Genomic DNA, 72,089 nt, shown 5'->3' on the forward strand with positions numbered 1-72,089 from the left:
AAATAGGCATGAATAGAGACTAACACTATTTTTACTAGATGGCCAGTACAAATACAAGACTAACCCAATTGGATTCACTCAAAAATATTAATCCTACAAATTTAGGAATTTGTTTGAATCTGACTGTACAGAGAACAAGATCTGTAAGCCATAAATTGTAGAAAAATCATAAAAATATGAGACCACTGGCATTTGAAAGCTAATTAAACAGAGATGCATACACAATTGGATTTGGGTTCAAATAGTTTCTGAAACTCTCACAAATGGATTAACAAGGTTACTGCATGCCTTTACCATTTTCTTTATAACTGGATTTTCATAACAGATAAATGTTTGAAACTTGTTGGAGATGATTAAGAAAACATCCAGCAGTCCTACAAAGTTGGAATCACTTAATTAGGGTCAAAGATGGATTTTTGGTGATTTAAAAGCTAACAGCCATGTCTGCAGAACACACAGAACAAGTTTAATTCACCACAAATCGTACATAATTCATAAAAATATGAGGTCAGTTGCATCTGAAAGGTATTGAAAAGCTGGTTCTTACCCAATTTGTTTCATTCAAAAATTCGTTCCCAAGCTCCTGGTTGAATTCGACAAAGTCAGATCTGACCAGATCTTGATCTGTGAACCATTTCAGTTTCAGGAGGTCAATCGAAGTGAAACCACCGCCAAAATGAAGGTAGTGAAGAGGGCTTTCACCCAAATTTGAGTTTGCGCAAAAAGGTTTTGCAAAACGGAAGATATTAAACAAACAGTGAACCTGCATGTTTACAGAACGTTATTTACCGAGGAAAATCTGTAACGAATTTGAGTATGAGACCAACGCCAAGTTGTAGATCTTTTCAGCATCTATCTGTGGAACTTTGAAGCACTCGATTTGGATCTGCACACGAGTTTTGGCGGATTTTACAAGTTCGTACCAGAATCTGAAACAGCAAGATTACAGAAATTACTGCAAGGTTTTGGACGAACTTTGATCAAGAGTTTCAGATCTGAGGATTGCTCAACCTTCTCCATGCTTGGACCAACATGCACCTGCATCAAGATCCAATCTTGTGAGAGGGGAAAAGAGAAAGGGAGCTGGCATGGTGAGGATGAGCTTGAGGGAGGAGGGAGCTTCATCTTGAAGTGTTTTCCATGGCCATGGCCGGCCATGGGAGCAAGGGACAGCAGCATTTCGTGGGGAAGAAGTGGAGGAGGGTGTGAGGGAGTGGAGAGTGAAAAGAAATGACCAAAGGAGGAGGGAGTGGCCGGCCAAGCTCCTTAAATAGAGGGAGGATGGTGGCTGCCTCCTTTTTTTTGATTGGCTAAGGTGGGTGGCTGCCCATTTAGTGATTGGGGTAGTTGGGAGGCAAGCCTTGTGGAGGAAGGAAAGATGGAGAGGCATTGCTGGCCGAAATTTGAATGCAAACACAAATTAGCCGGCTCCATGCTTGCCAAACAAAAATGAACAATGTGAGAGATATAGAGATGGAGGAAGGTTGTGATGGTAAAATACACCATGATGGCATTTGTTGCATGATGGCTTTGTGCCAAGAAGATGATGGTGATGGTGATGTACAAGGTTTCATGTGCATGCCATCTTGGAGATGGCTTCCACAAGATTTTAGACTTGAACAACTCAACACAAGATGAAAATAGAGAGTGATGATTTGACCACATGCAATATTGCATGGGTGTGGCCGGCTCATCTCTTGAGCCAAGTCCTAATATGAAAGAGTGGTGAGGATAATAAGCATGGCAAGCTTGTAACAAGGTTGACAAAGAAAGTCAATGTGAGAGGAAGGTGGTGATGGTGATGGTGGTATGCCATAGAGGAATGGGTTGTGGTAGATGAACACAAGGTGGTTTTCAAATTTTACTTAGAAAGAAAAGGTTATTTCCCATATTGAGAGTTGATCAATCATAGGGGTAGGGTTCATATTGGCCTTGTCTTTGAAATCTTTTTGAAAGAGACAAAATGTGGTTTAATAAAATAGGTCTACTTGCATAATAATGCCAAATAGATTTTTCTCATGTTTTATCAAAAGGTGCAAGGATGGCACAGGTACCATAACCATGCATTTTAAAGAAGGAGTAAAATAAATACTTTTATTTAAAAGCATTTTAGGTTGAAGGAAATGAGATGGTAAAACACCATCCACAATTCCCTCTTGTTATTAGAAGAAAACATTTAAAGAGCTTTAATAAAGCCCAGGAATGGTTTGTGGTCAAAACCAGAGAAGAAAAACAGTAGGGTTTTGAGAAAGAAAACTTATTTAGAGAGGAGTGTTCTCAAGGGTAGGTGGTGGCTACAAAATGTACCCATCATTCCCACTCTTGGTTTTGTGAAGATTTAACTTGAATACATCAAGAGGTAAAAGATAAGGAAGTGATCTTGGGGGTTAAGCATTGGATAGGGTACATGATCAAGTGGATATAAGAGTTGCAAGGATTGACTGAGACATGCAGCACGTGGAGGTCGAAGAGGGTGTTGCATAGATGGGATCCTTGCATTGAGATCACCAATAACAATGGTGGTTGCTTAGGTATCAACTGCCAAAAATTGGAACTTTTAAGACTACCAAAACAGAGGGTTGACTTGGCTTCAAAAACAACCATGATGAGTGGGTATAAGAGAAGGATGTGATGAGGGGTAGATGATCCCAAATTTTTGAATCAAGGATGATTTGAGTTAGCTTAAACACAAAGAGGAATTTTAATTAGGCACACTCATGTTGCCATTAGTGGAAAGGTTTGATGTAGTAAGAAGGAAAACATTTTTTTTTCTAAACTACACATAAGTTTTATTAGGTGAGTTGTTTTTCTTACCACTAGGAGTGTTGTTCTTTGAGGTAGCTCAAGACAAAACTCAACAAGCAAATCAAGACAATTCATCTATCAGCAGATCAAGGCAATTCATTATAACAAACAGATCAAGGGCAATTCATCTATTTAGTTTATAGAAAAAGTTTTTGTTCCCCCAAATTTTTGCATTAAGTACAAATAATCATAGTTGCAAAAATTGGGGCGTGACAGACTCTAATCATAGTTGCAAAAATTGGGGCGTGACAGACTCTTCCACCCTTAGAATAATCTCGTCCCGAGATTGCTAAGCGCAGAACTAGAGGGGTTGTAAAGCTTGACGAAAGTTAGACTCCATTCTTCTGTCGGCGTGCCGTTGTTGAGAGGGTCGCAACTTCAGCTTCTGAGAGACATGATGGATTCTTGCCGATAGCAAGCTTCTTGAAGAGGTTGACTACTCCAGGCCGGTGTTGGATCTGTAGCTTCTTCATGATCCTAGCGGTGGTTCAAGACTGTGGGAGGGTTAGTGCATCCAATGGTGCTTGAAAACTTTTTAGAGTTAGATTAAATTTAGTGGAAGACGAAGTCTTCCACCCTTAAAATTGTTCATCGGGGAGGGGCGTTAAAAACTATAAGCTTCGGCCACGGGTCTTGTCGGGCGCTCCTTGGAGAAGCCATTGATCTCCCGTCTTGAGTCGAACATATTCTGAGGGCGTTGTGTAGTCCACGGCTTCGAGGGGAGCTAGTGCAATCCCACGTTTCCAACGTTGTTTTAGAAACATTTAAAATTTGAGGGTTAGCTCCAACTTTTAGTGGAAGACGAAGTCTTCCACCCTTAAGATTTTTCATCGCGGCTTTCGGAAAAACTCAGAGCGTCTGCCTTGCAGTCCTGTCGGGGGCTTCTGAAGAAGTTGTTGATCTTCCTTGTTTAGTTGAAGAATCTTCGGGGGCAACGTGCAGACCACATCTTCTAGAGGCACCCACGTGTTAACTAAACCTTATGGGATGCGCGGTGAGTTAGTAAGTTGATGAAACACCTAGTTGGTATCCATATGAAACAGTAACAGAGGTCGTCGAAGACAATCATCAGCTGGCGGGTCGGTGCTGACTTATACCAGTTGGTGAGCGGGTAAGTTGCACCTAGTCTTGAGTTCTTCAGGTATCTTCAGGAGCTTCACTTGAGGAGGACCAGATGAACCATGTGATGTAGCTTGTCGTTGACGCTAATGTTCTCTCATCTAGTTAGACGGTGTATTAGGGGGGCGGGTTCAAAAAGATATCCTCGAGGTTAGCGCGATTATATACCAGGGTTAGGCCAAGTTAGTAAGTCTTCTGGTAGAGGTGCAGTCACTCTTGAAGGTAGGGGCTTCTGCTTTCTTGATGAAGTGGAGATGCTTCAGCGGATCTTGAAGGTATTGGCTTTTGCTTTGTTGGCGTAGTAGAGATGCTTCAGATGACCTTGAAAGTAGTCGGCGTATATAGGGGTCCGAGTTAGTTTCCCTGACGGTTGAAAAACAACTGCTAATGGGTTTAGAGTTAGAGTCTTTCGTTAATCTACCCAACTATCTAGCAGTTAGCAATACATCGGCGAGGCAAACTTTAATCCTATCATTGCATGCGGCACCCATACAATCATAACCAGAGACAAAATACCACTAACAGAGGCTACTGGTATTTTTCCTAGATGCACAGAAACAAAACAAGATCAACACAATTGGAATCATTCAAAAATATTTATTTTTCAATTTTTGAGACTCAAAATTCTAACCAGAAACAGTGATCAAGTTTTATTTATTAAAAATCGCACAAAAATCTTAAAAATACAAGGTCAGCGGCATCTGAAAGATAATTTCATACCGGTTCTAGTGCAATTTGAATCACATCAATCGGAGCTACCAAACTATTTTTATTAGCAAAACAGTACACTGGCAGATTTTCATCTTTAATTTCTGTTCTACAAATTTCAAACAATTAAAAAAAAAGGCGGAAACGTCTAAATAGCAAGACATACATGCACACAACAAACAGATGCAAACACTCAAGGCAGCACACTAGGGAACTACAAGCAATCATCACACTAGACATGGTACTCTAAGTACCCAGAAATTCCTAATGCGCGGGGTAGCTCAATCAAAGCGATTGAGTTTGTCCTATACATCCTATAGGTTTGGGGCTGGTTGTATATGTTGACGTCTTCGTATTATTAGCATCAGCTTCAACTTGGATCCTTGTAGCAGTTGGTGGTGAAGGGCCGGGTGTTGAGTCGTTGATGTTGAGGCGGAGGAGAAAGCTGTGTAGAACTTCTAGTCTCGACATCCCGGAAACATGAGGTCTTCGAAGAGGTAGCTGTTGAGGTGCTTCTGAAGTAGAGATCTTCTCGTGGCTGGCCTAAAAATAACTAGTCAAAAACTGAGGGCTTGATCCCTGACGACTGCAAAAAGTGCAAGTCCACGGAGGAACAAGGTCAGCTCCTTAACAGACTTTGGTGATAACCAAAGACATGATCTTATTATTCTTTTATCTGCACACTAAGTTGGCCTCCAATCTTCAACAGCTGCTGTTGGACATACACGAGTCTTCCCGAGGGGTTGATCCATCTTTGATTTCGAGCCTCCAGGTCTGAGTCGGGGACATCGTCCAACATGTAGGTTTGAAGTGGTTGAGACAATAGAGCAAGAAATTTCAAACATTTTTATAAAGCGGAGAGATAAGAATTTAGAAGCTTTGAATAAATAAGAGGAGTAGAAGCTATGCTTCCGACTAATAAAAGAATTTGTTTCGTAAATAGTTTTCCCAAGTACTTGTTTCCTAACTAACGTCCATGCTAACTAAGGTCTCCTACAGTCAGGATAGCTCTGATACCAGCTCTATGGGGACCCCGGACTAGCTGTCCGAAATACCCTGTTATGTATACAGTTCACGTTCCCATGATCAGTGTGCCGTGAACACATAACCGAACTGATATCAAATTACATCATCCTTTACAAAATGGAATAAGAAAATTGCAATGAGGTCACATGACCATCTTTACATAATAGCCTCGAAGGGCCTAATCTAATCATCAGAGCAGTGGAATCACTTCAGCAGCGCAGAGCCCAAGTCATCTGCCTTAACCCTACAGGCAACTGACTGGGAAGACGTTCCTAGCTCGCATAGACGTCGTTAACTCCTTCTTCATCTGTCGAACTCCTTCAAGTCTGGCCAAGTAAATAGCCAGGGACAAAGTCGTGAGTACATTGGAATTGTACTCGCAAACCATCAAGAAAGGTGCTAACAATGCTAACTAAAAGAGACAAGAGAGGAAGAATAGTTTCTCTTGGGGTATAGCATCCCAACATCGCAGTTGAAGGGGACACTAAGAGGGTTCTATGACATCTCTATATCTTTGTTAAAGAAGATACTTCAAAGGAGTTCTACAACATAGAACACTAGGATGGGAGTAGCCCTTTTTATTTCATTTCCGACCATCTTCACATGGTCATCAACTTTCCCATACCCTTCCGGTACTCCGAAAACAACTTTCTCTTTTTCTTTGTAAAGCATTTCTCAAACAAAAACTAGCCCAGGTTAAGGTAGGCCTTTGCAACCCGTCCATGACCGCGGACACGGCTATTCGAATAGATTTGACTCTGCAGAGTTTGCACACTTTCCCCACAACTATCCGGATACCTATCGTGTGGGCATCATCCCCGCATAACAACGTATGCCACGACGGATACCCGAACATAACCTTTCGCTTATCTCCACTGACATGAGTCCTTCCCTGCGGGCTTGCCCCTTCCCGGCACCCCGGCATCATACCTCCTTTTGAGCGTATCTCCGGCGCCATGACAGAAGACCCTCAGTAATCGTCCGGCTATAGACAACTACAGTGTATTGCCTCCTTCAGAGCGCAACCCGGCGTCAGAGATCATCGTGACCCTCCTAGAGAGTTGTGAAGGTGTCTCATGCCAGCTTCAACAAACTAGGGCTAAGCCCCGTGCCCACGTTGGGGTAGAGTGGTTGCGCGATAAAAGTTGGGCTGGCGTACACTTATACGCAGTGCTCCTTTAAAAACATTTTACCCACACTTCCTTTGTTTGTCCACAACCAACCATACCACTTTCCGAAACATCAAGACCGTTCTCTTGAACAACACTTGGGCAAGACAACATCTTCCCAAAGTTTTCAAAGTTTTTTCAAAACATAAAACATCGGGGTTTCCCAACCTAAGGTTTGATTGTCGAGAACTAAGATATCAACAAGAGCATGATGCTAACCATCATACTACAAAGGAGATGATGATTGAGGTGTCAAAAAGGAGTCATACATGCTTAGGGTAAGCATGCATAGGGACAACATAAGTAGGATGATACAACAAGGGTCATGATGTTAATCATCATGCCACTAAGAAGATGATAATATAGGAGGTCAAGGGGGCATACATGCTTAGGGTAAGCATGCATGTTGTCAACATAAGAGGGAAAATACTTTCAGATTTGTGGTGTTAACCAACCAACACTAATAGAAGTGAGGGTGATCAACGATATTTGACATACCTAAGGTAGGTAGGCATACTCATCTCAAAATGAGAGTATACCAAAATTATGATGTTATTACTACTACACTAACAAGGGTGTAGGAGTGAATTGGAAAGAAGTGTCACATGCTTAAGGTAAGCATGTAACTCAACAAGGTAGGATGGCATAGCCATGATCAACAAGGGGTTCAACATACTCGAAAATAAGTATGCATAATAGCAACAAGGAGTTCAAGAAGGGTGTCAATAGGTCGACACACACAAGATAAGTGGGAATACCCATCACACTTAGAGGGTACACCAAGATCATGAAGATGACAACCACCATGTCACTAAAAGGGGATTATCGGTGAGGTGCCAAAGAGACTAAACATGCTCACGGTGAGCATGCTCCATCAACATAAGTAGAAACAACACAAGATAAAACGAGAGACAAGCATAACAACAAGTAACCACAATATGTGATTCAATATCAGAGATCAAAAGATGGCTTGCCTTGGCTTATTTGTCCCTGGACTTCTTCAACTCCATCAATATAAGAATACCAACAACATAAATAAAATCCTTGTCCGATTCCACTTCTTCTTCTCCTTCTCCGGAATCGTTCGCATCTATCGCCAGAAAATATAAAAGGAACACAATCAATCACATTGTACCAACAAAACAACATTCAACAAACAACAATCAATAGCTAACCACTTTACTAAGGGCTAACATATTAAGGACTTCTAGATACTACAAAGCAATTAAAAGAGAACCCATTTTATTTACCTAGTAAAGGTATGAGAGTATCACAACTTAGCAATTGCCTCTCTCGGTATCAACATGGCACAACTAAGTATCCCATGGTAGATAACATCATGAAGAGGACAAGTCCATTAGTTTGGCATCACAAACGTTTAAATTTTATTTTCAAACATTTTTGGAAAAGCACAAATCATTCTTCTTATTTTATTTTGTTTACAAAACACTACCAACAAAAAGGAAGTAAACAATATTCCACACCATTTGAAAACTTAAGCCTAACAATAGAACTAAGGTTAAGTTGCAAAGGTTTTGTTTTGCAAGAATAAGACATTGGTTGAGCAATTTTAATACAAAGAGGTGGTTAGAGTTTTCAAATAAATCAAAAAGTTTTACTTCAACAACCCATGTCACACATACACATTACTAACAGTAACAAATAGGCATGAATAGAGACTAACACTATTTTTACTAGATGGCCAGTACAAATACAAGACTAATCCAATTGGATTCACTCAAAAATATTAATCCTACAAATTTAGGAATTTGTTTGAATCTGACTGTACAGAGAACAAGATCTGTAAGCCATAATTTGTAGAAAAATCCTAAAAATATGAGACCACAGGCATTTGAAAGCTAATTAAACAGAGATGCATACACAATTGGATTTGGGTTCAAATAGTTTCTGAAACTCTCACAAATGGATTAACAAGGTTACTGCATGCCTTTACCATTTTCTTTATAACTGGATTTTCATAACAGATAAATGTTTGAAACTTGTTGGAGATGATTAAGAAAACATCCAGCAGTCCTACAAAGTTTAAATCACTTAATTAGGGTCAAAGATGGATTTTTGGTGATTTAAAAGCTAACAGCCATGTCTGCAGAACACACAGAACAAGTTTAATTCACCACAAATCATACATAATTCATAAAAATATGAGGTCAGTTGCATCTGAAAGGTATTGAAAATATGGTTCTTACCCAATTTGTTTCATTCAACAATTCGTTCCCAAGCTCCTGGTTTAATTCGACAAAGTCAGATCTGACCAGATCTTGATCTGTGAACCATTTCAGTTTCAGGAGGTCAATCGAAGTGAAACCACCGCCAAAATGAAGGTAGTGAAATGGGCTTTCACGCATATTTGAGTTTGCGCAAAAAGGTTTTGTAAAACGGAAGATATTAAACAAACAGTGAACCTGCATGTTTACAGAACTTTACTTACCGAGGAAAATCTGTAACGAATTTGAGGATGAGACCAATGCCAAGTTGTAGATCTTTTCAGAGTCTATCTGTGGAACTTTGAATCACTCGATTTGGATCTGCACACGAGTTTTGGCGGATTTTACAAGTTCGAACCAGAATCTGAAACAGCAAGATTACAGAAATTACTGCAAGGTTTTGGACGAACTTTGATCAAGAGTTTCAGATCTGAGGATTGCTCAACCTTCTCCATGCTTGGACCAACATGCACCTGCATCAAGATCCAATCTTGTGAGAGGGGAAAAGAGAAAGGGAGCTGGATTCATCAAAGATTAGGGGAGAAGAGAGTGAGAGAGAAGCTCGCATGGTGAGGATGAGCTTGAGGGAGGAGGGAGCTTCATCTTGAAGTGTTTTCCATGGCCATGGCCGGCCATGGGAGCAAGGGACAGCAGCATTTCGTGGGGAAGAAGTGGAGGAGGGTGTGAGGGAGTGGAGAGTGAAAAGAAATGACCAAAGGAGGAGGGAGTGGCCGGCCAAGCTCCTTAAATAGAGGGAGGATGGTGGCTGCCTCCTTTTTTTTGATTGGCTAAGGTGGGTGGCTGCCCATTTAGTGATTGGGGTAGTTGGGAGGCAAGCCTTGTGGAGGAAGGAAAGATGGAGAGGCATTGCTGGCCAGAATTTGAATGCAAACACAAATTGGCTGGCTCCATCCTTGCCAAACAAAAATGAACAATGTGAGAGATATAGAGATGGAGGAAGGTTGTGATGGTAAAATACACCATGATGGCATTTGTTGCATGATGGCTTTGTGCCAAGAAGATGATGGTGATGGTGATTTACAAGGTTTCATGTGCATGCCATCTTGGAGATGGCTTCCACAAGATTTTAGACTTGAACAACTCAACACAAGATGAAAATAGAGAGTGATGATTTGACCACATGCAATATTGCATGGGTGTGGCCGGCTCATCTCTTGAGCCAAGTCCTAATATGAAAGAGTGGTGAGGATAATAAGCATGGCAAGCTTGTAACAAGGTTGACAAAGAAAGTCAATGTGAGAGGAAGGTGGTGATGGTGATGGTGGTATGCCATAGAGGAATGGGTTGTGGTAGATGAACACAAGGTGGTTTTCAAATTTTACTTAGAAAGAAAAGGTTATTTCCCATATTGAGAGTTGATCAATCATAGGGGTAGGGTTCATATTGGCCTTGTCTTTGAAATCTTTTTGAAAGAGACAAAATGTGGTTTAATAAAATAGGTCTACTTGCATAATAATGCCAAATAGATTTTTCTCATGTTTTATCAAAAGGTGCAAGGATGGCACAGGTACCATAACCATGCATTTTAAAGAAGGAGTAAAATAAATACTTTTATTTAAAAGCATTTTAGGTTGAAGGAAATGAGATGGTAAAACACCATCCACAATTCCCTCTTGTTATTAGAAGAAAACATTTAAAGAGCTTTAATAAAACTGGGAATGGTTTGTGGTCAAAACCAGAGAAGAAAAACAATAGGGTTTTGAGAAAGAAAACTTATTTAGAGAGGAGTGTTCTCAAGGGTAGGTGGTGGCTACAAAATGTACCCATCATTCCCACTCTTGGTTTTGTGAAGATTTAACTTGAATACATCAAGAGGTAAAAGAGAAGGAAGTGATCTTGGGGGTTAAACATTGGATAGGGTACATGATCAAGTGGATATAAGAGTTGCAAGGATTGACTGAGACATGCAGGACGTGGAGGTCGAAGAGGGTGTTGCATAGATGGGGTCCTTGCATTGAGATCACCAATAACAGTGGTGGTTGCTTAGGTATCAACTGCCAAAAATGGGAACTTTTAAGACTACCAAAACAGAGGGTTGACTTGGCTTCAAAAACAACCATGATGGGTGGGTATAAGAGAAGGATGTGATGAGGGGTAGATGATCCCAAATTTTTGAATCAAGGATGATTTGAGTTAGCTTAAACACAAAGAGGAATTTTAATTAGGCACACTCATGTTGCCATTAGTGGAAAGGTTTGATGTAGTAAGAAGGAAAACATTTTTTTTTCTAAACTACACATAAGTTTTATTAGGTGAGTTGTTTTTCTTACCACTAGGAGTGTTGTTCTTTGAGGTAGCTCAAGACAAAACTCAACAAGCAAATCAAGACAATTCATCTATCAGCAGATCAAGGCAATTCATTATAACAAACAGATCAAGGGCAATTCATCTATTTAGTTTATAGAAAAAGTTTTTGTTCCCCCAAATTTTTGCATTAAGTACAAATAATCATAGTTGCAAAAATTGGGGCGTGACAGACTCTAATCATAGTTGCAAAAATTGGGGCGTGACAGTGCTTAAAGCTATGCTTGGCCATCTCTGCAGATTGAATCATATGAAAATTGGTACCCCATTTAATCTGCAAATAATTCCATACCTGAATACTGAAATTGCAATTGAAAAAGAGATAGTGTCTATCCTCATGAGATTTTGCTGATTGAATCTTATGAAAATTGGTACCCCATTTAATCTGCAAATAATTCCATACCTGAATACTGAAATTGCAATTGAAAAAGAGATAGTGTCTATCCTCATGAGATTTTGCTGAACATAGGACACAACTATACTCATCAGTAGCATGCCATTGTCTGTGTTGAAGCAAATCCTTTGTGTTAAGCCTATCACTCAGTAGTAACCAAGCAAAACATCTTAATCTTCATTATACATCTACTTTTCCAAATCCATGTGTACTAAGATTGCACCTAAATATAGAATTTGTGAGGTTTATAGGAACATGTACTGCATTTCCATTCATCACTTCCTATCTCCTCCATATCCATATATAACTCCATCATATGCCTGCCTTGAGAAAGGAGGATGAAATTCCTCAGATCTATCCAATAACATAACCGTATCCCTCCTGAAATTGTTTCATCCTTAACAAAGGAAAACTCTACGAAAACTATGGCTTAGAGGAATTCTGAAACTATCAATCTCCCATTCATCTGACTAGAACAAAATAGTCTCCCCACTCTTGACATCGGGTCTGGCCACATATCGATAGCTATCCATGAGTTTTGCAACATCCCTCCACAAATATGAACCACAAAGTTTAGTTGCATGGGGAACATCAAGACTACACTAACTATCCCAGACCAGTTTCACCCAAGGAATCTCCATTTCCTTGTTATAAAACTTGTGAATGAACTTTATAATCAAGGCATCATTTTTTCTGAAAATCAACAATGTCTAGACCACCTTTAATTTTAGGCTTACATATCATATCCCAAGTTGATAATGCATGGTTGTTTTGGTGTATCGGAATTGTCCCTCTAAAGACACTGCCTAATTATTCTATTAAACTGCTTGATGATACTAGAGGAATATGGATAGTACATAGCATATGGAGTGGAATAGAGAAATGGCCAAAACAATTAGCTGAAGTCTGGCTCCTTGGGATAAAAAGCAAGATGCAGCACTTAAACTTCTTTCCAACCTATGAATAATAGGTGATAAATCTTGAATAGATATTTTTGTAGTTCCAACCGCCAGTCCCAGATAGGTGAAAGGAAGAGTACCAATTTGGCACCAAAAACCCTGAGCTAGAACTTCCATGACACTATCCTCCACGTTAATGGCCATCATGTAAGATTTGTGATATATAATTAATATTCAAACCAGTCAATTCAGAAAATTTGTTGAGTACCTCTTTGAAGCCAGGTCAGCTTGCGTAATCAAGAGAGTGTCCTCTGCATATTGGATAATAACTTTTTGTATCAACACAATTGATTGGCAACTTAATATCACCAGCTTCCAGCAGACCATTGAATGCAGACTACAGAAGATCTCCACCAATGACATACACCAAAGGAAATAATGGATCTCCATGCCTCACTACCTTCTTGAAATAAAATTGTTTGCCTGGGACACCATTTAACAAAATTGAAGAGACACCAGAGGCTAGAAAATTTTCGAACCACCTAATCCAAGGTTCCCCAAAACCCTTGTGCCTCAAAATCTCTACTATATTGATAAATGACTAGAGGTGGTAGGATGGTTGGTATGTCCGTCTGCCCACTCCCGCGTGGAAAAGTCGCCCGTGTCGTCGCACATCATGCCATCTAGAAAAGATTCGCCGACATGTCGGCCTATCGTTTGGTTTCACTTCCACCCCGGCACCCCCATGATGACTGATACGTCCAAAACGTATCTACTTTCCCGAACACTTTTGCTATTGTTTTGCCTCTAATTTGTGTATTTTGGATACAACTAACACGGACTAACGCTGTTTTCAGCAGAACTGCTCTGGTGTCTCGTTTTTGTGCAGAAATCCAACTTTTGGGAAAATCCTCGGAATTTATGCAGAAGGCCCTATTTTACTGTAATCGACGGAGCCGTAAGGACAAGTGAGGTGGAGGCCCGAGGGCCCCACACCATAAGGCGGCGCGGCCTAGGGGGGGCCCGCGCGGCCCTATGGTGTGGCCCCCTCGGCCGGCCTCCGACGCCCTCCTTCGGACTACTTATCGGGTTCGACCTAAAAACACACGGAGGGAAGTCGAAGTCGCCAGAAACCCTCCAGAGAGCCGCCACATCGCGAAACTCCGTCGCGGGAGCCAGAAGTCTCCGTTCTGGCACTCCGCCGGGACGGGGAATTGGAGGAGATCTTCACCGCCATCACCGCCAACGCCTCTCCATCGACCAGCCATGTTTCCCCCATCCATGTGTGAGTAATTCCCCCGCTGTAGGCTGAAGGGGATGGTAGGGATTGGATGAGATTGGTCATGTAATAGTCATAATATTGTTAGGGCATAGTGCCTAGTATCCGTAGATGTCACTTTTATGATATTGTTGCAACTTGTTATGCTTAATGCTTGTCACTAGGGCCCGAGTGCCATGATCTCAGATCTGAACATGTTATTGATTCATGAAGATATTCGTTGTTTATGATCTTACCTGCAAGTTGTATACACATGTCGTTGTCCGGAACCAATGGCCCCGAAGTGACAGAAATCGGGACAACCGGAGGGAATGGTAGCGATGTGAGGATCACATGTGTTCACGGAGTGTTAATGCTTTGCTCCGGTACTCTATTAAAAGGAGTACCTTAATATCCAAAAGAGTTTCCTAGAGGCCCGGCTGCCACCGGCTGGTAGGACAAAAGATGTTGTGCAAGTTTCTCATTGCGAGCACGTACGACTATATACGGAACACATGCCTATTGATTGATTAGTACTTGGATACCGTTTTATTATTATCTGCAAATGCCCCTGCTTTGATTGTTACATGAGTTTCTCTCATCCATGCAACGCCCGTTAATCCGTCCCTGTGCCTACAGTATTTTAATCCTGCTGTTTACTATAATCACTACTGCTGTCTTTATTTCACATTTGTTATTTCACTATTCCTATCGCCATAAAACTGTTACCATCGATAAACTCTTGCGAGCAAGTCTGCTTTCTGTGTGCACTTGAATTGACAACTCCGCTGTTAAGGCTTACAAGTATTCTTTGTCTCCCCTTGTGTCGAATCAATAAATTGGGTAATACTTCCCTCGAAGACTGTTGCGATCCCCTATACTTGTGGGTCATCAAGACTATTTTCTGGCGCCGTTGCCGGGGAGCATAGCTTTATTTGGAAGTTCACTTGGATTGATATTGTTCGCTGCAATTCTCCATCATGGGTAAACCTCGCGATACTAAGATCGCCATATTACCATCCACTACAAGAAAAGGTACAACTCTTAGTACCTCTGCTGCTCTTGATTCACCATCTGTGATAAGTAAACTTGTTTCACCACCACAAGCTTCAAATGCTGGTACTTCTGCTGAATCTGAAAATTCCTCTCATAATTGTGATGATGCTTCTGCTGTGCTTGATAATGATGGTTCGTTAGGATCTTTTCTAGATGCTACAATTGCTAAGTCTAGACAAATTGAAAATACTGAAACTCCTAATGAAAATGCTGCTACACCTGTTAATTCACCTGAGTCTGTTGAATATTCCAGTGATGATCTTGATGAAGATTATGTAGAGCTTGATGATGATTTTATTGAAAAATGCAATGCTACTACTGATGCAAGAAAAATTAAAAAGTTGCTTGCAGAACATGCTGTTAGATATAAACTATCTCCTGATCCTAAATTTGCAACATCACCTATAAACATTAGGGATAAAGATTATGATTTTTCTCTTGATCTATCTCATATAGCTATTGTTGAGAAAACACCCTTTTGTGGTACTGAAAAAGAAAGTGTTGTTGAACACATGACTGAGTTATCTACTCTTAGTGGCTTGTTTTCCGATGATATTAAGATGCGTACTTATTTTGTCGCTAAATTTTTTCCTTTCTCATTAAAGGACCATGCTAAAACTTGGTATAATAATTTGCCTCCTGGTTCTATTAAAAGTCCAAAAGAATTACTTGATGTTTTCTTCCGGAAATACTTTCCTGCTAGTGCTCAACATGCTGCTTTGCAGAGAATTTATAATTTTGACCAGGAAGATGGAGAGAAATTGCCTGAGGCTTGGGCGAGATTTTGCTCTCTTATTAGAGCTCAGCCTGACCATGATTTGGAAAAGCATGATTTACTTGATATATTTTATAGTGGACTAACCATTGAGTCTAGGGCATACCTGGATAGTTGTGCTGGTTGTGTTTTCAGGAAAAGAACTCCAGAAGACGCTGAAGAATTATTGGCTAAAATAGGCCGGAATCATGATGATTGGTCTACACCTGAACCAACCCCGACACTAATAGTGAAGAAGAGGGGTATGATTAAATTAAATGATGAAGATATGAGGGAAGCCAAGAAGTCTCTTAAAGAGAAGGGTATTAAACCTGAAGACGTGAAGAATTTACCTCCTATAGAAGATTTATGTGAGATAACTCCCCCTTCATCCATGATTGAGGTACACTCTCTTCAATGCTTTACTAGGGAAGATATTCCGTATTCAAAACCTCCTGCTCAATGCTTAGATGAGTTTGATAATTATATTGTTAAGCAAGAAAACTTTAATATGAGAGTAGAGAGTCATTTAATGGAAAATTCTCGAGCTATTAGTGAATTGCATGGTATTGTGGAGAGAACCTCCAATGATGTTAAGATACTTGTTAAACATTTTCAAATGGTTCAAACTCAAATTGATCAACTTACTAAAGTGCAAAATGACTTGTTGGGAAATAATTCTAAAGAAAAACATGCTTATGAAGTAACAACTAGAGGTGGTGTTTCTACCCAGGATCCTCTATATCCTGAAGGGCATCCCAAAAGAGTTGAACAAGATTCTCAACTAACTAAAACTAGTGCTCCATCTAAGAAAAAGAAAAAGAAACATAAGAATGTTGTAGAATCCTCTGAACCTGTTAATGATCCTAATAGTATTTCTATTTCTGATGCTGAAACTGAAAGTGGTAATGAACATGATAAAGATAATGATAGGGATGATACTCCTGATAAAGAAGAGGTTGAAAAAGAACCTGAAAAGCATGCTAAAAATAAAAAGTACACTAAAGAAGATTTTATTACTGAGAAACATGGTAATGAAAGAGAACCTTGGGTTCAAAAGCAAATGCCTTTTCCTGCTAAGAAACTAAAATCAAAGGAGGAGGAACATTATAATAAATTTTGTGATTGGATGAAACCTTTATTTTTGCAAATCCCTTTGACTGATGCTATTAAATTGCCTCCTTATTCAAAGTATATGAAAGATATTGTTACTAACAAAAGGAAAATCCCCAATGAGGAAATTTCCACTATGCTCGCTAATTACTCCTTCAATGGTAAGATTCCAAAGAAGCTTGGAGACCCAGGTATACCGACTATTCCTTGTTCCATCAAGAATAATTATGTTAGAACTGCTCTATGTGATTTGGGAGCAGGTGTGAGTGTGATGCCTTTTTCTCTTTATAAGAGACTTGATTTAGATAAGTTGATACCAACTGATATATCTTTGCAAATGGCTGATAAATTTACTGCTATTCCTGTTGGTTTATGTGAAAATGTTCCTGTTCAAGTTACTCAACATTGCTTGATATTAACTGATTTTGTTGTATTGGAAATGCCTGAAGATGATAATATGTCCATTATTCTTGGAAGACCCTTTCTTAATACTGCAGGGGCTGTTATTGATTGCAATAAATGCATGGTTACTTTCAATGTTGATGATAAGGAACATACTGTCTATTTTCCCAAGAGGATTGATAAAGTATGTGGAGTCAATACAATTTTTAATGTGAAAACTATCAAAGTGGGATCCATTGATTGTCCTATATATGAGCCTAAAGAAGAATATCAAACTCTTGTGATTGGATCCATATCAATTCAATATAAGGTAACATGATTGATTTGAGGTTTATTTCTTCTTATGTCATATAAAATTTATTTGGTAGCAAGACTTGATCAACCTTGTTAACAAGTATATTTTAATGCATAAGAGAGCTAAACAACATTTCTTTCTTTCTTTCTCCCTCCATTTGTTTTACTACTGTAGCAACCTCTCCTTATCTTTATTTTATTGCATTGTTGTGCCAAGTAAAGTCTCTAGTAGAAGGTTGATGCTAGATTTGGATTTCTGCGCGAAAACAGATTTCTATCTGTCACGAATCTGGGCATATTTCTCTGTAGGTAACTCAGAAAAATCTTCCAATTTACGTGCGTGATCCTCAGATATGTACGCAACTTTCATTAGTTTTGAGTTTTCTGATTTGAGCAACGGAAGTACCATTTTAAAATTCGTCTTTACTGGCTGTTCTGTTTTGGCAGATTCTGTCTCTGTTTTTTGCATTGTCTCTTGTGGACTTTAAGTGAGGCTTTCTAGACGTGGAGAGTTGTAGCTAATGTTTTATTAAGTTCTTGCAATGTGTCACTACAGGGCCAAGGTGGATTAAAGTTTTTTGAGTACTAACCCCTCTAATGAAGTTTATGAGAAGTTTGGTGTGAAGGAAGTTTTCAAGGGTCAAGAGAGGAGGATGATATATGATCAAGAAGAGCCAAAAGCCTAAGCTTGGGGGGAGGTATACCGGCATCACTCATTCTTTGCATATTATGGTTGCTGGATACTTGTACATACTTGTTTAGTCTCTAGAGTGGTTTTCTAATGAGAGGGAGATGATATTTGGGGAAGTGCTGTCCAAAAACAGATTCTGGGCTGTTACCAAAAAAATTCGTACGCACAGCCAGAACGTTATTTTGAGCTGCCAATTTTTGAGCATGTTCCCCAGGTTGTTATCTAACTTTCATTAGTTGAACACTTTTTGGTCTGAGCAATGGAAGATTTTTGTTAATTTCGATTTCTGTACTGCTGTCAGGATTTGGCAGATTTCTGTCATCCTGCTTTTCTGTGTTTCTGTTAGTTTGCATTCTTTTGTTTTCGCTTTGTTTCTTTCCTAAAACACAAAAAGACCAAAAATATTTCTGTTGTTTCTCTTCATCATTTGTTTATTTGGATCTTTGCCCTTAGTTTGCTTTATTTGCTATCGTTGGTTTGTTATGAGAAAACCCAAAAAGATTTTGCTTTGTTTGCTTGTTTTCTTTCGTTCTTGTTTCCAATTCGAAAACACCAAAAATATTTGCTGTTCTTCTTTGGTTTGTAAATTTCATCATGAGTTCAATGGTCTTCGGTGGCTGGAGCGTGGTTTTCATTTCATATTATCCAAGCTACACAAGTGAAAAGGCAATAATGACGATCTACGACAATCTGATTGTGGTGAGAGGCTGGTATGAACTCTATTTGTTTTCATTTTTGTACATATACTCATCCATGTGAGCATGCTTAGTTGGTTCATGTGAGGTATATGTTATTTGAGAAAGTCTAGTAGTTCATGATCTCTCATGTTTAGCTCCAATTTATTAATATGAATAGCATGTCATGGATGTTCGCTTGCATTGTTTTATTCATAAGTAAGTATGGCATTGTGGTATCCTCCTCTGAATAATTCATTTATATCGACTTGGCACATGCTCACGCATGCATATGACTGAACAAAAATTCAATTAAGCCTCGATGATTTATATTGCTTCAGAGTTCTTGCATCACTTTTATGCCTCCGTTAATTTATTTTGCCGCAAGCATGATTATGACAGTTACTGCTCTCTTGATTTGTCGCTCCCTAGTCTTTTGCTAGCCTTCACTTGTACTGAGCGGGATCGCCGCTCGTGCTTCCAAACACCTGAAAACCAAGTTGTTCCAAAGTGTCCACCATAAATACCTATGCATGGCATTTCAAACCATTCCAAGTAAATTCTCATGCGCTACCTTTAAAAACTTTCAAAATGCTTCTCAATTTGTGTTAATGTTTCATAGCTCATGAGGAAGTATGTGGTGTTTAGCTTTCAACCTTGTCATTTACTTTTGACGGACTCTCATATGGACTAGTGGCACATCCGCTTATCCAATAATTTTGCAATAAGAGCTGGCAATGGGATTCCCAGTCCCGAATTAATTAACTTAAATAGACACTCCTCCATGGTTTGTGATTGTTGGACGACACCCGAAGGATTCGGTTAGCCATGGCTTGTGTAAGCAAAGGTTGGGTGGAGTGTCATCATCATAATAAAACTTAAATAAAAAGGCACTCCTTCATGGTTTGTGACTGTTGGCAGGCACCCGAGGATTCGGTTAGCCATGGTTTGTGTAAGAAAGGTTGGAAGGAGTGCCACATAAACATGCAAATAATTCATGGGAGCCGCTCTTGGGAGTCCGGTTGATGAGGTAGTTAGTGTACCCATTACCATTCGTTGACAACAACAAACACCTCTCAAAATAATTTTACTCCTGCTTTACAAATGAAAAGCTCTAGCGCATGTTAATCCCTGCTTCCCTCTGCGAAGGGTCAATCTTTTACTTTTATGTTGTGTCTCCATTCTTTCTTTGAGCACTATCTTGAGAGCACGACTGTCATTCTTAGTATAATATGCTTGTCTCAAAATATGATTGATTGTGGTATAACTTTGATGCTTTTATCTTTGACAATCACTACTTCTAGTCTTTCTATGAACTCCAGAGGTGCCTCAGCATTTATGTTTTGCCGACCAAATACGGGCAAGCGAGATACCACTTTATCATATTCTCTTATGAACATTGCAATCCTGCATAAATACATGATTCATGATTGATGGCGTGTAACTCACACGTTCGTTGGGAACCCCAAGAGGAAGGTATGATGCGCACAGTAGCAAGTTTTCCCTCAGAAAGAAACCAAGGTTTAATCGAACCAGGAGGAGCCAAGAAGCACGTTGAAGGTTGATGGTGGCGAAATATGATGCGGCGCAACAACAGGGATTCCGGCACCAACGTGGAACCTGCACAACACAATCCAAGAACTTTGCCCCAACGAAACAGTGAGGTTGTCAATCTCACCGGCTTGCTGTAACAAAGGATTAACCGTATTGTGTGGAAGATGATTGTTTGCAAGAAAACAGTAAAACAAGTATTGCAGTAGATTGTATGCTATGTAAAGAATAGGACCGGGGTCCACAGTTCACTAGAGGTGTCTCTCCCATAAGATAAAAGCATGTTGGGTGAACAAATTACAGTCGGGCAATTGACAAATAGAGAAGCGCATAACAATGCATATACATGATATGATAAATATAGTGAGATTTAATCCGGGCATTACGACAAAGTACATAGACCGCCATCCAACTGCATCTATGCCTAAAAAGTCCACCTTCAGGTTATCATCCGAACCCCATTCAGTATTAAGTTGCTAAGCAACAGACAATTGCATTAAGTATGGTGCGTAATTTAATCGACAACTACATCCTTAGACATAGAATCAATGTTTTATCCCTAGTGGCAACAACACATCACAACCTTAGAACTTTCACACCGTCCCAGTGTGTCAATGAAGGCATGAACCCACTATCGAGCATAAATACTCCCTCTTGGAGTTAAGAGTACAAACTTGGCCAGAGCCTCTACTAATAACGGAGAGCATGCAAGATCATAAACAACACATAAACAATAGATTGATAATCACCATAACATAGCATTCTCTATCCATCGGATCCCGACAAACACAACATATAGTATTACAGATAGATGATCTTGATCATGTTAGGCAGCTCACAAGATCCAACAATGAAGCACAACAAGGAGAAGACGACCATCTAGCTACTGCTATGGACCCATGGTCCAGGGGTGAACTACTCACTCATCACTCCGGAGGCGATCATGGCGATGAAGAGTCCTCCGGGAGATGAATCCCCTCTCCGGCAGGGTGCCGGAGGCGATCTCCTGAATCCCCCGAGATGGGATTCGCGGCGGCGGTGTCTCTGGAAGGTTTTCCGTATCGTGGCTCTCGGTACTGGGGGTTTTGCGTCGGGGGCTTTAAGTAGGCGGAAGGGCAGGTCAAGAAGCGGCGCGAGGGGCCCACACCACAGGCCGGCGCGGCCAGGGCCTGGGCCGCGCCGCCCTATGGTGTGGCCACCTCGTGGCCCCACTTCCTTCCCTCTTCGGTCTTCTGGAAGCTCCGTGCAAAAATAGGACCCTGGGCGAAGATTTCGTCCAATTCCGAGAATATTTCCTTACTAGGATTTCTGAAACCTAAAACAGCAGAAACAAAGAATCGGCTCTTCGGCATCTTGTTAATAGGTTAGTTCCAGAAAATGCATAAATATGACATATAATGTGCATAAAACATGTAGGTATCATCAATAAAGTAGCATGGAACATAAGAAATTATCGATACGTTGGAGACGTATCAGCATCCCCAAGCTTAGTTCTGCTCGTTCCAAGGGTAAAACGATAACAAAGATAATTTCTGAAGTGACATGCCATCATAATCTTGATCATACTATTTGTAAACATATGTAATGAATGCAGCGATCAAAACAAAGGTAATGACATGAGTAAACAAGTGAATCATATAGCAAAGACTTTTCATGAATAGTACTTCAAGACAAGCATCAATAAGTCTTGCATAAGAGTTAACTCATAAAGCAATAAATCAAAGTAAAGGTGTTGAAGCAACAAAAAGGAAGATTAAGTTTCAGCGGTTGCTTTCAACTTATAACATGTATATCTCATGGATATTGTCAACATAAAGTAATATAACAAGTGCAATATGCAAGTATGTAGGAATCAATACACAGTTCACACAAGTGTTTGCTTCTTAAGGTGGAGGGAGATAGGTAAACTGACTCAACAATAAAAGTAAAAGAATAGTCCTTCAAAGAGGAAAGCATCGATTGCTGTATTTGTGCTAGAGCTTTTATTTTGAAAACATGAAACAATTTTGTCAACGGTAGTAATAAAGCATATGAGTTATGTAAATTATATCTTACAAGTTGCAAGCCTCATGCATAGTATACTAATAGTGCCCGCACCTCGTCCTACTTAGCTTGGACTACCGGATCTTTGCATGCCATGTTTCAACCAAGTGTCACAAAGGGGTACCTCCATGCCGCCTGTACAAAGGTCTAAGGAGAATGCTCGCATTTTGGATTTCTCGCTTTTGATTATTCTCAACTTAGACATCCATACCGGGACAACATGGACAACAGATAATGGACTCCTCTTAAATGCATAAGCATGTAGCAATGATTATTATTCTCATATGAGATTGAGGATATATGTCCAAAACTGAAACTTCAACCATGATTCATGGCTTTAGTTAGCGGCCCAATGTTCTTCTCTACCAATTTTGCATGCTCCAACCACTAAAATGATAGATCCTTCAGACAAGACGGACATGCATAGAAACTCACATGATATTCAACAATAGTTGATGGCGTTCCCCAGAAGCATGGTTATCGCACAACAAGCAACTTAATAAAAGATAAAGTGCATAAGTACATATTCAATACTACAATAGTTTTTAAGGCTATTTTGTCCCATGAGCTATATATTGCAAAGGTGAATGATGGAATTTTAAAGGTAGCACTCAAGCAATTTACTTTGGAATGGCGGAGAAATACCACGTAGTAGGTAGGTATGGTGGACACAAATGGCATAGTAGTTGGCTCAAGGATTTTGGATGCATGAGAAGTATTCCCTCTCGATACAAGGTTTAGGCTAGCAAGGTTATTTGAAGCAAACTCAAGGATGAACATGTGCAGCAAAACTCACATAAAAGACATATTGTAAACATTATAAGACTCTACACCGTCTTCCTTGTTGTTCAAAACTCAATACTAGATATTATCTAGACCTTAGAGAGACCAAATATGCAAATCAAATTTTAGCAAGCTCTATGTATTTCTTCATTAATGGGTGCAAAGTATATGATGCAAGAGCTTAAACATGAGCACAACAATTTCCAAGTATCACATTATCCAAGACATTTTAGAATTACTACATGTAGCATTTTCCAATTCCAACCATATAACAATTTAACGAAGAAGAAACTTCGCCTTGAACATTATGAGTAAAGCCTAAGGACATATTTGTCCATATGCAACAGCGGAGCGTGTCTCTCTCCCGCAAAGTGAATGCTAGGATCCATTTTATTCAAACAAAAACAAAAACAAAAACAAACCGACGCTCCAAGTAAAGAACACAAGATGTGATTGAATAAAAATATAGTTTCAGGGGAGGAACCTGATGATATTGTCGATGAAGAAGGGGATGCCTTGGGCATCCCCAAGCTTAGACGCTTGAGTCTTCTTAAAATATGCAGGGGTGAACCACGGGGGCATCCCCAAGTTTAGAGCTTTCACTCCTCTTGATCATAGTATATCATTCTCCTCTCTTGACCCTTGAAAACTTCCTTCACACCAAACTTCAAGCAAACTCATTAGAGGGTTAGTGCACAATTAATAATTCACACATTCAGAGGTGACACAAACATTCTTTACACTTCTGGACATTGCATAAAGCTACTGGACATTAATGGATCAAAGAAATGAATCCAACATAGCAAAAGAGGCAATGCGAAATAAAAGGCAGAATCTGTCAAAAACAGAACAGTCCGTAAAGACGAATTTAAAGCTGGCACCAGACTTGCTCAAATGGAAAAACTCAAAACTAATGAAAGTTGCGTACATATCTGAGGATCACTCTCGTAAATTGGCAGATTTTTTCGAATTTTCTACAGAGAACTGTGCCCAGATTCGTGACAGACAGCAATGCTGTTTCTGCGCAGCGATCCCAAATATAACATCAACTTTGACATAGAAACTTTACTTGGCACAAAAACATGATAAGGAGAGGTTGCTACAGTAGTAAACAACTTCCAAGACTCAACAAAACAAAAAATTGCTGTAGTAAAAACATGGGTTGTCTCCCATAAGCGCTTTTCTTTAACGCCTTTCAGCTAGGCGCAGAAAGTGCAAATCAAGTATTATCAAGAGATGAAACATCAACATTATAACCAGGGGTGTTGGAAGTTTTCTCAATAATGCATGTTATCTCGTCTATGTAAGTTTCAGAGGGTCCTTTTTCATTATTCTTAGGCTTGCTATTCTCATCAAACAAATTTTCAGGAACAAGCCAACCATAGTTATTTTCTAGAGCTTCATGCATTCCTAGGAGTTTACAAGGTATTGTTGTCTTAACCTCCCCACCATCATTAATATCATTAGTGTACTTTACTCTCTCCATGTCCATCTTTTCAAGGAGACTAACAAAATTGGTGTAAGAACCAAGCATTTTATATTTAGCAAAGACTTTTCTAGCCTCTCTTGCTACACCACCAAATTCTTTAAGAAGGGTTTCTAAAACAAAGTCTTTCTTCTCTCCTTCCTCCATATCACCAAGTGTGAGAAACATGTGTTGGATTATAGGATTTAGATTAACAAATTTAATTTCCAGCATGTGTACTAAAGAAGCAACAGCAATTTCATAAGTAGGAGCAAGTTCTACCAAGTGTCTATCTTCAAAATCTTCAGCGGTGCTAACATGAGTGAAAAATTCTTCTATATTATCTCTTCCAATTATAGACCCTCGGCCTACCGGTATGTCTTTTAGAGTGTACTTAGGAGGAAACATGATGCAATAAGCAAAAAGTAAACTAGGCGAACAAAGTAAAGACAAGTAACTAATTTTTTTTTTGTGTTTTTGATATAGAGAGCAAGACAGTAAATAAAGTAAAACTAGCAACTAATTTTTTTGTGTTTTGTTTAGGTGCAGCAAACAAAGTAGTAAATAAAATAAAGCAAGACAAAAACAAAGTAAAGAGATTGAGAAGTGGAGACTCCCCTTGCAGCGTGTCTTGATCTCCCCGGCAACGGCGCCAGAAAAAGAGCTTGATGGCGTGTAACTCACACGTTCGTTGGGAACCCCAAGAGGAAGGTATGGTGCGCACAGTAGCAAGTTTTCCCTCAGAAAGAAACCAAGGTTTAATCGAACCAGGAGGAGCCAAGAAGCACGTTGAAGGTTGATGGTGGCGAAATGTGATGCGGCGCAACAACAGGGATTCCGGCGCCAACGTGGAACCTGCACAACACAATCCAAGTACTTTGCCCCAACGAAACAGTGAGGTTGTCAATCTCACCGGCTTGCTGTAACAAAGGATTAACCGTATTGTGTGGAAGATGATTGTTTGCAAGAAAACAGTAAAACAAGTATTGGCAAAGATTGTATGCTATGTAAAGAATAGGACCGGGGTCCACAGTTCACTAGAGGTGTCTCTCCCATAAGATAAAAGCATGTTGGGTGAACAAATTACAGTCGGGCAATTGACAAATAGAGAAGGGCATAACAATGCATATACATGATATGATAAATATAGTGAGATTTAATCCGGGCATTACGACAAAGTACATAGACCACCATCCAACTGCATCTATGCCTAAAAAGTCCACCTTCAGGTTATCATCCGAACCCCATTCAGTATTAAGTTGCTAAGCAACAGACAATTGCATTAAGTATGGTGCGTAATGTAATCGACAACTACATCCTTAGACATAGAATCAATGTTTTATCCCTAGTGGCAACAGCACATCACAACCTTAGAACTTTCTGTCACTGTCCCAGGTGTCAATGAAGGCATGAACCCACTATCGAGCATAAATACTCCCTCTTGGAGTTAAGAGTACAAACTTGGCCAGAGCCTCTACTAATAACGGAGAGCATGCAAGATCATAAACAACACATAAACAATAGATTGATAATCACCATAACATAGCATTCTCTATCCATCGGATCCCGACAAACACAACATATAGTATTACAGATAGATGATCTTGATCATGTTAGGCAGCTCACAAGATCCAACAATGAAGCACAACAAGGAGAAGACGACCATCTAGCTACTGCTATGGACCCATGTTCCAGGGGTGAACTACTCACTCATCACTCCGGAGGCGATCATGGCGATGAAGAGTCCTCCGGGAGATGAATCCCCTCTCCGGCAGGGTGCTGGAGGCGATCTCCTGAATCCCCCGAGATGGGATACGCGGCGACGGTGTCTCTGGAAGGTTTTCCGTATCGTGGCTCTCGGTACTGGGGGTTTCGCGTCGGGGGCTTTAAGTAGGCGGAAGGGTAGGTCAAGAGGCGGCGCGAGGGGCCCACACCACAGGCCGGCGCGGCCAGGGCTTGGGCCGCGCCGCCCTATGGTGTGGCCACCTCGTGGCCCCACTTCCTTCCCTCTTCGGTCTTCTGGAAGCTCCGTGCAAAAATAGGACCCTGGGCGAAGATTTCGTCCAATTCCGAGAATATTTCCTTACTAGGATTTCTGAAACCAAAAACAGCAGAAAACAGCAACTGGCTCTTCGGCATCTTGTTAATAGGTTAGTTCCAGAAAATGCATAAATATGACATATAATGTGCATAAAACATGTAGGTATCATCAATAAAGTAGCATGGAACATAAGAAATTATCGATACGTTGGAGACGTATCAATGATGCTTATTATTAATTGTTGGTACTTCTCTATGATTGACATAGCTGTTGGATGATCTTATTTGCATGTATCTTATTATGAACTGCTTAAGTATTAGCCATAGCATGAGAATATATACATCATATGAGCAAATGTGTTCGTGAAAGTTCTTTTATCGCTCAGTTGTTAACTGAATTGCTTGAGGACAAGCAATAAGCTAAGCTTGGGGGGAGTTGATACGTCCAAAACGTATCTACTTTCCCGAACACTTTTGCTATTGTTTTGCCTCTAATTTGTGTATTTTGGATACAACTAACACGGACTAACGCCTGTTTGTTCGCGAAGCCTTTCTGGTGTCTCGTATTTGTGCAGAAATCCAACTTTCGGGAAAATCCTCGGAATTTATGCAGAAGGCCCTATTTTACCAGAATACTGACGGAGCCAGAAGGACAAGTGAGGTGGAGGCCCGAGGGCCCCACACCATAAGGCGGCGCGGCCTAGGGGGGGCCCGCGCGGCCCTATGGTGTGGCCCCCTCGGCCGGCCTCCGACGCCCTCCTTCGGACTACTTATCGGGTTCGACCTAAAAACGCACGGAGGGAAGTCGAAGTCGCCAGAAACCCTCCAGAGAGCCGCCACATCGCGAAACTCCGTCGCGGGAGCCAGAAGTCTCCGTTCTGGCACTCCGCCGGGACGGGGAATTGGAGGAGATCTTCACCGCCATCACCGCCAACGCCTCTCCATCGACCAGCCATGTTTCCCCCATCCATGTGTGAGTAATTCCCCCGCTGTAGGCTGAAGGGGATGGTAGGGATTGGATGAGATTGGTCATGTAATAGTCATAAGATTGTTAGGGCATAGTGCCTAGTATCCGTAGATGTCACTTTTATGATATTGTTGCAACTTGTTATGCTTAATGCTTGTCACTAGGGCCCAAGTGCCATGATCTCAGATCTGAACATGTTATTGATTCATGAAGATATTCGTTGTTTATGATCTTACCTGCAAGTTGTATACACATGTCGCTGTCCGGAACCAATGGCCCCGAAGTGACAGAAATCGGGACAACCGGAGGGAATGGTAGCGATGTGAGGATCACATGTGTTCACGGAGTGTTAATGCTTTGCTCCGGTACTCTATTAAAAGGAGTACCTTAATATCCAGTAGTTTCCCTAGAGGCCCGGCTGCCACCGGCTGGTAGGACAAAAGATGTTGTGCAAGTTTCTCATTGCGAGCACGTACGACTATATACGGAACACATGCCTATTGATTGATTAGTACTTGGATACCGTTTTATTATTATCTGCAAATGCCCCTGCTTTGATTGTTACATGAGTTTCTCTCATCCATGCAACGCCCGTTAATCCGTCCCTGTGCCTACAGTATTTTAATCCTGCTGTTTACTATAATCACTACTGCTGTCTTTATTTCACCGCTGCTGTTATTTCACTATTCCTACTGCCATAAAACTGTTACCACTGATAAACTCTTGCGAGCAAGTCTGTTTCCAGGTGCGCAGCTGAATTGACAACTCCGCTGTTAAGGCTTACAAGTATTCTTTGTCTCCCCTTGTGTCGAATCAATAAATTGGGTAATACTTCCCTCGAAGACTATTGCGATCCCCTATACTTGTGGATCATCAATGACCCACAAGTATAGGGGATTGCAATAGTTTTTTAGGGGAGTAAAACCCAAATTTATTGATTCGACACAAGGGGAACCAAAGAATATTTATAAGATTTAACAAGTGAGTTGTCAATTTACATGCACCTGGAAATAGACTTGCTCGCAACAGTTTATCAGTAGTAACAGTTTTATGGCAGTGGGAGTAGTGAAGTAACAATAGTAGCGAAATAAAAACAGCAGTAGGTATCATTGCAGTAGAAAGCAGGATTAAAATAATGTAGGCACAGTGACAGATGAACGGGTGTTGCATGAATGAGAGAGTCCATGTAATAGTAGTACATAGGCATTGCAAGTAATAATGATAAAAGCATCCTAGCATAATATATCCAGAGGCATGTGTTCCTATTTAGTCGTGTGTGCTCGCAATGAGAAACTTGCACGACATCTTTTGTCCTACCAGTCCAGCGGGGCTCTAGGAAAACTACTGGTAATTAAGGTACTCCTTTTAATAAAGTACCGGAGCAAAGCATTAACAAGGTTATGTCATTGGATGAATGATATAATGTACACACACCCAAATAAGCGTAGCATGAGGTCAAGTCATTAAGTTCAACTTGCTATAAGCTTTCAATACATAGTTACCTAGTCCTTCGACCATGAGATCATGTAAATCACTTACACCGGAAGGATGCTTTGATTACATCAAACGCCATTGCGTAAATAGGTGGTTATAAAGATGGGATTAAGTATTTGGAAAGTGCGAGTTGAGGCATATGGATCAATAGTGAGATTTGTCCATCCCGATGACGGATAGATATACTCTGGGCCCTCTCGGTGGAATGTCGTCTAATTAGCTTGCAAGCATGTGACTAGGTCACAAGAGAGGACATACCACGGTACGAGTAAAGAGTACTTGTCAGTAACGAGGTTGAACTAGGTATGGAGATACCGACGATCAAACCTCGAACAAGTAAAGTATCGCGCGGCAAAAGGCGGTATCGTATGTTAATGGTTCATTCGATCACATTGTTCATCGTTTAAAATGTAGCAGTCATTACGAATCTCCAGATCCCGCTAATGATTATTGATTAGAGAGGAGTCTCTATCATGTCTGCACATTCTCGAACCGTAGGGTGACACACTTAAGGTTTCGATGTTGCTAGGGGTAGTTTCAGGATTAAAGAAATTGTTTCAAAGAGTTGCGAAATTGTTTCGGGAAGGTGATTAATGATTTATTAATTAATTAAATTAGTAAATATTAATATTTATTAATTCAGTAGAAATAATTTTTTTTTTGAGCTTAAAGTAGAAATAAATATGAGACTAAAAGTAGTCTATGAAAAGTTTTGCTAGTGGGCCAATTAAATAGCTCATATAGATAGACTGTAAAACAAAGGCAAAGACAAAAAAAAAAGGAGCAAAGCAAAGAAAAAAAGAGGCCGGCCAGGAAATGGCATGGGCCACACGCGCCAGGATTAGATTCCAAGACTCATACGTGTACGGGAGAAGCAAAATCATTTTATACGGTCAATCGATCCGATCGATTTACCTGCGTGGCTTAAGGAGGATAACCCGCAGGTCGCAAGAATAAGATTTTTGGGCCGCTGTCGTTTGCTCCGTTTGCTCCATCTTTTGTCTAGTTTTTTCCACCCAACGCGAACAGGCGAAACCCTGTCCGCGCAAACTCTCCATCTCCACCACGCCGTCGTGCTGCTGGGCCAGATCCCATCTACCACATCTCCCCGCTTGCTGGAACAAGGAGGAGGTGTCTTCATCGAGCTGTACGTGTGACCGAATACGGAGGTGCTGCCCAATTGCAGCGCCAGAGGGATTGTCAACGCGATCTTGAGATCGGCAAGTGTATGAGTACATCACCCACGAGATCCGATCTCGTTTCTGCTTAGCACTACTAGGAAAAGGTCTAGCCGTAATAATGGTATCAGTGGCGCACCACTTTACTGGTGCTCCACTGCTATATAGCAGTGGCGCACCAAAAAGTGGTGCTCCACTAGTAGCTTTTTACTAATGGCGCACTAGTATAGTGGTAGGCCACTACTAATTTTTAAGCTGAATTACATATAGGTCTCAGGTTAGCAGTGGCGCACCACATATAGGTGCGCCATTGCTATTTCGAATAGCAATGGCGCACATATATGTGGTGCGCCACTGTGCTAGAAAGAGCAATAGCGCACTCTACATGGTGCGCCACTATGCTATAAACAACAATAGCGCACTCCATCCAGTGCGCCACTGTGCTGCCTAACTACTATCACCGCACTTCTCAAGACCCCACCGCACACGCACACGCAGCACACCACCCACCAGCGCACCCACCCACCCACACCACCTTATCCCTTTCTCTTCCCTTTCTCTTCACTTTCTAGGGTTCCCAAACCACCCCGCCGCCGCCGATCCCCGTGCTGGGAATGGAGCCCAAATCCACCACCCCGTCTCCGCCGGTCCCCGTGCTGGGTGTGCCCGTTGGGTACCTGCACGCACCGGCGCTCTATGGCCCTCCCTCGCCGCCGTCTTCGCCGCGTCGCAGCAGGCCGCCGCCCAGCAGCAGGCCGCCGCGTTTTGGGCCGAGCAGTACCGCGAGATCGAGGCCGAGGCGCCCATCATCTTCGCGCGCGCCTGCGAGATGTTCGAGGTTCGCCGTCCCCGCCTCCTTCCCCGGTAGCAGCCCGCCCCGCCGCGCCATCATGAAGCGCCGCCGCCAACCCTTCGAATCCGCCGGCGATGCGGGACTCCCTACCTGCCCACGCGTTCTTCACCACGCCGCACGACAGCGCGTGGCGCCTCTTCACGCACGCCTGGCGCTTGGCGCCTCCCCTGCTTCCAGATCGGGCGTCGATCTGTCGAAGATCCTCACCGGTGGAGGATCGACCAGATCGAGGAATCGAAGATGAAGTCGGAGGTGGAGGAGGAGGGCCAGGTGGCCGACGGCTCGGTGGTGGAGGAGGTGCAGCCGGTGGTGCGCGGCTTCGTCAAGGACTGGGACGCCATGGAGGACCTGCTTAGCTATGTCCGCTGCAGGAACATTGGGGTGGGAGATGGGGGACGAGGGCCAGATCCTCTTCACCGAGCCGCTCTTCATGCCCAAGGTGATGTTTATGCCCTGTATGCTTAATTAAAAGCTCGTTTGAATGTACATATTTGTACAGATTTACTCTGAATTCATGTTGTATGCCTAGCGATCGGTGACATCTGCAAGATAGCAAAGGGCAATGCTTTTGTTGATCAAGTAATTCTACAATGTAGTGCACTAACCTTATAATGGAATCAACCTGTAGTCGTACAGCAACCATGTATAGCTAATTACTGTCACAGATTCTATCACATATAGTTACTTCTATCTTAACCGCATCTCCCAGCTACTAGTTAATAAACATGGTGAATGATTTCTGCATTCTTTTTTGGCCAGTGCACTCTCTCCCTTCGTAAGTACCCATTCCAACTTAAGTGGAGTTCTGAACCAAATATTCATCTTACTTACTGAAAATATAATTTCTGTTTGAGTACTAGTGCAAGAACACCTTAGATGTAGGTGACTGTTCATAATTTTATTTTTAGTTCCAGTGAACCTCATGGCCCTAGCTAACAGAAACTTTGCTGACACTAGCTGACTGAAACTTTGCATGACTGAATGACTGCAGCGGAGGAGCAAGCTGGTTGGGTGTGTCCAAGTTGTGCGTGTGGCGTGGGCATGAAGCCGGTTGGGTGTGTCTACGTATCGGCAGCCTCGGATAAGTTGGAGGCGAGATGGAGCCGAAAGAAGACCTCCTTCCTTGGTGGAGCAGCGACGGTGATGGAGATGCGGAGGCCTCCATTGAGCTCGAGTGCGTTGCCTCCGTCGAGCTCCTGCATGTGGTTGCAGATGGAGGTGCATCGTCTCCGTCGAGCTCGTGCCTAAAATCACACGTTTTGTTGAAAGTTGTATGCACTTGTATTTTGTCGAGCTCGTGCCTGAAATCACACGTTTTTTGAGAGCTGTATGCACTTGTATTTTGCTGCAGGTGTGTTTGTAAATACATAGCTGTTGAATATGTATAGTGTATTATATGATGAGGAACCCTGCCGTTCGGGCAGGGTGTTTTTTTTTATTTGGCATCAATTATAGTAGTGGCGCACCATTCCTGCATACTATGGCGCACCATTTCTAAATAAGTGTGGCGCACTAGAGCAAATATGAGTGGCGCACCTAGATTAAATATGAGTGGCGCACTAGACAACTAGTAGTGGCGCACCACATAGTGCGCCATTGGTATGTAACTTAGTAGTGGCGCACCACTTGGTGCGCCACTACTAATTGTTAGCAGTGGCGTGATAGTAGTGGCGCACCACTAGTGCGCCACTGATGGCAAAAAGTGGTGCGCCACTGATTGCCTTTTTTCTAGTAGTGTAGCGATCTACAAGGGTATGTGGATCCAACCTTTCTCGTTGCTTCAATCTAGTAGATTAGATCTTGGCGCTTTTCCATAGATTGGATCTTGGTTTATTCGTTCTTGCGGTAGAATTTTTTTGTTTTACATGCAACGAACCCATTATATTTGTGGCTAATTTTTTTATCATACATTCTGATCATGAAGCTTTAAAATATCTGAAAGCCCAATCTACATTGCATAGGCATCTTGCTAAGTGGGTTGAATTCATTGAGTCTTTTCCATACATTATTAAGCATAAGAAGGGAAAAGATAATATTGTTGCTGATGCTCTATCTAGGAATAATATGCTATTAACTCAATTTGATGTTAAAATTCCTGGATTAGAGGTACTATGTGATTTGTATGCTACTGATCATGATTTTGCTGAACCATATGGCTTGTGTGCGATTGGTAAAGCATGGGAGAAATATCACATACATGATGGGTTCTTGTTTAGAGCTAACAAACTATGTGTTCCAGAATCGTCTGTGCGTTTGCTCTTATTGCAGGAATCACATGCTGGAGGTTTGATGGGTCACTTTGGGCGTGAGAAGACGCTACTCATGCTAGCTGACCACTTTTATTGGCCAAAGATGAGGCGGGATGTGGACAGGTATGTGAAGATATGCATTACTTGCAACAAGTCCAAGTCCAAGCTGAAGCCTCACGGTTTGTATACTCCTTTACCGGCACCTACTACACCTTGGGAGGATATTAGTATGGATTTTGTGTTGGGTTTGCCGCGTACTAAAAGAGGCCATGATTCTATATTTGTGATAGTGGATAGATTCTCTAAAATGTCACATTTTATTGCCTGCCATAAAAGCGACGATGCATCGCATATTGCTAACCTGTTTTTCAGGGAGATTGTACGTCTACATGGAGTCCCGAAGACTATTGTTTCTGATCGTGACGTGAAGTTTATGAGGTACTTCTGGAAGACACTTTGGGGAAAGCTGGGGACAAAGCTACTTTTCAGCACTACTTGTCGTCCCCAAACTAATGGTCAAACTGAGGTAGTGAATAGAACATTGTCACAGCTGTTGAGATCCATGATCAAGAAAAACTTGAAGGAGTGGGAAGATTGTTTGCCGCATGTGGAGTTTTCTTACAACAAGGCGGTACATTCTGCCACAGAGCTGTGTCCCTTTGAGGTGGTGTATGGTTTCAAACCCATTACTCCACTTGACTTGTTGCCTTTGCCCATACATGAGAGAGTCAATATGGAGGCATCAAAGAGGGCAGATTTTGTGCGAAAGATTCATGTGAAGACTAAAGAGTTGATAGAGAAGAAAGGAAAGAGCAATGCTGCAAGGATGAACAAGAAGCGCAAGGAGATGTCGTTCAAGTCTGGTGATATGGTCTGGGTACATTTTCGCAAGGATTGGTTCCTGAAGCTACGGAAGTCCAAGTTGCTTCCTCGTGGTGCAGGTCCTTACAAAGTGCTTGCTAAGATCAATGATAATGCATACTCTATATATCTTCCAATTGATGAGTTTGGTGTCAGCAATTCTTTCAATGTGACTGATTTGACACCATATGACAGAGAAGACCTTGGAGCATCGAGGTCGACGCCTTTTGAAGGGGGGGGGGGAGCATCAGGATTGGACCCATCACAAGAGCTCGTGCGAAGCTACACAAACAACAGGTGAACTTGTTCCTAAGTGATACTTTGATCGATGAGAATTTTATACTGCCTAAGTCCTATTGCTTGTGTATGATCAGGTATGAAGAAGGAGCAAGCGACGCACAAGGAGGAGAGGAGCAGCTGGACAAGGAGCTGGCCATGAAGCTGGACATGAAGACATCCCGTGGAAGCGCGAGGGAGGAGAGGGAGGCATGCGCGAGGAAAGAAGACGAAGTCCAGGCCGGCGCCAGACCCGGTCTGCCGGCCGCCACGCCGGCGCGCCCGGTCCCAGGCCCGGTCCAACCGGACGCCAAGCCGGGCCAGCCCGGCGCCGACCGGATCCCCAGCTGGTGCCAACCGGGCACTATCCAGTATGCTTGGACCCTTAGCCCGGTCACCACCCGGTGCCAGACCCGGTTGAAACCGGATGGCCCGGTCCCAGGCCCGGTCGACCGGCCATCTGCCTAGCCGACTTCGAGTCTGTCTCAACCAGATCCGATTTGGGTCGGTTTTCTATGTAACTTTTCGACCCCTGGTCGTCCTGAACCCCTATATAAGTGCCCAGGACGCCCCCAAATTAGGATTAGACCACGTTTAAGATAAAGCCTAGTTCATAGTTGATTGCTTTGTAACTCTATTGAATCTCTACACCATATTGCATTGATTTGGTGTTTACCCCTGAAAGTCTTGTGTGATCTTATGTTCCATTGGGAATTAGACGGTTGCAACTTACCGCTTCGTGGTCGGCGGCTACGTGCGCAAGTGTTTGGAGTTGTGAATATCTTGTAGGTTGAGAGCTTTTGCATTGGCGACAGGGACCAATCGAGAGACTTCGTTGCGTCATACAAGTTATCATCCAGTTCATCATCGTGTTATCTCCGCTGTGTTCATCCCGTAATCATCATCACCATCGTTGCTTACTGAGAAGATCGGGCCACCCCTTATCAACTCGGGCCCAAAGTGACAAGCATTACGCATAGCAAGTTGCAACAATGTCAAAAATACTAAACAACGGATACTAGGCACTATGCCCATAACAATCTTATAGCTATTACATGACCAATCTCTCATCCAATCCCTACCATCCCCTACAGCCTACGGCGGGGAATTACTCACACATGGATGGGGAAATCATGGATGGTTGATGGAGAGGCGTCGGTGATGGCGATGGCGATGATCTCCTCCAAATCCCCATCCCGGCAGGGTGCCATAATGGAGCTTCTGGTCCTCGGATTAGGGTTTCTGGTGGCGGCGAAGCAGCGAAACTATTTCTGAAAAAAACATCGAACACCCCTCGGTTTTTAGGTCCAGGGGCTTCTTATAGTGCGAAGAAGAGGTCGAAGGGGTGGCTGAGGCGGCCAGACCACCCCTTGGTGCGGACAAGGCCTGGCCCGCGTGATACGCGTAGATGCACACGTCCGTTGGGAACCCCAAGTGGAAGGTATGATGCGTATAGAAGCAAGTTTCCCTTAGTATGAAACCAAGGTTTAATCGAACCAGTAGGAGCCAAGAAGCACGTTGAAGGTTGATGGTCGCGAAATGTGATGCGGCGCAACACCAGGGATTCCGGCGCCAACGTGGAACCTGCACAGCACAACCAAAGTACTTTGCCCCAACGAAACAGTGAGGTTGTCAATCTCACCGGCTTGCTGTAACAAAGGATTAAACGTATCGAGTGGAAGATGTTTGCAAAGAAAACAGTAAACACAATTGCAGTAGATTGTATGCTATGTAAAGAATAGGACCGGGGTCCACAGTTCACTAGAGGTGTCTCTCCCATAAGATAAAAGCATGTTGGGTGAACAAATTACAGTCGGGCAATTGACAAATAGAGAAAGGCATAACAATGCATATACATGATATGATAAATATAGTGAGATTTAATTGGGCATTACGACAAAGTACATAGACCGCCATCCAACTGCATCTATGCCTAAAAAGTCCACCTTCATGTTATCATCCGAACCCCATTCAGTATTAAGTTGCTAAGCAACAGACAATTGCATTAAGTATGGTGCGTAATGTAATCGACAACTACATCCTTAGACATAGAATCAATGTTTTATCCCTAGTGGCAACAGCACATCACAACCTTAGAACTTTCTCGTCACCGTCCTGTGTGTCAATGAAGGCATGAACCCACTATCGAGCATAAATACTCCCTCTTGGAGTTAAGAGTAAAAACTTGGCCAGAGCCTCTACTAGTAACGGAGAGCATGCAAGATCATAAACAACACATAAACAATAGATTGATAATCACCATAACATAGTATTCTCTATCCATCGGATCCCGACAAACACAACATATAGAATTACATATAGATGATCTTGATCATGTTAGGCAGCTCACAAGATCCAACAATGAAGCACAACAAGGAGAAGACGACCATCTAGCTACTGCTATGGACCCATGGTCCAGGGGTGAACTACTCACTCATCACTCCGGAGGCGATCATGGCGATGAAGAGTCCTCCGGGAGATGAATCCCCTCTCCGGCAGGGTGCCGGAGGCGATCTCCTGAATCCCCCGAGATGGGATTCGCGGCGGCGGCGTCTCTGGAAGGTTTTCCGTATCGTGGCTCTCGGTACTGGGGTTTTCGCGACGGAGGCTTTAAGTAGGCGGAAGGGCAACGTGGGGGGCCACACGAGGGCCCCACACCCTAGGTCGGCGCGGCCAGGGCCTGGGCCGCGCCGGCCTATGGTGTCGGCGCCTCGTGGCCCCACTTCCTTCCCTCTTCGGTCTTCTGGAAGCTTCGTGCAAAAATAGGACCCTGGGCGAAGATTTCGTCCAATTCCGAGAATATTTCCTTACTAGGATTTCTGAAACCAAAAACAGCAGAAACAAAGAATCGGCTCTTCGGCATCTTGTTAATAGGTTAGTTCCAGAAAATGCATAAATATGACATATAATGTGCATAAAACATGTAGGTATCATCAATAAAGTAGAATGGAACATAAGAAATTATCGATACGTTGGAGACGTATCACCGCGCCAAGGGTGGGTGTGGGCCCCTCGTGGCCCCCTCCGTCTCGTCTTCTGGCTCCGGGGTCTTCAGGTGAAATATTGGTTTGTCTATATTTTCCGGGAATTTTTCCGAAAGTTGGATTTCTGCACAAAAACAAGACACCAGAGAAATTCTGCTGAAAACAGCATTAGTCCGCTTTAGTTGTATTCAAAACACACAAGATAGAGGGCAAACAACAACAAAAGTGTTCGGGAAAGTGGATACATTTTGGACGTATCAACTCCCCCAAGCTTAGCTTATTGCTTATCCTCAAGCAATTCAGTGACAACTGAGTGCGATAAAAGAAACTTTCACGAACCTATTTGCTTCATATGATGTATATATTCTCACTACATGATCAAATGCTCAGGCAAATCATAATAAGAAGCATGCAACTAAGAATACTGAATAGTTATGCAAGTCATGAAAGGATATCAACACAATAATAAGCAACGTGAAACATAAGTATTTGCAGGATTGCAATTTTCATAATATGATATGATAAAGTGGTATCTCGCTTGCCCTATTTGTGGAGCAAAACATAAATGCCGGGGCACCTCTGAAGTTCAAGAGAAGACTAGAAGTAAAAAATATCGAAAGAATCAAGCATCAGAGTTATACCACAATTAATCTTATTCCGGGACAAGCACATTAAACTAAGAATGACAGCTATGCTTTCAAGAGAATGTTGAGAGAACGAATGTTGACTCAACATAAAAGTATAAGATTGGCCCTACGCAGAGGGAAGTAAGATTGCTCATGTGCTAGAGCTTTTCATTTTGAATGCAATAAGAGTGTTGAAAATATTTTTTTTGAGAAGTGCAACTAATTTCAACGTTAGTGATAAATAGTATGGCTCATAAATAACACTTCCTATAAGTTGCTCGCCTCATGCATAATATACTAATAGTGCTCACACCTTGTCCTAATTAGCTTGGATTTCCATGGATTTTCATCGCATACATATGCTTCAACCAAGTGTCACAAAGGGGTACCTCCTTGCCTCCTGTACAAAGGTCCTAGGAGATGAATCTCATTTGATTTCTCAATTTTGATAAATCTCAACTTTTTGGATATCCATACCAGGAAGACAAGGACAACAGATATTTTGAATTTTGTCCAACTGAAACTTCCACCATGTGAACATGGCTTTAGTTGGTAGCCCAATGTTCCTCCCTAACAATATGCATACTCCAATCTTTGCAACTCATGGTAAATATCCCTTACTTCAAACAAGATGAGCATGCATAGTAATTCACACGATATTCAACAAGGGTATATTGATGGTGTTCCCCATGACAGCATGGTTATCACACAACACGCAACTTATAAGAACTGAAATGCATAAGACATAATACTTACCACAATAGTTTTTAGACTACATTCCCATATAAATTACACAAAACAAGTGATAATAATTTTGAAGTCACAAGCAATTCACTTTGGAGTGGCAGCGAAATACCACATATAGGTATGTATGGTGGACACAATTGGCTCTTTGGTTTTTAGTAGTTGGATGCAAGAGTAGAGCTCATACCCAGTACAAGTGAAGGCTAGCAATAGACTGGGAAGCGACAATCAAGAAAGCAGTAATTGTCGTAATCATGCTTGCGACGGATAAAATTAACGGAAGCATAAAAGCAATACAAGAACTCCGAGTCAAGATAAATCATCGAGGCTTAAAAGACTTTTGTTTTAGTCTGATGCATGCTTGAGCATGTGCCAAGTCGATTCAAATGAAACATTCACAGGAGGATACCACAATGTTATACCGTTATATGAATAGAGCAATGCAAGCAAACATCAATATGACATGTTACCAACTATTAGTAAATTGGAATTAATCATGAGAGAGCATAAAATACTGAGCATCATCAAGTAGCATACACCTTACATAAACAAACTAAGCATGTTCACATAAATGAGTATATGTACAAAAATGAAAACAAATAGAGTTCATACCAGCCTCTCACCACAACTCGAATTGTCGTGGCCGTCATTATTGCTCTTCACTTGTGTGGATTGAATAGTATGAAATGATAACTAATCTCCAATGAAGTCAAGGCAGCTACTTGACAAAACCAAAGAAGAACAACAAATATTTTTGGGTTTTCGATTTTTAATCAACACACAAAGAAAAATCTTTTTGGATTTTCGCATAGCAAACCATAATGAGAAGATGAAGCAAACTAAGAAGAAAATGAAGAGAAACAACAGAAATGTTTTTTTCTGTATTTTAATGTTTTGGAAAGTAGCAACAAAAGCAAGAAACAACAAAAAGAAAGAAAACTAGCATAAACACACAAATGCAACAAGTGGCAGAAATCTGCCAACCCAGAACATCAAGCAAAGATCGATTTTTATGAAAATGTGTTGTAGTTCATCTCGAAAAGTGCTCAACTAACGAAAATTAGATAACAACCTGGGGCATATGCTCACAAATTGTCAGCTCAAAATTCCAATCTGGCTATTTATACGAATTTTTACGATGACAGCACATAATCTATTTTTAGACAGCAACTCCCCAATTCTTACCTCCTTCCTATTAGAGGCTATCCTTGGTATAAAAACGAAATAAATAAGCTAAAGAGAGGTTATTACAGTAGTAACAAATCCCAATATTCAAATAAATAGAAATACTAAATCAAAACTAGCAAGAACAAAAAGAAAGCGAGACATGGAAATACAAAGTTCCGACGGAATATCATATGTAGATGAGTGAGATGTCGGTATACCTCCCCCCAAGCTTAGGCTTTTGACCTAAGTGGAAATCAACCCCATGGTGAGTAGTGGCTCCAGGATGGTGGGTCATCCCTATCATGATCATACCCCGGCCCTCGTGAGGAAGTAGAAGCCGAAGGCCCATAGTCATAGTCAGGTTGCTGATATGGGAACCCAATAGTGTTAGAGGGCTGGACAAAGTTATCTTCGGCCTCCCCTCTATCGTCATGTGCATGTCGCCCCTGGCCCTCTATGTATGTGTCAAGCTCTTGTTCAGTGAGTGACCATCCTTCCCTAGCATTAAGGTTAAGCAAAAGGGGTGCATGCAAATTGACTATACGATCGGTCTTAGTTACCCACCGAGATAATGATTTTCTCTTGAAAAAGGTAATTTCATAAGGTAAGTAGTCCATGTTAGCTTTGTAAGAATCAAATTGATGTTGCATCATTGAATTAAGATCAAGCCTCTCCAATAGAAATTGAAAGTCCAAAGCTTGTGGTTCTAGACCGTGAAAGGCTAATAAACGAGAGGCAATGAGGCCTCCACAAACTCTCCCTTTCTCACGGTTTGTAGTAACGCGGGAGGCTATCAAGGCACCCAAATCATGAGAGGATAATTTACTTGCAACCTTTCTAGCTAGAACGCATTTAGTAATAAAATAAGCAAAATACCGAATAGAAGGAAGTTGAATGCATTGGATTTTACCATCCTCATCTGAGAAGCTCCTCCCCTGACAAATTTCTTTATAGATTTCCAGCAATGGCTTGGGTCTCTCCTTGATTTTTCTGCATGATCCCCATTGTGGCACTCTGATAGCTATACATAAATCATCGAGAGGCAAATCGACAGCTATATTATATATTTTGTAATGAACCATGGGGTTAGGAAATTTCCAACTAAATCTGACGTCCTGCACTACAGACATAGTTAGCTTAACATGTTGGTATGGTTCACCATCAACAAAACTTTCCAACCCTGCATTTGAAACCAAAGTCCAGAAATCCTGCAGCACTCATGAATTCCACACATGGATAAAGAGAAGGAAAAACTACTTCTTCCCGGTGAACCTCATGACTTCATTTAACTCCATTTCATGTTGGTTGAGTTGATATGCATTGCCTTCCATCTCTGGAATTTTTAACAAACCTCATAAAAAATGATTTTAAGACAGATAAATGAAGGAGAACACTATGGAGACTTATAAGAGGACTAAACATGCATCAAAACAACTTATCCCGTCATAATACAAGCATGCAAGCTCACTTAACATGTCATCTACATCAGCAAAATATTCAACAAGTACTTCACCAATCAAAATTCTACTTGGATAATCGGAGGAGTCATATACCAGAGAGCAAATGCTTCATATTTCAGCAAGAAATATGGGTTGAGGAAGGAGATCGAAAATTCGCGATGAAGAACAACAAGAGCACGGGTTTGAGCAATGGTGGGGTGCACTACAAGAAAAGTTGCCATGGCCGACGAAGTTGAAGTCGCGCCGTGGTTGCTGGTGCACCATGGCCGACGATTTTTGGTCCCTCCGTGGTGCATGTCAAAACTTTTTTTTTCTCATTTTTGAGGCCACCTAGCCTGACGAAAGCGGCCAAAACGTCGCGTATGGTGGCCCGGGACGTGGTGCATCACGAATTCTCAGGTTCGCCGGCCGAGTCAACGCAAATCCTCACCGCCCAGGGATGTAGGGCCCAGATGGCAGCCTCACTAGCATTGTTTTTTTTCTCGATCGCGCCATCTCGTTCAACGCTCTCCGATCGAGCCGTTTACGATGCAGGATCATGGGTCCCGCATGTCATCCTCTATGAACCAAAATTCTTTCTTTTCTTGGATTTTTTTGACCCCCTGATTTCTGGCTACTTCCTTTTTCTTTTGATCCCGTGGTGCCTTGGAAACGTTGAGACCGCTGCAGCTTAATGGGACCCGCATGTCATCCTCTATGAGCTATCAACTTTCTTTTCTTGGAGTTATTTTTGGCACCTCATATTTGGTCACTTGCCTTTTTTTCGATCCCCAGCCGCCTCTCAAATGGTGATACCGCTGCTGCTAAATGGGACCCGCATGTCATCCTCTATGTACTATAAAACTTTCTTTTCTTGGATTATTTTTGGCACCTCATATTTGGTCACTTGCCTTTTTCTTTCGATCCCCTGCCGCCTCTCAAACGGTGATACCGCTGATGCTAAATGGGACCCGCATGTCATCCTCTATGTACTATAAAACTTTCTTTTCTTGGATTTTTTTTGGCACCTCATATTTGGTCACTTGCCTTTTTCTTTCGATCCCCTGCCGCCTCTCAAACGTTGATACCGCTGCTGCTAAATGGGACCCGCATGTCATCCTCTATGTAAATCATGTTTCTTTTCTTGAATTATTTTTGGCTCCTGATATTTGGTCACTTGCCTTTTTCTTTCGATCTTATGCCACGTTTGAAACATTAAGGAACCTGCTGGCTCATGGGACCCGCATGTCATCCTCTATGTGCTATAAAAATTTCCTTTGTTGGATTTTTTTTGGCACCTCATATTTGGTCACTTGCCTTTTTCTTTCAATCCCCTGCTGCCTCTCAAACGGTGATACCGCTGCTGCTAAATGGGACCCGCATGTCATCCTCTATGTAAATCATGTTTCTTTTCTTGAATTATTTTTGGCTCCTGATATTTGGTCACTTGCCTTTTTCTTTCGATCTCATGCCACGTTTGAAACGCTGAGGAACCTGCTGGCTCATGGGACCCGCATGTCATCCTCTATGTGCTATAAATGTTTCCTTTGTTGGATTTTTTTTCACCCGCTGATTTTTGGCTTGCCTTTTTCTTTTGATCCCCTGCCCCCTTTGAAACGTTGAGTAAGCTGCTGGCTCAAGGGACCCGCATGTCATCCTCTATGTCCATCAACTTTCTTTTCTTGGATTTTTTTGACCCCCTAATTACTAGCTACTTCTTTTTCTTTTGATCTCAAGCCGCATTTCAAACATTGAGACCGCTGCTGCAAAATGGGACCCACATGTCATCCTCTATGTACAATAAATCTTGGATTATTTTTGGCTCCTGATATTTGGTCACTTGCCTTTTTCTTTCGATCTCATGCCACGTTTGAAACGTTGAGGAACCTGCTGGCTCATGGGACCCGCATGTCATCCTCTATGTGCTATAAAAGTTTCCTTTGTTGGATTTTTTTCACCCTCTGATATTTGGCTTGCCTTTTTCTTTTGATCCCCTGCCCCCTTTGAAACGTTGAGTAAGCTGCTGGCTCAAGGGACCCGCATGTCATCCTCTATGTCCATCAACTTTCTTTTCTTGGATTTTTTTTTGACCCCCTAATTACTAGCTACTTTCTTTTTCTTTTGATCTCAAGCCGCATTTCAAACATTGAGACCGCTGCTACAAAATGGGACCCACATGTCATCCTCTATCTACAATAAATCTTGGATTATTTTTGGCTCCTGATATTTGGTCACTTGCCTTTTTCTTTCGATCTCATGCCACGTTTTAAACGTTGAGGAACCTGCTGGCTCATGGGACCCGCATGTCATCCTCTATGTGCTATAAAAGTTTATTTTCTAGGGTTTTTTCACTCTCTGATTTTTGGCTATTTCCTTTTTTTTTGATGCCCTGCCGCCTTGGAAACGTTGAGTAAGCTGCTTACTCATGGGACCCGCATGTCATCCTCTATGTACAATTAAGTTTCTTTTCTTGAATTATTTTAGGCTCCTGATATTTCGTCACTTGCCTTTTTCTTTCGATCTCATGCCGCCTTTGAAACGTTGAGTAAGCTGCTAGCTCATAGGTCCCGCATGTCATCCTCTACGAACAATAAAAGTTTCCTTTCTTGGAGTTATTTTTGACCCCTAATTTCTGGCTATTTGCCTTTTTATTTTGATCCCCTGCCCCCTTTGAAACGATGAGGACGCTGTTGGCAGGTCGGTCCCACATGTCATCCTCTATGAACAATAAAAGTTTCCTTTGGTGGATTTATTTTTAACCCCTAATTAATTTCTGGCTATTTCCTTTTTTTTTTCTTTTGATCCCCTGCCGCCTTGGAAACGTTGAGGATGCTGCTGCCTCATCGGTCCCGCATGTCATCCTCTCAGAACGATAAATGTTTTCTTTTCTTGGATTTTTCTACCAACTGATTTTTGGTTTTTTTTATTTTCGACCCCCTGCCTTTGAAACGTTGACGACGCTGCTGGCTCATGGGTCTCTGATGTCAGCCTCCCCGTACAAGAAACATGTGATATCTTGATTATTTTGCAGATAATAAACAGTGTATTTCGCTCTGAGCTATTGCAAACGGATAAATTAAATCTTTATTTTTACAACTTATATCTTGAATCTCCTTGTTTTTTGTTTTTGCGAAGCATATGACATTCCTGTTTTTTTTTTGAGAAAAATCCGAACTTTCATGTTCTGGAGTGGGCTGAAATTGTACGAATCAAAAGGCCAGAAGGATAGTTCAAAGGCCCAGATGTCCAGATGCAGCCCAATTGAAATCTTTCTTTTCTTGGATTTTTTTCACCCTCTGATTTCTGGCTACTTCATTTTTCTTTTGGTCCTGTGCCGCCTTGGAAACGTTGAGACTGCTGCTGCAAAATGGGACCCGCATGTCATCCTCTATGTACAATAAAGTTTCTTTTCCTGGATTATTTTTGGCTCCTGATATTTGGTCACTTGCCTTTTTCTTTCGATCTCATGCCACGTTTGAAACGTTGAGGAATCTGCTGGCTCATGGGACCCGCATGTCATCCTCTATGTACAATAAAAGTTTGATTTCTTGGATTTTTTTTCACCCTCTGATTTTTGGCTATTTCCTTTTTCTTTTGATCCCCTGCCGCCTTTGAAACATTTAGTAAGCTGCTGGCTCATAGGTCCCACATGTCAGCCTATATGAACGATAAAGCTTTTCTTTCTTTGAGTTTTTCTTGACCCCCTAATTTCTGGCTACTTTCTTTTTCTTTTGATCTCAAGCCGCATTTGAAACGTTGGGACCGCTGCTGCAAAATGGAACCCGCATGTCATCCTCTATGTACAATCAAGTTTCTTTTCTTGGATTATTTTTGGCTCCTGATATTTGGTCACTTGCCTTTTTCTTTCGATCCCATGCCATGTTTGAAACGTTGAGGAACCTGCTGGCTCATGGGACCCGCATGTCATCCTCTATGTACTACAAAAGTTTATTTTCTAGGGTTTTTTTCACTCTTTGATTTTTGGCTATTTCCTTTTTCTTTTGATCCCCTGCCGCCTTGGAAACGTTGAGTAAGCTGCTAACTCGTGGGACCCGCATGTCATCCTCTATGTACAATCAACTTTCTTTTCTTCGAGTTTTTTTTACCCCCTAATTTCTGGCTACTTTCTTTTTCTTTTGATCTCAAGCCGCATTTGAAACGTTGGGACCTCTGCAATTCAGAGATAGATCATGATCATGGTAACAAATTTTCAACGTGATGATGATTTGATGTTGCACTCGGGCTTGAATAATGTACTACTACTGCCTCACAATTTCTTTATCATTATAGTTTGCAAGATTTAGCAGATGCGCCAAATTCAGAGATAGATCATGATCATGGTAACAAATTTTCAACGTGATGATGATTTGGTGTTGCACTCGGGCTTGAACAGAAGTACTACTACTGTCTCACAAATTCTTTATCATTATACTTTGCAAGATTTAGCGGACGCGCCAAATTTAGAGATAGATCATGATCATGGTAACAAATTTTCCACATGGTGATGATTTGATGTTGCACTCGGGCTTGAACAGAAGTACTAGTACGGTCTCTCAATTTTTTATCATTATACTTTGCAAGATTTGGCGGATGAGCCAATTTTAGAGATAGATCATGATCATGGTAACAAATTTTCAACGTGATGATGATTTGATGTTGCACTCGAACTTGAACAGAAGTACTAGTACAGTCTCACAATTTTTTTATCATTATACTTTGCGAGATTTAGCGGATGCGCCAAATTCAGAGATAGATCGTGATCATGGTAACACACTTTTCAATGTAATGATGATTTGATGTTGCACTCGACCTTGAACATAAGTACTAGTACGGTCTCACAATTTTGTATCATTATACTTTGCAAGTTTTAGCGGATGCGCCCATTTTCAGAGGTAGATCATGATCATGGTAACAAATTTTCAACGTGATGATGATTTGATGTTGCACTCGAACTTGAACAGAAGTACTAGTATGGTCTCACAATTTTTATTATCATTATACTTTGAAAGATATAGCGGATGCGCCAATTTCAGAGATAGATCATGATCATGGTAACAAATTTTCAACGTGATGATGATTTGATGTTGCACTCGGCCTAGAATAGAAGTACTAGTACGGTCTCACAATTTTTTTTATCATTATACTTTGCAAGATATAGCGGATACGCTAATTTCAGAGATAGATCATGACCATGTTAGTGACCGATATTCAAGGTGATGATGATTTGATTTTGCACTCGGCCTTGAACAGAGGTACTAGTACGGTCTCACAATTTTTTATCATTATACTTGGACCTTAGCGAAATTCAAAATCTCATAGCGGCAAAACTTCCCGCCTACAAAATACAAAAATTTCACACGCTTCCAAATTCCCATTCTACCTCTGTGGAGATGACAGCAAAGTCGGTTGGTGGGGGGGTCTGCCCGTCATTTTTTGGATCACCACCTCCCTAGCCCAGGAAACCCTCCCAAAAAAAATTCATTTCCCTCAGTCTCTCCTCTGAGACCACCCACCGGAACTTCTCAAGTCCCACTCTCTACCACCTCCACAACCACCGCACCGGAACATCCCCGCCGGACTACCCTGGCCTACCTGAGGCCTCGCGATCCTCGTCATCCGGCTGCCGGAGCCGCTTCATCGACGCCGTCATCAACCGGATCGGATCATCCCCGCCGAACCTCGAAATCATATGCTCATCTAGCAGTCTACCGCAGTCGCTTCAGCTGCGGTATCGTCCACCCCACCGGAGCCGCTTCGCCGGATCCGTCGTCCACCGCATCGGATCTTGCTCACCGACACCGCTGTGCACGAACCGGATCTGCTTCACCGGCGCCGTGCATGATCTAAACTCGTCGCAGGTCGCTTTTCTATTGCTTGCCTGCAAGTTCTTGTTTAATCTTGGGGGAACCTGTTTGTTCTAACGACGCGCCGTTACGTTTTTGCAGATGAGATGACTAACCATGAATTGTAACGGCCGTCTATCCAACCCCAAGCAGCACATGTAGTGTACCTCATCACCGGATCTATCAACCCCAGGAAGATCTGCTGTGACTCCCACAGAGTGCTTCTCCTAATGTAAGTCCCTTGTTTTAGCGCCATGTTCTAGGTTCAGATGCTTGTTTGTCTGAAGTTCTTTTAGTTCATTCCTAGCTATGACGGTAACACCTTGCTATTTTCTAGTTCATTGCTAACTTTAAGCGATTGAACATTTTGGTTTGCATTCCCTGCTCTGTAGATGTAGCCATCATAACTTCTATCTTGCTCAGTCGTTGTTACAAAAATTCTAGGCTGCTACTATTTTGTTCATGCCAATCTTGTTCTCCCTGAACATGTTGGTTTGCATTCCCTGTACTACAGGTGATGCCATTGTTATTTCTATCTACTTCGTCGTAAGCTAACAAAGTAATCGTCGTTATTAGTTCCTGCATGCTATCGCTCTGCCATCCAGTAGTACAAATTTATTTGAACTCGTCACAACAGCTACTTCCATTATAATTTTGTCTGCCATCTGATTCTTCAAAAGCTGCAATATTAACTTGTTTCTCTTAATTGGCATGGCGCTCGCATATAGAATGGTGAACATATTGGTGTGCATTCCCTCTTCTACAAGTTCACAGGTGATCCCACTATATTCCGTTTCTGGTCCATCCTAAGCCGTAGCATTAACTATCCTCTATGTGTTGCTCATTACAACTTTATATCCCGAAACAAATTGATTTGTTTCCCTTATCTACAAGTTTATGAGTGATGCCATTATAACTCATATCTGTTTTATTCCTAGCTATTATAGTAACATCCTGCTATTATTTAGTTCATGGCCAATTTTATGTAATTGCACATGTTGGTTCGCATTCCCTGCTCTATAGCTTTTGGCATCATAACTTCTATATTTGGTTTACATTCCCTGCTCTGTAGATCTAGCCATCATAACTTTATCTTGCTCAGTTGTTGTTACAAAAATTATGGCCCGCTACTATGTTGTTTGTGCCAATTTTTTACTCTATGAACATGTTGGCTTGCATTCCCTGTACTACAGGTGATGCCATTGTTTTGTATCTAGTTCATTGTAATCTAACAAAGTAAACACTTAGTTTGGCATGCTATCATTCTGCTATCTAGCCTGTAGTACAAATAAACTTGTCATACAACTAGATAATAATTTTGTGTGCCATCTTGTTCTTCAAAAGCTGCATTATTGACTTGTTTCTCTGACTTGGCATGACGCTCACATATGGAATGCTGAACATATTGGTTTGCATTCCCTCTTATACAAGTTCACAGGTGATCCCACTATATTCTGTATCTGGTCTATCCTTCACTATAAGTTCAGGAGTATTATTTAGTTCACGGACAATTTGAAGTAATTGCACTTGGCACATGTTGGTTCACATTCCCTCCTCTTTAGCTTTTGCAATTGTAACTTCTATTTTTGGTTTACATTCCCTGCTCTATAGATGTAACCATGTGTTACCACCCGATTTTGGCCAAATCAGGAATTGGGCCGTAAGTGAAGATGGGCTTGAAGGACGTACACGTGAAGCATCTTCGAAGCGGCCTTGCGCTGATAGTTTGGGCTAAGTGGCCCATGTATCTGTAATATATTAGATCGCATTGTAATTTAGATTAAAGAGATAGAGTCCGGCCCGTGCACGCCTCAATTAGAAAGTCCCTTGGACTATAAATATGTATCTAGGGTTATCGGAAAAGGAGGACAATCACCGTTCAACCAAAACAAACCAATCTCGGCGCATCGCCACCCCTTTCCTACGAGGGTTCTTACCGGTAAGCATCATGCTGCCTAGATCGCATCTCGCGATCTAGGCAGCGTAAGCTTAGTATTGTTCATGCGTTGCTCGTACTGAAGCCTTTTTGATGGCGAGCAACGTGGTTATCATAGATGTGTTAGGGTTAGCATTGTTCTTCACGTAATATGCTATCGTAGTGCAACCCTTGCATGTCTAGCTGCCCTTACGTCTATCCAGACGTAAGGGCAGCATCTTGCTTGATCATGCTTAGTAGATCCGATCCGTTATAGTTGCTCCCTGCATCTGCAGGGATCTCACGGTATAATTGCTGCACCCTCATGGGGCTCTCACAGGCGTTTGGATTTTCGGCCGTCCGATCGAGCTGACGTGGCGCGATCCCCGCCGTCGATTTCGTCCAGGGCGCGAGGCCCTCCCACGAACCCGCGTTTTATCCACGGGTCGTGTGAAAGCCCGCGCGGCCCGTTCGCTCCGCTCTCACCCGCCTCGCACGTCCTCCTCTCCCCCTCGCGCCCCTCCCATCGCCGCCGCCGCCGCCAGCTCCCAATCCCGTCGCCCCCTCCTCCTCCACAATCCCCTGTAGCGCCTCCTCCTCCAATCCTCCCGCTCATCCTCCCCCAATCTTCTTCCAATGGCTGCTCCTCTCTTGAGCTCTCCTTCGGTCCGCCGGTGGCGCTACTGCTGGTCGACGGTTTTACCGCGACACGCAGATGTGAGAACCACAACCAGTCCACCCCAGGTTCGTCTGTCCTCTTCCCCACGGATCTGGCGGTGGTGGGGTGGCGTGGATCCTTCGAATCCGGCGAAGGTGTAGCACGGGGAGGTGTGATAGCAGCTGGCGGGCGCCTCCAGATCGTAGTCTCACGGGATCTGGGGCGGCATCCTCTGCCCCGACCTGAGCGGGGCGTGCTGCTCCTCTCGAGCACTAGGGCAACGGCGGTCTCCTCTACTGGATTTGGGCGTCCATGATGAGCAGGGCGCAGCGCCTGGGTTGCAGTGCAAGCGGGCGATTTCGACGGCGAGCAGGGCAAGCACCGGAGCAAATCCGCTGCAGCTGGTGCGTCACCTGCAGGCTGTAGCAGGTCAGTTTCCTTCTCCATTTGCCCAGACTTTTTTTGATCTCATCTCGATCAAGATTGAAGAAGGCGAGCTCATGTTTCTTCATTTTCTCTATACTATTTCTGTACTTTTCATCGTCAAGGACACCGCCAGCCAGGAGCGCAGCTGCTGCCCAGCTCCACCTCCGATGTATGTCGTGCTGATGGAACGATGATGCATGTGGGTCCTTGGCTTTGAACCTTCAGAAGAAAAGTTTTGATTACAATCGTTTTTACCTATGCCATCACACATGATGGAACAGGACTAGCAGTACTTGCTTACTCCAGACAACACAATCTAAGCACGCCCAGTTCATGGGCGACTTTGTTCCAGAACACGGCAAAAAAAATCTGATTGATCAGTTTCATTAGGTGCTTATTCTCACCTTCCTTTCCAATTTATATGCTTTGCAAGCAAAATATTTTCGATTTGCAAGGCGAGAAGTTGTGTGCAAATCCCATAGTCTATATTGAATGTTGCTCTGGATTAATCAAAAGGTCCTTTTCAGCTTTGCGCTAGATTGCAGTTGTACTTGGTAAGTTGTTATACTCCTCCCTGCAAAATACTTTGGATATGTACTATCTCCATGATTCTCAAGGTCATTTTCTCACCTGGTTTCGCTGGCTCATGCCTCAACACCATGTGTGGCTCGCCAGCGAGTCCATGATTCTCAAGTGTTATGTTCCACGGCAACTTAGGAGCATGATTTCAGTTTCAGTTATCTCTAGATGTTTAGGAATAGGAAGGGAATGACTTTCCCACTTATTGGATTGGGGAATTACTCCCTGGAAAGATCACAACTTTTTGGATGTTCTGAGCTTTTTTTTATTACCTGGCCTGTCAGCGAAGTGCATGATTTAGAGTAATTTTGTATGCTTTGTGGTCTAAATTACAACGCTGCAATGTCCTAGCTATTTGTTTTTCAAGAGAATTTAATCCAAGTGAAACTTCACAATATTATAAATTTCAAGACCAAAAGAGGTCAGTATTGTATCCAAGGAATGTTATTTAACCTTTCAGTAGTTACTCCTATTTATCAGATCATTTCTTGTGTCTACCAGTGTACATTATTGTGGTCCTTACACTGACATTGAGTGGGTGGAGTAATGCATTCCAGTTTTATTCTATGTCATTTGTTCAGCCAAAATTATATCGCTCTTATGTTTTATCTAAAAGAAGTGCTTTCTAAAATGCATGAACTAATATTTAACATTCTGAATGTATTTGCTGGTGTATGATACTCCAAAGATAGTTGCACACATGAGTTTTGAACTTAAATGTCTAAGTCTGCAATTGGAAGAGGGTCGGAAGATGAGGAAGCAATCCTAGACTAAAACCATGCTGCACTAGGCAAGTGATTGTCGTGTTACAAACATAATCGTTTTTGTGTATTCAAAGCGCACTTGATATACAACCTGTGATGTGTTCTTTTTCTCCTCTTCATTGGCTGGTAATTCTTCTATGTATCCAATATGCTTGCTTATCATTGATTTCCATAGATGTTTAGTACAACACAGTTTAAATAGCGTTTACTGGTGTGATTTCAATAGAGGAAGGAGGATTCCACAGCCGTCCATTGGCAGTGGCAGGCAGCGCAAAACAAGTTGGAGGCGAACACCAAGGGGCATGCAAGAGGGCGACCGTCGCAGGAGCACATCATAGCTCAGACAATCATCACAGGAACTAGAGTTCGAGACCCATGAGCAAACTAGGTAAATATATTCTCTGAATAGAAGTGTTAACATGCTTGTTTGTGTGTGATGTCTGATGTGTGGGTGAGAGAAAAGAGAGCAGACTTTGAATAGGAAGGAAAATTATCTACCCATGTTCTATTTTCGTTGGGTATCCAAGGATCTTCACTATTTTCTCAGTTTTTTACATATGTATATGCCCATACACACACAATCTTTAGTTCAATGTTAACAGAAACATGGAATGTTCAGTTGATGCTATTGGGTGTCATGGATATCTTGCATCTCAAATTTATACTGAAGAGAAAATCACAAGTTTCTCAAATTTTGGGCCACCATGTACATATCTGGGAGAGAGTTCTTAAAGGAGAATAAATGCGAGGGTATATACTCATAGGTAGATGAGTAGTATAGAGAGAAAAGCTTGGCTAGTGCATTTATAAGTTCAATCATGAACACATGAAGTAAGATTCCGAACTTTTATTTATGCCAACTAGAAATCCAAAGCACACGATGTATAAATATAGATTTAGTACAGGTTTATGTCAGAATGCATGAATAACTTTGCATGCTCATTCTTGTGATAAATATCTGCTATCCAGTATATTAGATGCTAACATAGTTTCTACCCCTCCGTCCTCAAATACGTGTACCTTAGGACATGTCTTAAGTCAAACTTTATTAACTTTGACTAACTTCCTACAATTTATGGCACTAAATTAATACCGCTGGATTCATATTGACATGTAGTTTAATAATATAGTAATTTAATGTAACATATGTGCTATTTTTTGTACAAATTTGAAGATGTTTGACTTCTAAAAAAGGAAAACATTGACTTATTCGCGGACGGAGGGAGTAAGTGCTAACTGAACAATTTAAACTGTGCATCTCTGAAACTACAGCAGTGCCTATTCTGAAAGTTAGAACTTTCAGTGCTCTGTATGTGATCATCTTGCCATGTACTTGTCTAAATAAGAAAATAGCAAACTAATGCTATTGTTAGGCCTCAGTTGCCAAGTTATTGTGATGACCATACGGCTGTTGTATGTGAAGCTGTGAACACTGAACCTTGGTTTTTCTGTGCATGTGCATGCTATTTATTTATCTTTTGCACTTAGGTAACATATTTCTGAAGAACTCAATCATATAGACTTCGCTCGCGGAATATTCTGATAGTATAAATTTGGATTTTATTATCATTGATGTCGTTTATTTTACAGCTAACTCCATACACAATACAAATTTAGTTATGAAGTTACAGTTCCAGTCTAAGAAGATGACCTTTTGTTCGTAAAATGTTAGCAACTCTAACATAGAGCTGTTCATCGTGAATGTATCTGAAGAAATTTAGGCATCTAGCTTGGATTCAACTAGAAATTTAAATATATGCATTAGATTTCAGTGGGCTTTCTTGTAGATATGGTCATTTAGAGGGTTAAACATTTCCCCTTATGTTTTAAAATTTTCGTTCTCAGTTTAGCATGGCTATATGAGAGGTACATGCTTATGGATTTTTGTGTGTCACCGTCTGTTCAGAAAATGCAGTGCTTTAGCTTTTTGTATTGAGAATGTAGTGAACAGATTGCTGCATATAATACTGGTAGCTTACAGTATTTCTCTTCTAGACAGATTCTATACAGAATTATAAGAAGGGTTTAGTGTTCTGCTGGTACACCAATAACATTGCTGGTATCCTTCCCTACTTGGAAAATGGTGTTTTTCATATATTGCTCTTTAATCTGGAATTCTTCAGCTAAAGCATTTTATGTTTACTTAGTTTTGCCATGCTTAAAAGTGTATTAGCACAGCGTAGCTTGGCATTTGTATTTATGTCAGAAACCTTTATACTACTTGATTCAGTCTCTTCCCCATACATACTTTCCTTTTTGGCATATAACATCAGATCTGCTACTCTGGTACCAATCTGTCATAGTATCCTGCCAGTTATTTCTTAAGATTCTTCTGAACTTTTAGGGTTTATGTAGGAGCTCATATACTATATATAATTGTCAACTAAGTCTTGGTACTTCTTGCCTTCTACTTGGTTATTCTGTGATAATAGGAATCGGTGAGTAGTTTAAGTAGTTTTACAGATGTACTAGCTCTGAAGTAGCGCTTGCCATGTGAAACTACTTTTCTTCTCCGGTCCATCTAATTGCATTTTAATTATCTGCCAGAAAATAGATTGGACGATATAATTACTATACGTGCAACTCCTATACATGCAGTGGCAGCATAAAAGTTATAGCTTCAGATTACAGCGATTCTGATTTGTGACAATTCATACAAAATTATCCATTTGCACATGACATGAAAACCTTTATTTTGTTTAGGTGTTTTTAATTATTTCCACTATTATATGTGGTAGCTACCAATAATTGTTTTTTCTACGAAGACCACCATTGTTGTCTTATATATCGTGTTATGTGTGCAATTGGTGGCCACAGAGCAGCACAGCCCACTGCCCGCGCCGCCCCCGAAGGGCGGTTGATGGCCAGTGGGAGTATTGCCTCCCAGTAGGAGGAGCTTGGTGCGCCGCCAAGCCAGACCAGAGGCGACGTGTAGGCTGCCACTGTCGAGATGGACGATGCCAGGGAATCGAGGTGAGCCCCTCCACACACTCATCCTCTTGGTCATACGTTTCCATGTGCTCAAGTCTGCAGATAAATTAATCATTGACACTATCACTTTTTGAGCGAGCTATTAGGATTCCTACAGTATTGATGTTTTTCATCTGCACTATGTTTTGTCATATGGTATTTGCATGGAGCAGCACATGGAGCAGCACGTATATGTTCAATAAATCCATTTATGGGATATTGGGTAATCATGAAGAGATAAATGTTGAATCGAAACCGGAATGAACTTAGCGTAAATAGGATTATGTATGATGTAAGCCGTTTGCTTCCTTTATATCCCTATGTTTGGCTAGAAAGGATTGGAGATATTATAAGTGTGCTTACTCTTCTCTGCTAGCTGTTTGTGAATCCTTGGTTTATCAAAGGTTTACGTACTATCTTCGAATTCTCATTTCTATTGCTTTACTTATTTTGTCTTCATATGTTTATAGGTCCATAAAATAATAATTTTTCACTTCATAGTTGCAGCTTGATGGAAACCATCAAGATCTCGGCCATTTGTTTAGGCGCACCCCTAAATCGTCGAGTTTATAAGCTATTACGGGCTGCTGTCTGTATGTTTATGTTTGGAAGCTTATAAGCTATTACGAGGTATCAACATTTCCCCTGTATTAATGGTAAGATAAATTTAAAAGATTTATCACTTGGTAGGAAGTGAGAAGCTTTGATATCACTTGGTATGAACCAAAGATTAAGGTAAAAGCGAGGACAACAAAGCCACTTCTGGGTAATCAAGATGGATAAAAGTTCTGTTGCTCTTCGTATTGGTTCCTGCCTTTGTTATTCTCTAAGCGTTAGAGAAAATGTTTAAGATAATGTTTGTCAATGTGAAAGATGTGGGCTGTGCGCCAAGGTGTGGCCCTAAATCATAAGGCGCAGATCTTACTCTTTTTACTATACTATATTTTGGTACTGTCACTGAGGTCCTCATAGTTTTGCATCTATTTGTATATTTATATGTTTGTTTTCTGCTACAACTCTCGAATTACGCAATAGTTTTGGTACACTTGGTTTGCTGCTACGTTTATAATTTCGTATGATTTATCCTAATTTTATCCTACCAACATTGGTTTGTGAAACCTAAAGTGTAATGTCATTTTGGCAGTTAATTTTTATTGTTATTATACAAAATGTATGTTGGCACGAGCTTAACGGGATCGTGCGCCAAGGCGCACATCTAAATCTAGTTAGTTTAATATCTGCATAGTTAGGCCTTATGCTGGGGTCGGAGGATCCGGTAGTGCGTTAGATGCTGTTTACCGTCCCTGCGAGGGATGTTCCGGGGATCAACGTTATGTTGGTTTTTAGGCCTCTCGTAGGGGTAGTTTGCATCGTCTCTCGTAGCTGCTAGGCCCGATCGCACGTAGGACGTTCCGATTATGCGGTGAAAACCCTAAACTGTCGTGGATCGCTTCAGCTTTGTCCTGATCAAGCAGGATCCCCATGCCATTGCTAATCCATCAAGGACCATGGGGCGATCGGCTCTTTGAGCCGATCCACAGGGAAACCTGAGAGCCGATAAGGCTCGTATTTAATGTGCACGTGTCTACCATGCAGGAACAATCGAAGCACTAACACCTTCCTGACCAGGTCTAGGTCAGGTGGCACGCCCCGGCAACCGCCAGGACGCGCGCCAGAAGATTTGCGGGACGACGCGAGGTGCCAGGGATCCACTAAGCGGCCCTAGGAGCCTCCCGGCTCTTCGTGTTGCTTAACCAAAGCCCGTCGGGGGGTTTTGGAGGGTAACACATTCTGGCACGCCCGGTGGGACATCTTCTTCAACATCTACGTCAACATCGGCATCCGAGATGGCAGAGGAACAGATCACGTACGAGGAACTCCCTCCGGATCACAAGAAAAAGTACGACGAGTTAAAAGCCATCTGTGAAGCCGAACTCATCGGCTCCTTTGAGAAGACCCGGTCGCACGGCGTCAGATTCAAAGGATTCACGCCACAAGGCGTCCTTGAAGGGGTGGATCTGTCTCTCCCTTCACAGGAACGTACCCAAGCCCTGCGTCAGGAGATCAACTATGTGGTGGCCCATTCACTGCATCGGCACTCCGAGAGCCTGGGGAACACTTTGGAGCGCGTTGCGCTCCGGGTGGTGCAAGAGATCATGGAGCGTCGATACTCCCCTTCAGGACCTGTTCTAGGGACTCACCAGGGAGAGATGCAACTCCACACCAGGCCGCCTCTGCCGTACACAATGGCGGCTCCACAGCAACAAGGCTCACCGGCATATGTCGTCTACAAGGATGGGGGTGACCCGGGCGACTACCAGTTCTTACCTGACCCGCCCAAGGAAATCCCACACGGATACGTGTGTGCGTATGTGCTTGGATCGCAACAATCGGACGCAGCGATCCAGGCTCCACCGGGAGGATTGCGGAGCAGAGCAATTGTTCCTAAGGAAGAACAATCGCAAAGAATGGGAGTCTAGGAGCAGAAGCTGAGAAACAAGCGTGGCTAGCCAAGTACGCCACTACACCAGTCCGGGAAAGCTCAGCTGCTACTACCTCCACCGCAGATCAGATCAGCGCAGTCCTGAGAGATCAATTCGGCATCTTGCCGAAGAAGAAGATAATCGGCTATTCCAAGCCGTACCCCCAATGAGTTCGACCTGATCCCATTACCGCCTAAGTACCGGCTTCCGGACTTCAACAAATTCAGTGGGTCAGAAGGGTCGAGCTCCATCGAGCACGTGAGCCGAGCACTGCCCACCGGGCATGGCTTCGGCATCAGATCAGTTACGGGTGAGGTGCTTCTCGCAATCCCTCACCGGTCCAGCTTTTGGGTGGTACACTTCTTTGCAGCCAAATTCAGTGCAATCATGGAAGCAGCTGGAGGAACTGTTCCACACCCAATACCATTCAGAGACTACTGAAGCTGGTATTGCCGAACTAGCCCAGGTTCGGCAAAAGCGAGGGGAGACAGTGGCTGAGTACATTCAGCGTTTCAGAACTGTCAAGAACCGATGCTATTCGGTTCATATAACTGAGAAAGAAGCGATCAGGGCCGTGGCAGGCCTGGCAGCGTCGTTTAAGGATCTGACGTTCCAAGTTGAGTACAAATCGCTGACGCACCTGGTCAATAGACTGACCTTATATGAGCAGCGCCATCCAGAACTGTACCAAGACAAGTTCAAGCGCGCGATCAGCCTGGTCAATGCCGATGAAGATGAAGATTCCGCGGATGATCAGGAAGTTGCGGTAGCCGAGTGGACTCGGACGCCAGTACCTGTGTCTTGCCAATGGGTGAATCCACCAGGGCCTCCAAGAGGGTTAGACTTTGACGTGACCAAAACCGAACAGATCTTCGATCTGTTACTGAAAGAAAAACAGTTGAAGCTACCCGAAGGCCACAAGATCCCTACGGCACAAGAGATGAACAAGAGGCCATACTGCAAGTGGCATCATACGTTCACGCACACCACCGCCGATCGCAGCATCGCGCGCACAAATTCAGATGGCGATAGAAGCAGGCCGATTAACTTTCGGACAGTTTGCCATGAAGGTAGACAGGCGTCCGTTTCCGGACGTCAACATGGTAGATCTCAGCCACTCCATAAGAGAACCAGGGTTCTCTTTCGATGTCAATATGGCAGGGTTTGTGATTCGCCATGGCGCGGACAAAGCGGAGAGCAGCCACTCTCGTGGCAAGGATAAAGAGGAGGCCGTTCCACGCGACCGGCCCCAAGACGACGATAGACGGTACCTGACCGAGGAGGAGGTGAGAAGCATACGGTATCAGCGCCCATTATCTGTACATCTCCTCAACAAATATGAGCAGCAGTACGACCGGCGTCGACGCTACGACGAAGACGATGAAAGACATCGTCGGTCTGATGCGGAAAACAGGTGGTATCGTCAGCATGACAGGAACGACGACGGGTACGAACGCCGCGCTAGAGGGAGGTCTAAGGAGCAAGACAACGTGGATAAGCACTGGAGCTGTCCTTTCTTCAAACATTGCTGGGACTCAGGAATGAGCCGATTGCCAACAATCGAGAACTGCCCAGAATGCAAACAGCAAGGAAGAAGGGGGGCAAGCGAAGTTTCAGTGTTCAAACGTCTAGGACCTCTCCCACCTCAGAGTAAACGAGCTGAGTCATCTCAAGAAGAAGACTTCGAGGAGTCAGATGGAGAAGAAGATAGGTATCACCGACCAAGGTGGTGCCCTGATGGACTCAGCCATTCTCAAAAGCGTAGAGTGCAGCGGTTGCGAAACCTGGAAGAAGCCGAGGCACGGTGCACTGCACACGTTGAGAAGAGCGCGGCCCGATCCGGCCGCGAAAATCCAAAGAACAAAGAGAGACGAAGGCGCGCCCGCCAAAGAAAGTATGGCGCCCCAAACAGGCGAAAGCCGATGCACAGGCATCGGCTGATGCCGATGTAGATGCATCGGCTGATACAAACATGGTATTCATACTCCCGTCAGAGTTTCGCGCTCCAAGCGACAAGGAAGTTTCAGTGGCTCAATTCGACTGCGGTCCACGACCAGTTATTTTTGAAAAGCCACAAGATAGGAGCTACAGGCATCTGAAAGCCCTATACTTGAAGGGTTACATCAATGGGCAGCCTATCAGCAAGATGTTGGTTGATACCGGAGCGGCAGTCAACATAATGCCGTATTCCATGCTACGTCGTTTGGGGCATTCCAGCGACGATCTGATCAAGACCAACATCACATTAAGCGACTTCAACGGCCAAGCGTCAGAAGCAAAAGGTGTTCTGAATGTAGAGCTTACTGTAGGCCGGAAAACCATACCTACCGCGTTCTTCATCGTTGACAGCAAAAGCAATTATGCCGTCCTATTGGGAAGGGACTGGATTCATGCTAACTGTTGTATCCCGTCTACAATGCACCAATGCATCATACAGTGGGACGGAGATGAAGTGGAAGTCGTTCAAGCGGATGACTCAATCGAGATATCATTAGCTGCCATGAGCGTGTGGGAAGCAGATGACCAAGAGCCGCTCTCTGGGATCAGTTTAGAGGGTTGTGAGCGCATCGAAGCCTCGAAGAATGGGGTAAGGCTGGTTTTATCCACCGGCCTAACGGAATAGCACGTCCAAGACATTGGACATACGTGGCAAGGCCGATCTCTGCGATCGGCCCTCAAAAAATGAAAAAAGCAAATGATATTATCTCCAATATGCCACAGTGGAAATCCAAGAAGTTGCAAACCATCGTCAAGCATTGCAACAAAAAAGGAGGCCGATTCTGGCAATCGGCCGAAATTATCCTCAACATACCTTCGTCTGTGTTCAGCATTGATCCAACGGATGCCTGAAGAGCCGATGCCATCAATTACTTGACAGAATCGGCTCGGGGGGCACATAGATGGATAGGATGGAGGATACGGAGCTGGGAACGGATGTCAAATTTCCAGCAGAGCAGCTCAAGTATGGGAGCCGATACGTAAACAAATCGGCCCCAAAAACCGAAAACATCGAAATTTTTTGAGCACAGCCGATGCACGGCCATCGACTTAAGGGATGCGACCGTCACACGCAGGAGCCTAATGGAGTAGTCATCAGGCAGCGAGGCTCCACTGAAGGGCAAACATGCCGGCGGCTCTCCTCAGTAGAATTGTTGATGGCTCCGTTAGCAAACCCCCAAGCTGATCATTGTGTTGGCAATATCGGGTCGCGGCCCTGATCAATAGCAAGAGCAGCACAAACACGCAGTTCAGGTTAAGGGCGAGCCCGACGAAGCAGCATGTCTCTTCTGAGACCAGGAGGATAGTCGATGATGAGGCGATCGGCTACGGCATGTCACGACCAAAATGGGGGAGAGCATCAGGGAAACGTCCTCACCGGGAGCTGCATCAGCATGCCAAAGATGATGAGCCAATATGATCGGCGAGACGCAGGACTTGAACGGAAGAAGCTCGGGGGGCAGTTGGCCCTGAAGGATCCTTCGCTATAGGAAGCCGATTTTTTCGGAATCGGCTGACCCTGCATCACAGCTTGTCTGAGGAACAGTGCTGATGTCGCCAAAAATATCAGTTTCCACATACAAGTCAATTGAGTGACACGCACGGGGCTCTATTGTATGCACCTGCCCGGAACCAGATGGCCAGCCCGCTGGGTTGGCTGGTAAGAGTCATGATCTTGTTTGAGGTCTCATGGGGCAAAGCCGACGCTTGGCCGTCGACTCAAGGGATACGGTGGTTACAAGCAGAGGTCTAATGGAGCAGCCATCACCAAATCGGTAGTGTTTGCGCAAGCCTGCGGATCAGGTTAGGGTCATGAGAACAACCGATGATCATCCGATGATCTCCTAGAGCCGAACCATTCGCACCAGAAGCTGCATCGGTTTGCCCAAGATGATGAACCAATCAAAACAGCAAGGTGCTGGCTCCTTGAGCGTAAGCGTTCTCGCCTTGTTTTTAAGCTGGAGTAGCTCGGGGGGCAGCTAGCTCTGAAACATCGATGATCTGGAGAGCCGATTTTGTGGAGTTCAGCTAACACAGCGCTACAGTTGGGAAGCTGATGGTGGCTCAATCGGCTGGTCTGCTTTTATCCTCGCCTGGACTAAGGCTCGGGGGGCAGCTCGCCCTTAAGGTTCCTTGTTCTCTGGAGCCGATTTGTTTGAAATCGGTCTGCTCTGCATCACGACTCGTCGAGAGAGGGTGAATTACTGCAGAAGGGAATGGCTGGAGGTGATGGGAGGAAGCAACGATCGTTGATGGGCTCTGGACCAGGTGTGACTACAAAGGAATGAAGCATTACAAGGACAGTTGTGGGCGAATAATGCCCGTTCTGCAAAAGTATTAGCTTCAGTATCGGAGTTGTTCTATCGACAGTCCTAAGACCTCCTGAAGGCAAAGAGGGTCCGGGAGATGAGGATGCCGTTAAAGTCCAACACTGCATTCAGTGGGATCTGCATTGCCAGGATCTGGGGTTTGCACGGTTGTGGCTCGACCGGGAATTGGAAGTTCGGGTGGATTTACCTCGAATCTGTCACGAGAGTCCGATGCGCTGCCATCGGCTCATTGAGCACTGACCAAATTGACGGTCGGCAGGCTCAGTACGAAGGGCGATCGGCTAAATTATCATGAAGAAGGTTGGCCAAATCAAGTTGGGGAAATTCTTCATTGATAAACTAAATTTCTTACATAAGAGCCGATTGCTCTCAAAAGGAGGTCCTAGGGGATACATTGCCCTGTCTACGGCTACTGGCTAAGGTCCTATCTAGGGGCCATTGCTGCCCTCGTCGTCGTCGTCGTCATCGCCGTCGTCGGCACTGCTCCCAGCCGGCTCGTCGTCGCTGCTGTAGCAGCCACCGGCAGGACCCTCGTCGTCTTCGTCCTCCTCGTCAGCGTCGTCATCACTGTCGAAGTCGCTGAGGTTCCCGGGCCAAGGGCAATGGCGCTTGGCCGGCGGCTCGTCGGAAGAGTTGTCGTCTCCTTCTTCCTCCTCCTCCTCGGAGGAGGGGGCCCCGTCCCAGGGAAGGTGGTCGTCGTCGCTTTCCTCCACCGCTTCCTCATTGGCGAGGAAGCAGAGGTCGCTCTCCCCGTCGGTCAGGGACTGGTCGTCCTCTGACCAGGTAGAGAAGTCGTGGCTTGGTTCGTCCCCGGCCTCAATGGCGCGGCGGGTGTTGGCCGCATGGGCTTCATCCGGGTTCCACTCCGGTGTCGGCTCGCGGAAGGGGGAGGACTGCGCGGAAAGATCCGATGAAGAGGAAGACATGGTGGCGCAGGAGGGTTTTTTCCTTTGGAAGTGCTAGTGCAAGGGGGATGAGGAAGAGCACTACAGGAAATGGCCGAATAAAACGGGGAATATATGGTTTAATGCCTAAGCAGTTCCCGAGGACGTGGTGCCAGAACCGTCAAGTCGTGCAGAGAAGGCGAGGAGGCAAGACGTCATCATGAAGAAAACTTCGACGGTTCTGCCACGACATGACCCTTCGAAGATAGCATATGGTTTTGCAATTATCATTATCAAAACCAGGGGGGCATGTGTTACCACCCGATTTTGGCCAAATCAGGAATTGGGCCGTAAGTGAAGATGGGCTTGAAGGACGTACACGTGAAGCATCTTCGAAGCGGCCTTGCGCTGATAGTTTGGGCTAAGTGGCCCTTGTATCTGTAATATATTAGATCGCATTGTAATTTAGATTAAAGAGATAGAGTCCGGCCCGTGCACGGTTAGGTGCACGCCTCAATTAGAAAGTCCCTTGGACTATAAATATGTATCTAGGGTTATCGGAAAAGGAGGACAATCACCGTTCAACCAAAACAAACCAATCTCGGCGCATCGCCACCCCTTTCCTACGAGGGTTCTTACCGGTAAGCATCATGCTGCCTAGATCGCATCTCGCGATCTAGGCAGCGTAAGCTTAGTATTGTTCATGCGTTGCTCGTACTGAAGCCTTTTTGATGGCGAGCAATGTGGTTATCATAGATGTGTTAGGGTTAGCATTGTTCTTCACGTAATATGCTATCGTAGTGCAACCCTTGCATGTCTAGCTGCCCTTACGTCTATCCAGACGTAAGGGCAGCATCTTGCTTGATCATGCTTAGTAGATCCGATCCGTTATAGTTGCTCCCTGCATCTGCAGGGATTAGTTTAATATCTGCATAGTTAGGCCTTATGCTGGGGTCGGAGGATCCGGTAGTGCGTTAGATGCTGTTTACCGTCCCTGCGAGGGATGTTCCGGGGATCAACGTTATGTTGGTTTTTAGGCCTCTCGTAGGGGTAGTTTGCATCGTCTCTCGTAGCTGCTAGGCCCGATCGCACGTAGGACGTTCCGATTATGCGGTGAAAACCCTAAACTGTCGTGGATCGCTTCAGCTTTGTCCTGATCAAGCAGGATCCCCATGCCATTGCTAATCCATCAAGGACCATGGGGCGATCGGCTCTTTGAGCCGATCCACAGGGAAACCTGAGAGCCGATAAGGCTCGTATTTAATGTGCACGTGTCTACCATGCAGGAACAATCGAAGCACTAACACCTTCCTGACCAGGTCTAGGTCAGGTGGCACGCCCCAGCAACCGCCAGGACGCGCGCCAGAAGATTTGCGGGACGACGCGAGGTGCCAGGGATACACTAAGCGGCCCTAGGAGCCTCCCGGCTCTTCGTGTTGCTTAACCAAAGCCCGTCGGGGGGTTTTGGAGGGTAACACCATCATAACTTCATCTTGCTCAGTCGTTGTTACAAAACTTATAGCCTGCTACTATGTTGTTCATGCCAATTTTGTACTCCCTGAACATGTTGGTTTGCATGGGACTCGACAGTAGTAAGTCTGTTGTTTCATTCTAACGTGCTTTGTTATATTGGTTGTTTGTATGCGGCATGCACTCTTTGTTTGCTTATTTTGCACATTACAATGATCTTGTTATAACGACGAAATGATGATGTCTTTGTTTCAGATATAGGTGGTGCATGGACAACTTAAAAGATTGCCGAATGGCTTCATTGTATTGCTAGGTTTAATTACCATTCAATTTCTCTGGGTTCTGTAATATTTTTTCAAAGCCTTGCAGCTGATGTAATATTTAGTTAGTTTTTATAGTTCTTTCGCGCATTTTTTCTATGGTGCTTGTGGTAAGTGAGGCTATCCGACAGAAATCATGTGATGCGTAAATATTCTCACTATCTAAATCACAAATTCCCATCCCTTAAACGGCCCAATTAAGCGAAATCACATAAGTGCCGGCCCGCAAAATCCTAAAGCGCCTATTATGCCGGCATATAAACAACAACTAAACGAGTGGGCCAGCCCAGTTGATTTCTGGTGGACCCCACCGTCTAATTGGGCCGGACCACTTTCTTTAATGTGGACCCCACCCACAACAGGGCCGGCCCTGTAACAGAAAAGCGGGCCCCACAAGCTTATTGGGCCGGCCCACTAACTTGTTGGGCCAGCCCAACTACTTTTATGGTGGACCCCACTTGCTAACTGGGCCGGCCCAGTTACACGATAGGGGCCCCACATTTATAATTGGGCCAGCCCACTAACATGTTGGGCCAGCCCACTTGCTATATGGTGGACCCCACATATTAAATGGGCCGGCCCATTAACAGGAATGTGGGACCCACCTGTGTTTTGGCCCGGCCCACTATCTTGTTGGGCCAGCCCACTTGCTATATGGTGGACCCCGCACACTTAATGGGCCGGCCCTTTAACAGGAAAGTGGGACCCACCTGTGGTTTTGGCCCGGCCCACTATCTTGTTGGGCCGGCACACTCGCTATATGGTGGACCCCACATGCTAAATGGGCCGGCCCTTTAACAGGAAAGTGGGACCCACACGCTAATTGGGCCGGCCCACTAACTTCTTGGGCCGGCCCAGTTGCTCGAAGGTGGACCCCACTTGCTAAATGGGCCGGCCCAATAACAGGAAAGTGGGCCCCACATGCCTTGTGGGCCGGCCCTTTTGCCTGTTGACCGGTCAAACGAGTGCATTCGGCCCGGCCCACATGCTTAGTGGGCCGGCCCGTTTAAATTTTGACCAGTCAACCTTAGAGGTTAGGCCCGGCCCACATAACTAATGGACCAGCCCAGCTATATAGTTGACCGGTCAAACTAAGTCAGCTGGCCCGGCCCGCAAACTTAATAGGCCGGCCCGCTTAAGACGTGGCTGGCCTCGTGTGGGCCTACCATCTACCACGAGGTTTCAGCCGGTTAACGCCGTTAACTGCCAGTTAACGGCGTCTGCCACGTGTCAGTTTGCATGACGTCAGCAGTCAATGGGCTCCCGAAAACACTTGCGCAACGGTCCGATTTTCCGTGGCGGAAGGGCGCCCAAACGCGACGGACCGAAAAAAACGTCGTAGGACTTTGCCTGACGCAGTTTTGACAACAGAACCCATATCGTCGGGTTAGGCCCATAGGCGACGAAAAATACCCCTTAGTGGACGATTTTGGGACGTTGTCTATCAGAACTTTTCTTGTAGTGGTGTTTTGTGGGAGAGAGAAGGGAACGGCAGAGGAGGGAGGAAGTGGAGGGCCAGGGGGCCCCACACCTGGCCTTGGCGGGACCAGGGGGCAGCCGCGCCACCACAAGGTGTGGCCGTCCTGTGGGTCCCCCTGGGTTGCCCCAGGTGCCTCTCTACCCCTTTTCATGCGTACAAATTTTCTATACATTTTCTGGCCTTTATTTTTGAACAATTTTAAAAATTTGAATAATGATTCTATCGCAAGAAAACAATTATGGAATGTTGAAAAACAAAATCAATAAGACATTCTAATATAAAGTCAATCAATGGTACATAGGTGAAATCATAGTTTCATTCATTCAAAAATATTTTGCTAACAAGGTTGATCAAGTCTTGTTATCAAAAAAAATTATATGAAGCAAAACCTTGCATTTCACACAATGATTATGTTACCTCAATCTCGACGGGAATAGTTCCAATCATGACAATATTATTCTCCTTCTTTGGCTTGGGAAAAGACAAATGAAATTCCCCAATTTGGATAGTATCAACATTAACAATTGAGTTTAGACCATAATTCACATCAATCTTCTTGGCAAAATAAACCGTATGCTCTTTGTCATCAACATTGAAAGTTACTTTTCCTTGGTTGCAATCAATAACAGCCCTTGTAGTGTTAAGAAAAGATCTCCCTAGAATAATAGACATATTATCATCTTCCGGCATTTCCAACACAACAAAGTCAGTTAATATCATACAATGATGAGCAACTTGAACAGGAACATCCTCACATATACCAACAGGAATAGTAGTAGACTTATCAGCCATTTGCAAGGATATATCACTTGGTATTAATTTTTCTAGATCAAGTCTTCTATAGAGAGAAAAAAGCATAACACTAACTCCTGCTCGCAAATCGCATAAAGCAGTTCTAACATAATTATTTTTTATGGAGCATGGAATAGTGGGTATACCTGGATCACCAAGCTTCTTTGGAACCTTACTATTAAAAGAGTAATTAGCGAGCACAGTGGAAAATTCCTCATTTGGAATCTTCTTTTATGAGAGACAATATCTTTCATATACTTTGAATAAGGAGGCAATTTAATAGCATCAGTCAAAGGAATTTGCAAAAACAAAGGTTTCATCCATTCACATAGCTTGTTATAATGTTCTTCCTCCTTTGATTTATGTTTCTTATCAGGAAAAGGCATTGGTTTTTGCACCCAAGGTTCTCTTTCACTACCATGTTTAATAGCAATAAAATCTTCTGTAGTGTATTTTGTATTCTTAGTATGCTTTTCAGCTTCCTCTTTAATTTCTTCTTTATCGGAAGCATTATTTTTATCATTACCACTTTCAGTTTCAGCATCAAAATAGATATACTATTAGGATCCTTAGCAGGTCAGAGGATTCTACAATATTTTTATGTTTCTTTTTATTTTTCTTAGACTTAGTCCTAGTATCATCAACTCGTTGAGAATCTTGTTCAATTCTTTTTGGATGCCCTTTAGGGTATAGAGGATCTTGAGTAGAAACACCACTTCTAGTTCTTATTTCATAAGCATATTTTTCTCTAGAAGCATTAACCAGCAAATATTTTTTGCACTTTAGTGAGCTGATCAATTTGAGTTTGAACCATATGAAAATGTTTAACAAGCATTTTAACATCATTAGAGGTTCTTTGCACAATATCATGCAAATTATTGATAGCTCTAGAATTATCCATTAAGTGATGTTCCACTCTCTTATTAAAATTATCTCACTTAACAATATAATTATCAAATTCATCTAAGCATTGATCAGGAGGTTTAGAGTAGGGAATATCTCTATTATCAAAGCGTTGAGCCTCAATAGTTGAAGAACGAGGGATTGGCTTACATAATTCTTCTATAGGTGGTACATTCTTCACATCTTCAGATTTAATACCCTTCTCCTTAAGAGATTTCTTGGCTTCCCTCATCATTTAATTCAATCATTCCCCTTTTCTTCGGTGTTGGTATTGGCTCCGGTGTAGTCCAATCATCATAATTCTTGCTTATTTTTGCCAATAATTCCCCAGCTTCAGCCGGAGTTCTTTTCCTGAAAACACAACCAGCACAACGATCCAGGTATGTCCTAGATTCAACAGTTAGTCCATTATAAAATATATCAAGGAGTTCATTTTTAGCTAACGGATGTTTAGGTAATGTTCTAATTAAAGAACAAAATCTTGCCCATGATTCAGGCAATTTCTCTCCCTCTACCTGCACAAAGTCAAAGATTTTCTGCAAAGCAGCATGTTGAGCACTACCAGGGAAATATTTCAGAAAAAAGGCATTAACCAAACCAGTAGGACTATCAATAGATCCAGGAGACAAATTATCATACCAAATTTTAGCTGCTCCTTTTGTCGTCGTGGTGGAACGGCAGATGCCATAGGATGGCTTAAGTTGGGGCCGAATGTGCGCTAGAGGATTCGGGGGAGGGTTTTGTTAACAGGAGAAGTGGAAAAGAAACCGAAATATATTGATGAACTTGGCCCTTGGCCAGAGGTTGAAGACAGTACGGTACAGGACCTGAGTTCCTAGCTGCTAAACTGCCTAACTTCTCTCTAGTTCTTTGTGTCTCCCGCGCAGGGGTGTGCCCCCTCTCCTTATATAGGGGAGAGGGTGGCTTACAAGGGAAGAAACCCTAATGGAATCTTTGATGAGCTAAGCTACTTTATAAAGCTTCTTTGGCCTTGGTGACACCGGTTCTGTCTTTAATCAGGGAGTGATGACCTCGTCTGGTATCTTTTACGTCACCTTCTGCTTTGGCGCCAGGGCTTCTATTAAAGCTGAAACGCTTCGCTCATCCTTTTCCTTTTGTCCTTGGTGGAATCTTTGACCAGAATGCCGACATGCTACAGTTGAACCTATACCGGTGCTCCGGTATCTTTACCTTGGAGCTCCTGCATCTCGTGTTTACTATATCCCGGCATACCCCTCTCTGGGATACCGGTTTGTCTTAACTTAGTACAATTTTCTTAAGCTTGGTCACCCGAATTAATCTCTAATCTGGTACATTAATGTCTAAATATGGCAAGTTTGCCAGGCTATTGGCCTACCGGGGGCCATCCCCCCGACATTAGTCCCCGAAGCTGGTATAGTCCGGAGGATTCTATCCGATGGGCTATGCCAGGTTCTCACTCCAAACGTACCGGATTAATCTTTTCGGTTCCATTTCATATATCCCCGGCGTCTTTGCTGGACTCACCTTAACTTACCGATCTCAACGAAGCTTCCTGGCATCTTTTACCGGTTGCTTTGCCATTAAAACTTCCTCGGCGAAGTCGAGAATAAATTGAAAATCACGCTTGGCAGTGACATGCGCACTGTGCCTAACGCGCCAGTGTCAGGCGTCAAATCCCTCGTCTCCCGCGCGCAGTTAATGCGTCACACTGGATCCGTGTGGCCCTCCATGTCACTACAAGAAATCTGCCATAATATGACGTTTTTTTATGACTGGAAATCAAAATGTCATAGCTTTATGACGTTCCTAGCTTTGACCGTCCTTGGCCACTCCGGGGGGGGCAAAACCCTAGAAAATCGTGACGTTATTGGGCAAAAACGTCATTGGCAATTTAGGTCAAAACGTCATTAGCAAAATTAAGTGGCCTACGACGTTTTCCCAATGCCGATTGCGACAAATCAATAGCGTCATTGGCATTTGGCTCAATACAATTGTATGTGTTTGGCTGCCATATCATCCATTTTGCCTATGTGTCCCTTTTCGGGTCCCACGCGCCTCACACGTGTCACTGGAAGCAACTGGCTTGAACTAACTGACATGTAGGACCAACTGATACTTGTGGGACAAAGGCGTCTTGTTATTTTTTTTCTCTGTGCCGTCCACCATTTTAATGGGCTACTGGTGATATCCTCCTCTTTTGGGCTGTCCTCTACTAGGCTGCTGGCCTACCCCACGACGGCCCATCCGGTGGTTGAATTGCTAGCCCGACGGCCCATCCGGGGGTTGAATTGCTGGCCCGACGGCCCATCCGGGGTTGGAGTGGCTCCCGATGGAAATAACTGGCAAATATTGCGTTTGCGGGGACTCGAACCCTCGACCTGGCGCTGCCGCACTACCACTCCCTACCGCTTTGCTACAATAGTGTTGTTGACCAAAGTATGGTTGTCCATGTATATAGACATGATAGACCAATCAGTTGTCTTCAAAATCTCTCCACCTCGACCAAAATCCCTCCGACCAGGTGCATCTAGCTAGGGTTCCTCCTCCGACCAAAATCCCTCCGACCAGGTGCATCTGTTGCATGGCGGCGCAGTTCCCAGCCTGCTCGGGCAGTTCTTCTAGGTCAGGAGCGTCGTCGCGTCACCGGCGGCGGCCGGGCACGCCCATCCCGTATCGGCAGCGGCCATTCGATTATGAGCCCGCCGACGTATGTGACTGTGGCGAGAAGATGCCGCAATGGATTTCTTGGAGTGATCCGAATCCTGGGAGAAGATACCGGAACTGCAAAATTCGCTCGGTTAGTCTTCGAGCACGCCCCCCCCCCCGCCCCCATTCTGAATTTCCTGGAGCCCGCCGTCTTCTGAAGTTTCTTTTCTACTATGCCTTACTTATCCTCTTTTGTTCTTCATCTGTCAGATTGCTGGTGGAATAGGGTGTAAAGTGTTTAAGTGGATTGATGATCCGCTGGATGCACGTCACAAAGAGTTAGTTCGTGATCTGCGTGATGCTGTTTGGGATCGAGATGAAGAAATTGAGAGGCTCCAGGTAGAAATTGAGAGGCTCCAGGAAGAAAAGTTTCTGCTTGCTGCAAGGAAACAGAGCAACCCTGAACCAAAGAAAATGAGAGGCTTCATGGTTTGGGTGCTATCTGTAGCTTTTGTCATCTGTTGTACAGGTGATGTGTAGGAACTGAAATTAGGGTGAATTCAGTGATCTGTTGGTCAGGAGGAGAAGAAGCTAGAGTATATGCTAGAGTTATTGTGTTGTAATTCCAAACATTTGTCTGTTCGTGCCACAATGTTTAGTTCCTGAATTTGAACCATGTCTATGTATGTGTGCAATTCTGTTTAGTTGAAAATGTGTTCTGTTGAAAATGAGTTCTGTTGAAAATGTATACGGCGGCGCCGCCCATATATGGTCGCCGGCGTCAGCCATGCACGGCGGCGCCGCCCATATATGGTCGCCGGCGTCAGCCATGTATTGAAAAAATTGGGCATGGATTCCCCTAAAAATTGGGCATGGATTCCCCAAAAAAATTGGGCACAAATTCTGGGAACAAAAAGCTGACATATTCAACATAAATTCTGGGAAAAACAAGCTGGCATGTTCAACACAAATTCTGGGCCAAACAACCTGACACATAATCTGAAATAAACTGACATTACACAAACTACAGATTCAAACTGCTATTCATCCATTACACAAACTACAGATTCAAACTGCTATTCATCTTCTTCGGAAACTGGACGATTCCTAGTCCTATTTCCTCCATCATCACCATCATCACTGCAATATTGGTACATTGTCAGATCAACCTCCTCGATTTCTTCAGGCACAACCTCCTTGCTCCGTTTCTTCAGTTTGTCCACAATGACTTTTTCAAGTAGCACACGTTCCTGGTCACTTCTCGTCCTACTCCGTGCAGTGCCTTCTTTTTCTTGCACATGAACTTGACTGGAATCTTCATCTTGATATGATAGTACAGCAACACCGGGTCCCTGTTCATTTTCTTTTACACTCCATAGATGTCTATGGTGAAATTTCTGCACAACTTGCCATTTTCCTTTCAACTTAGTGTCTGGCACATAAAAGACCTTGGTTGCTTGTGATGTCAGAATGAAAGGATCAGTCTTGTACCAAAACTTTTCTGTGTTAACACTCTTGAAGTGTCCATCATCGTCGAATCCGGGTTTCCTACCACCAAGGTCAAACCAGTCACACCGGAAGAGGACAACTGACCGATGGACGCCACCGCTGGAGTTGTATTGCAATCTGATGATGGATTTCAGCTGACCAAAGAAGTCAATGTTGTTGCCATCATGATCTCCCTCAGAAACGATTCCACTATTTTGTGTCTTTCTGTTCTTCTCGGGTCAACAGTATGGTACCGAACACTGTCAACAACACATGCCGAATATAGTCTCACTCTAAAATCTGGTTTGCATGCCAAAGCATAGAGATCAGGACAGACATCATTTCGCATTTTTCCAATCTGCAAAAAATCAACCAGGGGGTGAGTAACACACACAGAAAATTTATATCATGAACTTTTCCAATCTTCAGAAATAAACCAGCTAAAGATCTCACATGAGTCTGAAACCATCTAGCAAAGTTCTTGGCAAGCCATCTATCAACATTGATCTGACCACCTCGTTGGTTC

The 72,089-nt window shown here is 43.2% G+C and overlaps 2 long non-coding RNA genes and 1 pseudogene across 7 annotated transcripts; 2 read left to right on the top strand and 1 right to left on the bottom strand.

Moving 5' to 3' along the window:
- Nucleotides 1-31,437: 31,437 nt before the first annotated feature.
- Nucleotides 31,438-32,724, top strand: LOC127299568 (uncharacterized). The gene is made up of 2 exons (XR_011744874.1): nucleotides 31,438-31,725; nucleotides 32,278-32,724. It is a non-coding gene; the product is annotated as an uncharacterized lncRNA (long non-coding RNA).
- Nucleotides 32,725-50,574: 17,850 nt separating this feature from the next.
- LOC127299569 (uncharacterized) lies at nucleotides 50,575-55,692 on the top strand. 6 transcript variants are annotated; one of them, XR_011744877.1, is made up of 5 exons: nucleotides 50,577-51,843; nucleotides 52,044-52,205; nucleotides 53,813-53,876; nucleotides 54,635-54,790; nucleotides 55,289-55,692. It is a non-coding gene; the product is annotated as an uncharacterized lncRNA (long non-coding RNA). The 6 variants fall into 6 exon arrangements; XR_011744878.1 differs by having other exon boundaries at nucleotides 53,817-53,876; XR_011744876.1 differs by having other exon boundaries at nucleotides 50,575-51,843; nucleotides 52,044-53,876.
- Nucleotides 55,693-71,856: 16,164 nt separating this feature from the next.
- Nucleotides 71,857-72,089, bottom strand: part of LOC139831552 (uncharacterized) — a 5,142-nt pseudogene continuing 4,909 nt past the window's right edge.

The sequence above is a fragment of the Lolium perenne genome, chromosome 5, assembly GCF_019359855.2.
Source record: "Lolium perenne isolate Kyuss_39 chromosome 5, Kyuss_2.0, whole genome shotgun sequence".
Classification (NCBI taxonomy): domain Eukaryota; kingdom Viridiplantae; phylum Streptophyta; class Magnoliopsida; order Poales; family Poaceae; genus Lolium; species Lolium perenne.